This window comes from Megascapheus bottae, chromosome 17 (assembly GCF_031878675.1).
Source record: "Megascapheus bottae isolate mThoBot1 chromosome 17, mThoBot2.hap1, whole genome shotgun sequence".
Classification (NCBI taxonomy): domain Eukaryota; kingdom Metazoa; phylum Chordata; class Mammalia; order Rodentia; family Geomyidae; genus Megascapheus; species Megascapheus bottae.
In genome coordinates, this window is record NC_143525.1 from 31525670 (window position 1) to 31597140 (window position 71471).

At 42.9% G+C, this 71471-nt stretch overlaps 1 protein-coding gene across 3 annotated transcripts; it reads left to right on the plus strand.

Annotated features, from left to right (window-relative positions):
* The first annotated feature begins 19175 nt into the window (after positions 1–19175).
* Znf652 (zinc finger protein 652) lies at positions 19176–58682 on the plus strand. Of its 3 annotated transcripts, XM_090350654.1 has the most exons (7): positions 19397–19722; positions 50323–51487; positions 54655–54802; positions 55159–55274; positions 55979–56123; positions 56483–57041; positions 57138–58682. In XM_090350654.1, exons 2-6 carry the CDS (start codon positions 50573–50575, stop codon positions 57001–57003), a joined length of 1845 nt encoding a protein of 614 aa, XP_090206780.1. In that variant the 5' UTR covers positions 19397–19722; positions 50323–50572; the 3' UTR covers positions 57004–57041; positions 57138–58682. The 3 variants fall into 3 exon arrangements, with proteins under 3 accessions (XP_090206779.1, XP_090206780.1, XP_090206778.1); XM_090350653.1 differs by lacking the exon at positions 19397–19722 and adding an exon at positions 19176–19228 and having other exon boundaries at positions 56483–58682; XM_090350652.1 differs by having other exon boundaries at positions 56483–58682.
* The last annotated feature ends 12789 nt before the right edge of the window (positions 58683–71471 follow it).

Sequence of the window (71471 nt, forward strand, 5' to 3'; positions counted from 1 at the left end):
TGTCTGTCTGTCTGTCTGTTTGTGTGCATGCATGAGCTGGTACTGAGGCTTGAACTCGGGGCCTAAACTCTGTCTCTTAGCTTTTCCTCTCAAGGTTGGTACTCCACCACTTGAGTCATGCCTCTACTTCTGGACTTTGGCTGGTTAATCAGAGATGAGGGTCACAGCATCACTGGAGGGAAGAGCTCTTTTGGTGGTCTGTGCAGTTTCCCAAACTTCAACTCCTGAGCCATGTAGGATGTTCACTCCAAAAGCCAAAAAGGAAGAGCTCTGCAGACAATGCAGAATAAACACTGGATACAGCAGTGAAAGACCCAGGCTGGAGCCTGGGAGCTTGGACTCATACTCTCAGCCCTGCCACTGTGCCAGCACCCCCACCCATCAGCCCAGTCCCCATCAGACAAGAAGTGACTGGAAACCTCAGGTTAAAAATACCCAGTTTTGTTGTAAAGAGAAATAAGCACAGGAAGGAAGTATGGGGAGGCAAGGGAGGCTAGAGAAAAAGCCTCAGAGAAGGGAAGGGGACGTTATTAATGGCCGGAAGCTGATCAGGTAGAACCACTGGGGCTGCCCTGCAGATGTCTTGTGGGGCTGCGGAGAGGATGGGGTGTGATGGGCTCCACCTTCTTGGGCAGGCTTCAGGCAGGTCCCCTCCCTGCACTGAAATGATCTTCACCCTCACAGACCTCAGTTCAGATGCCCTTGAAAAGTCTTGACTAGGCCTGGGTTGAACAAAGAGTTTGCTCCCGGGACAATGGGCTTGGGTGCCCAGAGAGGAGTTTGTTTTGCCTGCCATTCTCTTTGGACGGAGTCACCTGAGCTATGGGCCCCTCAGCTATGGGCAAAATGAGAAAAGTGTTTTCAAACTTGGGGAGAGAGGCAGTACTAGGATTTGAAATCAGGAACTTGTACTTGCTAGGCAGGCCACAGAGATATAGCTCCAACCCTTTATTGTCCTGGCTATTTTGAGATAGAGTCCCACTTTTTGTTTAGGTCTATATCTGTACAATAATCTGCCTCTTGTATGTTTCCATCCATAGCTGAGATAACAGGGCGGTGTCACTATGCTTTCCTTCTTTTCCTTTTTTCATTTTGCCAGTCCTAGGGCTGGAACTCAGGCCTAGGCACTGTCCCTAAGCTTCTTTTGCTCAAGGCTAATACTCTACCATTTGAGCCACAGTACCACTTCCAGCTTTTTCTGTTTATGTGATAGAGGAATCAAACACAGGGCTTCATGCATGCTAGGCAAGCACTCTACCACTAAGCCACATTCCTAGTCCTTAGCTTTTTTCTTTGAGATGGAATCTCAAGAACTTTTGGGAGGCCAGGAGTTTGGCCTAGTGGTAGAGTGCTTGCCTAGCATGCACAAAGACCTGCGTTTAATTTCTCAGTACCACATACATAGAAAAAAAGCCAGAAGTGGTGCTGAGGCTCAAGTGGTAGAGCTCTAGCCTTGAGAAAGTCCAAGGACAGTGCTCAGGCCCTGAGCTCAAGCCCAGGACTGGCAAAACAAACAAAAACTTTTTGGCTCAGGAAACCTGGAATAGCCATTCTCCTGATTTCAGCCTCCTGCATAGTTGAGATGACAGATATGTATTAATAAGCTCAACTATTGGCTGAGAAAGTGTCTTGTGATTTTTTTTTTTGGTCTGGCTGGTTTCCAGCTGTGACCCTTTTGCTTTCAACCTCAACCATCTCAGCAGCTATACGCCTGGCAGTCACTCAGTAAGATAGCTATGTGAGTGAAGTGGCAGAGTGTTGGTGACATCACAGAGATTATAATCATGGATGTGGATCTTGGAAACCTGACTGTCACTTACCAGCTACATAACTTTTTTTTTTTTTTGCCAGTCCTGGGCTTAAGCTCAGGGTCTGAGCACTGTCCTTGGATTTTTCTCAAGGCTAGAACTCTACCACTTGAACCACAGCACCACTTCCGGCTTTTTTCTATATATGTGGTACCAAGGAATCGAACCCGGGTCTTCATGCATGCTAGGCAAGCACTCTACCACTAGGCCAAACTCCCGGCTCCTAGCTGCATAACTTATACCAGCTTTCCTATGCTTTAATTTCCTCATCTAGAACAGTGTATGGTTGCTAGTGATTGTTTTGTAAGCGTTGGCCATTGGAGGTGGTATGAAAGGGTATGTAGATGACAGGAAAGAAATTCTCACATCAATGACATTGAAAGGCTCATCACAGAGAGCCTCACATCACACCCGGCCAGGAGGAAGCCAGGGAAAGGAGGATCTAGACGACCCCAGTGTTCAGTACCAACTGTCTTCAGGAGGAAATGATATCCGAGCAAGCACATTTCAATGTAATACAAGAACATTTGTTTAAATCAAATGTCAGCACACAGGGATGGAATGTAGAGACAGGGTCACAATACATATGTAGAAAAAAGCTGGAAGTGGTGCTGTGGCTCAAGTGGTAGAGCTCTAGCCTTGAGAAAGCCCAAGGACAGGGGGCTGGAAGTGTGGCCTAGTGGTAGAGTGCTTGCCTAGCATGCATGAAGCCTTGGGTTCTATTCCTCAATTCCACATACACAGAAAAAGCCAGAAATGGTGCTGTGGCTCAGGTGGTAGGGCACTAGTCTTGAGAAAGCTCAAAGACAGTGCCCAGGCCCTGAGTTCAAGCCCTAGGACTGGCAAAAAAAAAGAAAGAAAGAAAGAAAGAAAACCCAAGGACAGGGCCGGGAGTTTTGCCTAGTGGTTAAAAGTGCTTGCTTAGCATGCATGAAGACCAGGTTCGATTCCTTGGTACCACATACATAGAAAAAAGCCAGAAGTGGTGCTGAGGCTCAAGTGGTAGAGCTCTAGCCTTGAGAAAGTCCAAGGACAGTGCTCAGGCCCAGAGCCCAGGCCCAGGACTGGCAAAAAAAAAAAAAAAAAGAAAACCCAAGGACAGTGCTTAGACCCTGAGTTCAAGTCCCGGGACTGGCAAAAACAAAAAACAATCAGGCATGATGAATGGTACATGCCTGGTAGTCCCAGTTATTCAAAAGGCAGAAATAGGAGGATCAAGATTCAAGATTGGCCCTGGCAAAGTTAGTGGCAAATACTACCTGATAAGGGGAAGAAGAAGAAGAAGAAGAAGAAGAAGAAGAAGAAGAAGAAGAAGAAGAAGAAGAAGAAGAAGAAGAGGAGGAGGAGGAGGAGGAGGAGGAGGAGGAGGAGGAGGAGGAGGAGGAGGAGGAGGAGGAGGAGGAGGAGGAGGAGGACAACAACAATAACAAGTATAAGGTTCTAGGGGCCGGGAGTTTGGCCTTGTGGTTAAAGTGCTTGCCTAGCATGCATGAAGGACCCGGGTTCGATTCCTCGGTACCACATATAGGAAAAAAAAAAAAAAGCCAGAAGTGGTGCTGAGGCTCAAGTGGTAGAGCTCTAGCCTTGAGAAAGTCCAAGGACAGTGCTCAGGCCCTGAGCTCAAGCCCAGGACTGGCAAAAAAAAAAAAAAAACAAACAAACAAAAAAAAAAACAAGTATAAGGTTCTGAGTTCAATCCTCAATATAGAAAAAAAAAAGGGGGGGGGTAGGGAGCATGGCCTAGTGTAGCGTGCTTGCCTAATGTGCACGAAGCCCCGGGTTCGATTCCTTGGTACCACATACATAGAAAAAGCCAGAAGTGGTGCTGTGGCTCAAGTAGTAGAGCTCTAGCCTTAAGAAGAGCCCAAGGACAGCACTCAGGCCCTGAGTTCAAGCCCTAAGACTGCAAAAAAAGAAGAAGAAGTGTGTGTGTGTGTGTGTGTGTGTGTGTGTGTGTGTGTGTGTATATACACACACTTTTTTTTTTTTTTTTTTTGCCAGTCCTAGGCTTGAGCTCAGGACTTGAGCACTGTCCTTGGACTTTCTCAAGGCTAGAGCTCTACCACTTGAGCCTCAGCACCACTTCTGGTTTTTTTCTATGTATGTGGTACAAAGGAATCGAACCCGGGTCTTCGTGCATTCTAGGAAAGCAGTCTACCACTAAGCCAAACTCCTGGCCCAGAAGAAGTATTTTTTATCACTGAGTTATAGTCTTAGTCCTATTATTGCTTTGTTTTATTTATGTATTTATGTATATATGTATTTATTTATTTTTGTGGGTCAGGGGCTTGAACTCTGGGCCTGGGTGCTGTCCCTGGGCTCTTTAGCGCAAGGCTACCTCCCTACCCCTTGAGCCACAGCCTCACTTCCATTTTCTAGTGATTAATTGGAGATAAGAGTCTCAGGGACTTTTGTGCCGGGCTGGCTTTGAACCTTGATCCTCAGATCTCAACCTCCTGAGTAGCTAAGGTTACAGGTGTGAGCTACTAGGCCTGGCCTATTGTTACTTTAAAGTATAAGTAGACACTAAATCCATAGAGGCATAGGGAGTATGCTGGAGGAGCAGCAGGCTTTTCACTCTCCAGCTCCTAGCCAGGAAAATCTAATGCCTTCCTATTTATACCTTGCTTAAATGATATCATGAATTATGTTGTCTATGTTGACAAAGGAAGGAGAAGGAGGAGGAGGAGGAAGAGGAGGAGAAAAGAAAGCCAGCTCACACCTGTAATCCTAGCTACTCCAGAGGCTGAGATCTGAGGATCAAGGCACCAAGCCAGCCCAGGCACAAAAGGATCTGAGACTTTTATCTCTAATTAACTAACCTCTAGAAAATGGGAAGTGGGGCTTAACTAGAGGATAGGGCTGTAGCTTTGAGCTGAAGAGTTCAAAGACAGCAACCATGCTGAGATCAAGCACTGTGACCCACCAAAAAAAAAAAAAAAGTGCTGCCAAGAAGCTGCAGATTAAGGCCATCCCAATTCAGTGAGCACTAGCACACAAGAAAATGGCAAAGGTGGCCCATGTCCTTACAAAGTAATCAGGGCTCCAAGGTGAGATAGGAGTTGGACATAGACTGGAAGATCAGACTCTGGTCAGTCCTTGAAGAATTAGAAGGTCGCCAAGTAGAGATGGAAGAAGGGATTGGTATTCCCAAAGAAGGTACAGAAAGAAAGAAAGAAAAGAGAGAGAGAGAGAGAGAGAAAGGCACAAGATTTGAGTAGTGACCTCGAGCTAACATGCCTCCAGAGTGTGAAGGAGAAAAGGGAGGGTGAATTAACTGTGAGAACTGGAGATGATTACTCATGTACACCTTAAGTTTTGTAGTGAGTGACACAGTAAATCCAAAGAAAAAAACATTACAGAACAAAACCTATCCAGGGTCCTATGATGAGTTAGTCGGCAGCCCAGCCAGGCCAGATTCAGGTTGACAGAGCTCCTGGCTCCACACTGACCAGACACTGATAGGTGTGTGGGAAAGTGCTCCAGGCCAGACTAAGGAAGACTCAGTCTCTGGGAAACCCAAGAGTTTCCAAGTACCTGGGCATCCTTCCCTACTGCTGGCTTAGACCTTGTTGAATTGAATCTTCCCATGGAACCTGGGAAGTGGACAAGCTGGTGGCTGGACTGAAGGGAACCCAAATGGGTTGGGCTGGGATTGGCAGAGTGTGGGATCCCTGCAATAAAATGAAGGGAGAGGAGCCCTTGCAGTGTCCTGGGGTGTGAGGCACAGGGTGTGGGGCCCTGCATTCCTGGATGCTGAAGACGCCCAGCTGATGATTATCATTATTATTCCTGCTCCAGCTTCTCAGAGCTTTCATCCTGCAGGACCCTGCCTTGCTGGGCAGGCGTCTCCAACAAGCAAGGGGTGGGGCAGGTGGCTCCTGACTACCGAGCGACACAGCATGACCAGATATCTCCTTTCCCACTGCACTGAACCTAACTGTGGACACACGAGCAGAATCTGTCCAGAGGAAACTAAGGCAAAGAAACAGGGAATGATTTGACCAAGGTTCCTATAGCAGAAATTCACTTCCTTCTCCTGCCATATTTCCTCACTAGGTCATGCTTATCCTCTCAGATCTTGTCAGCCTGGAGGGGAGCCAGAGAAGGTGTGGATTCTAGAAGAGAGAACTGGGCTGGGGCCAGGACAGCAGAGCTGGTACCCTCTGTGTGCCAGGTGCTCCGGGCATCATGAGGTCAGGCTCCTGGTTTCGCGTTGCTCTGGAAGGCTCTGCCATATGGGTGGATCTTTCCCCCCAGCCCCTGAGGGAGGACAGCAGCACAGATGTGCAAAACACCCAGCTCTCTCCCATCATCAGAGGCTAGCCTTAGCATCCTGGAATAGGAGAAGCCTAGATCTCATAAAGATGGGCCAGGCCCAGGGATAGAGGGCCAGACAATGGCTCACAGAAAGCAAACGGTGTATATTTGTATGTGAGTATTATGTGCACCTTTGCTAACAACAGCTTCCAGTGGTAACATGTTCTTGCTTGCTGAGATGAAATGAAAAGGGAGAAGCGACTGAAAGGGAATGTGAGTGACAACCTGATGACTGAGTGAGGGGTTCAGTGGAACTCTACGAAACACATGGAGACTGTCTGAGTTGGCACCCAGAAGCGAAGGAAGGGAATGGTCCAACCAGCTGCAGGCAGGCAACCAGTCTCCCTCAATACCTGTAGTCTTACACAATGTGGTAATGTCTAGGGGCAACTGGCTTACAGAGGTGGGACAACAGAGAACAGGGGAAGGGATGTGGGAGAGAGAAGACAGTAAACTGAATTTCTGTGACTTCCACAAACTCTCATGTATTCCCAGCTCCCAGAGTCTCCATGTAGCTTTCATGTAGCAGACACTTACCCACTTACTGTGGGTAAGGCATTTTGCTTGGTGCTACAGGTGAAGATGCATGAGGTACGTCCTCTTCCCTCAGAGGGCTGTTTGTCTTTAGCCATGCCCTCCACACAAGGCAAGACCAACATCCTGGCTTAAGCCCCAAGTTCTTCTTCCTCCCTAGCCATCTTTGCATGTGAGTGAATTGGTATTACCTCTGCCATCAGACTATTCATCAGCTCTCTGAGGTCAAGACCAAAACTGCTACAAGTCTTGCTTATGTCTGGACCCCCACTCTGCCAAAACTCCCAGTCCTCAGCCACAAAAGTCATCTCTTGGGCTTGGGGTGTGATTTGAGGGACATAGGTACAGTGCTGTTTAGCAAGTGCAAGGCCCAGTCTCCCTCCCTCCCTCCCCCCCCCCACACCTTTTGAGCTTACCAGAAGTAGAGCTATGACTCAAATGGTAGAGCACTAGCCTTGGGCAGGACAGTGCCAAAGCTAGCCTGGGTACTAAAGTCTGTGAGACGCTTATGTCCGATTAACCATCAGAAAACTGAAAGTGGGGCTGTGGCTCAAGGGGTAAGGCAGTAGCCTTGAGCTGAAGAGCTCAGGGACAGCACCCAGGCCCAGAGTTCAAGTCCCATGACCAACCAAAAAACAAAAAGCAAACGAGCAAACAAAAAAACCCCAGCAATGGCAAAGGCATGAAAGTACGAAAGGATGTGGCCTGTTGATGATGCTGAAGGCCTGGGGAGGGTTGGGAGCCAGTCAGGCAACTACTAGGTAAGGGCCAGACAGCATAATACCCAAAATGAATAAACAACGCAGTTCAAATTTCCCTCTAGGCAATGGGGATCTGCATTTGTTTCCAGCTACTGAAATAACAAATGATCACAAATCAAGTAGCCTAAAATAATCAGTGTGTTATAGAGGCTCAAACATCAACGGTCTCACTGAACTAAAATCGAGGTGTTAGCAGGGTTAGAATTGGTTCTCTGCCTGTTCTTCTAGGAGGCCCGCATTCCCAGATTCATACCTTTCTCTCTCTTCACACCCAACAATTACATCCCATGACTCTGCCACTTAAAAGCTATGTGATCTTATATCATTTCTTGTTTATTTTTTTCTCTCCTTTGGCTTCCTCATCTGCAAAACAGGGATACCTATCTTATCCCTGGTTATAAGACTAATATAACAGAGGTGATATTTAAAACAGTAAGGCTCATTTGATGAATTAGGAATAGCTGCGAGCTGAGTTAGTTCTAAGATCAGTGACCCAGTCAGGACATGCACAATCCCTGTTCTACAGAGCGGAAGTCAGTTTCCCGGGAGGCTTTCAGCACAGTAAGGAAGGAGGTACCCAAACACCACAGATCTTTGGCACAGAGATGTGGAGCTCCAAGTGGTATCACATATTTCAATACAACACTGTGCTTTGCTGCTTCTTGATTGGCATAAAGAAACAAGGCCTAGGGCTAGGAGCATAGCCTAGTGGTAGATGCTTGTCTAGCATGCAGGAAGCCTTGGATTCGATTCCTTGGTACCACATACACAGAAAAAACTGGAAGTGGTACTGTGGCTCAAGTGGCACAGCACTAGCCTTGAGAAAATGTACCCAAGGACCATGCCCAAGCCCTGAGTCAAGCCCCAGGATTAACAAAGAAAAGAAAAGGAAAGGCAAAAAAAGAAACTGGTGTGATGGCTCACACCTGTAATCCTAGCTACTCAGGAGGCTAAGATATGAGGATCAAGGTTCAAAGCCAGCACAGGCACAAAAGGACCTGAGACTCTTATCTCCATCTAATCTCCAGAAAACGGGAAATGGGGGTTGGCTCAAGGGTAGGGCAGTAGCCTTGAGCTGGAAAGCTCAGGGACAATGCCCAGGACCAAGGGTAGGGTGGCAGCCTTGAGCTGAAGAGCTCAGGAACAGCACCCAGGGGGGTTCAACCCCTATGACGCCCCCTCCCAAAAAAAAAGAAAGAAAAAGAAAAAAGAAAAGAAAAGAAAGCCTAAAATTGGGTGTTATGGAGCATGTCTATAATCCCAGCTACTAGAGAAGTGGAAACAGGAGCTCAACCTGAGTAAAGGAGCTCATATCTCAAAAATAAAATACCAATGAAAAGGGTAGGGCCAGTTAAAGACTAGGTAATATCTTATGTGGGCACTCTGTCTAGCTTCAGGTCTCTTAATTCCTAATAAATGTTGAACCATTTTTTTGTGTTCCCAATTCCCAGTAAGTATCCATGAACTTGAAACTTTTCCCTCCTGGTAAATTTTTTTTTTCTTCTTGTAGAATTTCCTGGCAAAGACAAGAGTGAGGACTTAATGTTTGCATATCCAATGCTATGGACATGGTATATCTATGACATACAAACCCTCAGCCTAATTTTAATTATGTTCTAAAATCTAAGTGCCAGTGATTGTATATAGAGATTCCCTTCTTGAATACTTGTTTGTTAAATACGTCACTTGAAATATGATGTAAAAATCAATGTTAATAAATTCTAAAAGAAAAAAAAAACAAAGGGAAAAGAAAAAGAACTTTCTGGCAAAGATACAGATCTCCTAGCTGTTTACCTGCAAGCAAGGTTGTCAGATAAAATGGAAGACATACCATTACATTTGAATTGCAATTAATCATTTTAATATAAATAGATCCCAAATATGACAATATGTTAAATGGTACTTTTTTAAACCAATTTGATTAACCAGAATATTCTGTTCAACAAGTAACATTTTACTGTGTGTTCTCTAATGCAATCTACAAAGTAGATCTTATTCAAGACCTGAAAGTTCCATTCCAGTACTTTTTTTTTTTTTTTTTTTTTTGCCAGTCCTGGGCTTGAGCTCAGGGCCCAAGCCCTTGGGCTTTCTCAAGGCTATAGCTCTACCACTTGAGCCACAGCACCACTTCCAGCTTTTTCTATATATGTGGTACTGAGGAATCGAACTGGGGTCTTCATGCATACTAGGCAAGCACTCTACCCCTATGCTACATTCCCAACCCCTCCAGTACTTTCTTTACAGATGACTTTCTTTGTAGTAACAGAGGAGAGAAAGGAAGATTCTAGAAAGATAGAAGAAGGTCCTGGAGTCAGAAAAGTAAGGACTAGTCCTCTTGCTTTTGATATAAGAAGCCTCTTGGGCTGGGAGTTTGGCCTAGTGGTAGAGTGCTTGCCTAGCATGCACGAATACCCGGGTTCGATTCCTCGGTACCACATACATAGAAAAAGCTGGAAGTGGTGCTGAGGCTCAAGTGGTAGAGCTCTAACTTTGAGAAAGTCCAAGAACAGTGCTCAGGCCCTGAGCTTAAGCCCAAGACTGGCAAAAAAAAAAAAAAAAAGCCTCTACTGTCCAAATTTTTTTTTTTTTTTGCCAGTCCTAGGGCATGAACTCGGGACCTGAGCACTGTTCTTGGACTTTCTCAAGGCTAGCACTCTACCATTTGAGCCACAGCACCACTTCTGCCTTTTTCTATGTATGTGGTACCAAGAAATTGAACCCAGGTCTTGGTGCATGCTAGGTAAGCACTCTACTATTAGGCCAAACTCCTGGCCCCTGCTGTCCAACTCTTTCACGAAATGGATTTGAACAAGCTCTGAATCCTCACCTGCCCTTCACTGATGGGAAGCATCATTTCTGCTCCCTGGGACTCCCAGACCCCATGGAAAGAAGCAGAGTGCAGACTGAGATCTTCCTTCTTTCCTTCCTTCCTTTCTCTTCTCTCTTCTCTTCTCTTCCTTCCTTGCCTGCCTTCTATCCTTTCTTCTCTCCTTCCCTCTCTCCTTGCTTGCTTTTCTTCTTTCTTTCCTATGATATGTAACCAACCCAATACTCTAAATTGCTCTCTTTGATACATGACTGGAATAAAGGACTCTCACTAGCTATAGAAAGTGCATGAAAGCCTGTGTAGATTGGGTGGATATAACATTCTAATTCATATGGCTGGGAATGTGGCTTAGTGGTAGAGTGTTTGTCTAGCATGCACAAAGCCTTGGGTTCAATTGAGCAAAAAGAATCTCAGGGACAGTGCTTATGCCTGAGTTCAATCCCCAGGACTCACACACACACACACACACACACACACACACACACACACACACACACGCACATTCCAATTCATTATTCAATCCTTTTGCTCTACAGCATTATCCCATGAGACTTCTCCAAACTAGAAATGCCATCCTCAGCTCCTCCTGAATTGTACTTCATATAGTCTGCGGGAGTAGCTGTCTGAGGCCCCACCTCCCCCAGTTTGAAAGACTGATGCCTCCCACCATGGTACATGGCTAAGCTGTTGGTCTCAGGGGACTTGAGTTTTTATATCAGAGTTGTTGAGGCACCCTTTGTGGGAGACTTCTACACTCCATCTAGTATCCTTTCAGATTCTCTAAATAAATAATACAATACCAGTCTAGACAATTTTATTTCTTTAGCCAGTCCTGGGGCTTGAACTCAGGGCCTGAGCACTGTCCTTGGACACTTTGCTCAAGGCTAGCACTCTGCCACTTGAGCCACAGCACAACTTCCAGCTTTTTCTGTGAATATGGTACCAAGCAATCAAACCAGGGCTTCATGCATGTCAGGCAGGCACTCTACCACTAGGCCATGCTCCCAGCCCCAGTTTCCTAGATTTTATGTCTGTGAAAACCAATACAGCCTCTCAGCCAAGGGCTGCAAGGCGTCCTGGATGGGACTGGGATGCCAGATGGCTGTGAGGTGCACGGAATCTGCTGGGTCCTCTTAAACCCCTCCACTTGCTTTTGAGGAAAAAACAAAAACAAAAACAAAAATGGACCCCGAGGGGCAAAGGGAATTAATGACTTACCACTTACAATCTCTAGGATCAACTTGCTCCAGATAAGGTCTCATTATTGTTAATTATATTTCTTGCTATTATTGTTATTCACCCAGCTCCTAGAAAAAGCTGCCACAGCTCAGTTAAGGACCTCAGGCCAAGGATTTAATTAATACTGCTTCTGAATGCTGAGCCTTTAGGATACCACGTGGCAACCCTTGTATCCCCTCCTCTTCAGGTTCCCCCTCCTCTGGCTCCACCCACAGGCTTCTAGGACTCACAGATCCTCCCCTACTGGCTCTATTATCCTCTCCACTGAAAATCGCTCCTCCTCTCCCAGTCTTCCTTGTCCCTAGAATCCCCTCTCACTCTTTCCTTCCCTTTCCTGCAGTTGCCTAACATACACACACCACCACCACCACCACCTCCAAACTATTCTCAAGAGTCAAACCTTTAGGGGGTCTGAAAGCAGAAACAGAGTCCCCAGAGCCTCCCCTACCCGCATACCCCCCCACCCCCCACTTCATTCACTGCTTTCCTGGTCTCCCAGCCCATCTCCCAGGAAAACTGTAGGGCTGCTCCAGGCGGAGTGGCCGGTTGGGTGGGTTGGCTGGTTTAGGGTTACAGAGTTTGGCACTAACTTCCAGGGAGCCTCGTGCAGCTGCCCTTTTTAATTAATTGATTCTAATTTTTAAAAGCCTATCTCAATTGGTCCTGAGTTCATGCCTTTGGGGCATATGTCACATCCATTATGGACAATTAAACAGTATTGCCTAAAAGAATCTGAGCCCCTTTGAAGACTCACAATTTCTATTTGGGCCTTAGAGTACTGAACTGTGGACAGATCTTGAGGACCCAAAGTCCTAAAGAGAAACCAGGCTTCTTTAATTGACTTAGGGATAGGAAGATGTTTACTTCTCTGCAGGTGGCAGCATTGGGGCCCTGGTCCCTATTTTAGCCCCAGGAATCATCTTTACTTTGCTTAGATTAGGAGGTGGCCTTATTTTTAGAATGGAACCAATGTCTGTGAAATTTAAAAGTCCACCTCTCCATTGTTAGAACTAGCTGCTCACAAAAATGAGGATGAATCTCCTCATCCTCAGTGGGTTTTGATTTGATTTGTAGCTTTCCCTTGCTAAATCTGCTATACACAAGTAAACTCTTGTTTTTATTACAATGGTTTCACTTAAGGAAATGGTTGAAATGATGGGTAGAGATGATTTCCTAAAGACCTTTGATTTCTGGTTTGTAGCCATGTAAAGAGATTTTAAAGAGCCAGATAGAAACTGGTGGCTCAAGCCTGTAATCCTAGCTAATCAGGAGGCTGAGATCTGTGAGAAACAGGGTTCGAAACCAGCCCAGGCAGGAGAGTCTCTGAGATTTTTTTTTTTTTTTTTGTAGGTCCTAAGGCTTTTAACTCAGGTCCTGGGCACTGTCTCTGAGCCTGTCTGTGCTCAAGGCCAGTGCTTGACTACTTGAGCCACAGTACCACTTCCCCTAAACTCTTATCTCCAATTACTCATCAGAAAACCAGAAATTGTGGTATAGCTAAAAGTAGTAGAGTACTACCTTTGAGCAAAAGGTGCCCCAAAATTTTAAAGGACTTTTGTGTGTGTGTGTGTGTGTGTGTGTGTGTGTGTGTGTGTGTGTGTGTACTGGGGCTTGAATACAGGATGTAGGCACTGTCCCTGAGTTTTTTCACTCAAGCCACAGTTCCATTTTTACCTTTTTGGTGGCTAACTGGCTTGGCTAGCTTTAAACCTCCTCAGATTTCAGCCTCCTGAGTAGCTAAGATTACAGGCTTGAGCCACCACCAGAACCTAGTTTAACTTAAAAAAAATGTTAAGAACATGAAGAATAATTACAACTATTTTTTTTTTCTTTTTTGCCAGTTCTGAGACTTGAACTCAGGGCCTGGGCACTGTCCCTGAACTTCTTTTGCTCAAGGCTAGCACTCCACCACTTCAGCCACAGCACCACTTCTGGTCTTTTGTGTTATGTGGTACTGAGGAATTAAATCCAGGGCTTCATGCATGCTAGACAAGCACTCTACCACTATGCCAGCTTCCCAGCCTAATATTTTTCCATAGACAAAAGAAAATAGAAAGAATGGGAACTGGCTTGAAACCTTAGTCTTGTTAACATCTTCCTATCTGTCCAACTGGAATTAAAACATTAATAAGCCAGATGCTGGTGGCGCATGCCTATGACCCTAGCACCTCAGGAGGCTGAGATCTGAGAAACACAGTTCAAAGCTAGTCCTCCTGTCCCCACCCCCCCAAAAAGCTAGCCCAAGCAGGAAAGTTCATGAGACTCTGATCTCCAACTAACCAACAAAAAGCTGGAATTGGAAGTGTGGCTCAAGGGATAAAGAGGTAGCCTTGAGTAATAAAGCTAAGGGACAATTCCCAGGCCCAGAGTTCAAGTACCAGTACTGACACAAAACAAAACAATAACAAAAAAATTAACAGACCATGTAAACATGCTTTTTTCTTATGTATTTAACTCTTTAGACTACTGGCATGTGTGAGCTGTTTATAAATAACCTTGTCCTTTTATGTTTGCCCACACTATGGCTATCTATTTACAGTCTACACTTTCTTTCTTTTTTTTTTTTTTTTTTTTTGCCAGTACTGGGATTGAGCTCAGGGCCTGAGCACTGTCCTTGGACCTTTTCAAGGCTAGAGCTCTACCACTTGAGCCTCAGCACCACTTCTGGCTTTTTTCTATGTATGTGGTATCAAGGAATCGAACCCAGGTCTTCATGCATGCTAGGCAAACACTTTAACCACTAGGCCAAACTCCCGCCCCCCTCCTTTTTTTTTTTTTTTAATTATCCAGGTAATGTATAGAGGGGTTACAGTTATATTTGTCAGGTAGTGGGTACATTACTTCTCGCATATTGATACCCCTTCTCATGTTTTTGTCCCCGTTTTCCTCCCCCGACCCCCTCTCTCATGTGAAACTCATCTCTGATCAACCACCAAAAATGCTAGAAGTGGAGCCGTGGCTCAAGTGGTAGAACACTAGCTGTGATCACCAAAATATCTCAGAGACAGTGTCCAGGCCCTGAGTTCAGGACTGGAACAATAACAAAAATATTAAATACAATTGGTATTCCTCTGCATGGACTAAAAAGAAACAAATAATTTAAAGAACACCAAAAAGAAGCCATGTAAGCTGGACACTGGTGGCTCACATTTGTAACTCTAGCTACTCGGAAGGCTAAGAGCTGAGAATCCTGATATGAAGCCAGCCTGGAGAGGAAAGGTCCTAAGGCTCTTAGCTCCAATTAAGCATCTAAAAACCAGAAGTGGGGTGTGGCTCAAAGGGGTGGAACAGCAGCCTTGAACACAAAAGCTCAAGGATAGCACCCCGGCTCTGAGTTCAAGCCCCAGACTGACAAAGAAGAAAAGAAAACAAATTTAAAAAGAAGAAACTATGTAAGTACAAAAGAGAGTGGGGTGAAATATTTGCATTGTAGAGGAGAGGAGATAATATACCATTGGATATAACTTTATATCCAATGACATTTTATTTCAAAAGTGAAGATTTTTCTTAAATAACAACAGAGTCAGGCACTGGTGGCTCATGCCTGTAATCCTAGCTACTCAGGAGACTGAGATTTTAGGATTGTGGTTCAAAGGCAGCCAAGGCTTAATATAAGTCTGTGAGACTCTTATCTCCAATTAACTACCAGAAAACTGGAAGTAGGCTGTGGCTCAGGTGGTAGATTATTAGCCTAGAGCAAAAAGTGTCCAAGGACAGTGTCCAAGCCCTAAATTCAAGCCCCAGGACTAGAAAAAAGAAAAGTCATTGTGTCTGTAATCCTAGCTACTCAGGGGACTGAGGATCACAGTTCAAAGCTAGTCTGGGCAGGAAAGTACATGAGATTCATCTCCAATAACTACTCACAAAAAGCCAGAAGTGGTGCTATAGCTCAAGTGGTAAAGCCTTGAGCACAGAGAAGTTCAGGGAGACAGCACCCAGACTCTTAGTGCCCTGAGTTCAGCCCCAGCAATTGTGGCTGGGTACCAGTGGTTCATGCTGGTAATCCTATTCATGAGGCTGAGGTCTGAGAATCATGGTTTGAAGCCAGCCGAGCACAAAGTCTATGTGACTTGTGTCTCCAATTAATGATCAGAGAACCAGAAGTGGAGTTGTAGCTCAAAGTGGTAGAACAATAACTTTGAGCCAAAGAGTTCAGGGACAGGGCCAAGCCCTGAGTTCAAACCTCACGACCCACCAAAAAAAAAAAAAAAAAAAAAGCCATGGTAGAGCGCTAGCTTTGAACACAAAGAGGCTCAGGGACAGTACCCAGGCCCTAAGTTCAAGCCCGAGGATGGGAAGATAGGGAAAGAATGCCAAGTTTAGTACCAATAGCTAGCTGATCAAGAGGCGCTCTGGAATTAGCCCTCTTCTTGTGATTTGTTTTCTCAGTATGTATCTTAGACTGGCTATATAGCCCATGCTGGCTTCAAACTCAGGATCCTCCTGCTTCAATCTCCTGAGGGCAGGGATTACAGTCTTGTATCACCACACCCAGCTTATGATTTGTTCAATTACTAACACTAGTTGGCAGTCTCACTCCTGTTGGTAGGTAAGTGGAAAAAGAAGAGTTAAAGAAAAACTGAGCAGCTGAAAATCTTCCCACTGAATCTTGCTCGTTAACCCTAAAGCCCAAAGCCTTCAAAAACATCACTCACCAAAGCTTCATAGGCACAAGTGCTATTTTCCCAGAGGTTTCCTACCAAAACCTCTGAATGACCAGAACATTGAGAAGTCAAGGAACCTGGATCCTGACTTACTGGGTTGGGTGACTTTGGCTGAGCCATTAAAACATTCCTTGGCTTGAATTTCCCTAACTGGGAATAATACCTGTCTTGTCTGTCTTACAGGGTTGTTGGAAGATCAGATGAGATAATGTTCATAACCTCCTGGAAAAACCATAACTCATTCTTCAATGGAAAGCCATAGTATGACTATTATAATTAAAAAGAGTCCTTCAGAAAGCTAGCCTGTGGATAGAGACGCCTCACTTGGAAAGTCACCTCTTTCTTTAGCTATTTCTCATCCAACACAATAGCTCTGGCTAGTGAAGGATGAGGGAATGGATCAAGCATCCAAGAAGATATCTGTCACATTCTGAACTCACCGTCACTCAGAAATGCCAAGCTGAAGTTAAGTCTTTCCTTTTATGACTTACCTGTTTGTTTTGTTCTGCTGGAAGATCCTTTTACCTGCTGAAGGATGATGTAATTTTTAGTATTCAATCACTGAGGGCACTATTGAAGAACATGACCCAAAGTTGCCAAAACTTTGACTCTTAGAGTCTAAGTATAATAAAAGTGAAATATCTATTTTTGGAAGGGGCCAAAAGAGTTAGCTCATGGACACTTTTATAAAGAATCAGTTTCTTCCTTGCTAGTCCTGGGGTTTGAACTCAGGGCCTAAGCACTGTCCTTGAGCTTATTTCGCTAGTACTCTACCATGCGCCACTTCCAGCTTTTCCTATTAATGTGATACTGAGGAATTGAATCCAGGGCTTCATGTGTGCTTGGGAACTGATCTACTAAGCCACCTTCCCGGCTCCTTGGTTTCCTTTATATTTATTTTTATTGTTATTATGAAGGTGTTGTATTAGAGGGGTTATAGTTATACAAGTCAGGAAAAGGGTACTTTTTTTTTTTTCTGCCGTCCTCGAGTTTGAACTCGGGGCCTGGGCACTGTCTTTGATCTTTCTCAAGGTTAGCGCTCTAGCCTTCGAGCCACAATACTACTGCCAGCTTTTTCTGTGTATGTGGCACCCAGGGCTTCATGCATGCTCGGCAAGCACTCTACCAGTAGGCTACACCCCTGCCTGGTACATTTGTTTTCTTTCTTTCTGTTGTGGGGCTTGAACTCAGGCCCTGGGCTCTATCCCTGAGCTCTTTTGCTCAAGGCTAGTGCTCATCACTTTGAGCTACAGCTCCATTTCTGGTTTTGAGGGGTTACCTGAAGATAAGAGATCACTGTGCCTGTAGCTGGTGGCTCACACCTGTAATCCTAGCTATTTAGGAGGCAGAGATGTGACGATTGCGATTGCGGCTCAAAGCCAACCAGGGCAGGAAAATCCAAGAGACTCTTACCTTCAATAAACTACTTACAAAAAGTTGGAAGTGGCACTGTGACTTAAGCGGTAAAGAGCTAGACTTGAGCACAAAGTAGCTCAATGACAGCATCTAGGCCTTGAGTTCAAGCCCCAGGACTGGCAAAAGAAAGAAAAGTCAAGTCTCACGGGGACTTTTCTGCTTGGGCTGGCTTCAAACTGCAATCCTTGGATCTCAGCTTCCTGAGTAGCTAGGATTGCAGGTGTGAGCCACCAGCACCCACTTCCAAGAGTACATTTCTTTGTGGGCAATGTCATCCCTTCCTTTGCTCTCTCCCAGGTTTCCCCTCCCACCCCCTGCCGCAGATTGTATAGTTCATTTTCAACGGTGTCTAGTGAGTACCACTGCTGCTTTGTTTAACCTTTGTCCCATCATTTCTGTGCCCCCTCCCATTTACCCTGCCAAAGACAGATTTTTTTTTTTTTTGCAGGGGATGGGTAGCTATATCTGTTTTGAAAATTACCATGTACTATTAAGGTCAGCTTTAGTGTAATAAAATTCTAGAGCTTGAACTCAGGGCCTGGGTGCTGTCCCTGAGCTTTTGTGCTCAAGGCTAGGACTCATCCCTTGAGCCCATGCAGCTCCACTTTCGCTCTTTGCTGGTTAATTGGAGATAAGAGTCTCACAGACTTTCCTGCCCTGGCTGGCTTTGAACCACAATCCTCAGATCTCAGCCTCCAGAGTAGCTAGGATTACAGACTTGACCCACCAGAGTCTGTGAGGGTGGCTTTTAACAATGAAAGGAGTTCCAATTTATATACTAAGGCTTGGACAACCTCAGGGAAGCTTGTTTTATGGTGGGGAGTAGTCATTCTGACCTTGGTCTTCTCCACCCTGGGCCTTCACCTTGCCAAGTCATAACCTCTCCCTGTATCCTAAGTACTTTCAATTGCAGACACTCTCTCTTGGCTCTGAACTTGGATAAATGCTACCTTGTTAGCTAACAATACCATTAATTATATTAATGATTAATAGTTAATTAGTCATAATGCTGTAATACTTAATGGAGCTTTCCTTTCTAGTAGCAGCTCTGGGTCTCTGGCGCCCCCCCCCCCCCACACATCCCATTCCTTTTCCCAGTTCCTGGCCACTGGACAAGTGTGGTTCTAAGTTTGTTTTTCTGACCACCTTGGCAATCTCTAAGTTGCCCATTTTCATTAGCTGGCACATTCACCTGGTGAATGACCACTCCGGCACGTATCTTCTCTTTCATTGGTCTACTGTCACTCACTGCGTTTCAGTAACAAAAGTGGTCAGCAGTCAAGATTTTTTAACTTGTTTTTTAAATAAGCCAAAAGTAAAAATAAGAAGGCTCTCTACTTCCAAATATCATTTCGGCCCACTTTTCTCCTTTCGTTGCTTTTCTTCATTTTCACCACTCCCCCCCCCCCATCCCTCCCATTTCAACGAATCCCCACATCCTCTGCCCCACAGCCTCCTTTCCTGCGCTTGGACGATCCTTTCAGCAACCACGCCCCCCCACCCCCCAACCGACCCAAGGGGACCAGTGCGCCTGCGCAACTCTCGCCTTTACCTGGGCGCTAGGGAGTGGGTGGAGTGGGCGAGGGCGGGGGTGGAGCAGAGAGAGTCGGCGGTTATCTGCGCGGCTGAACGCTTACAATGAGGCGGGAGGGAGAAAAGGTGCGTCCGGGCCCGGGCGAGGGCTGCGCATGCGCGTCGCTCCCAGAGGCTAGGATGGGGGGTGCGGGCGGAGGGAGGCGTCGGGATCTTTGCTGGGTGAGGGAGGGGGGGTGTGTTTTGTGAGCGGGCGCGCGCGCGCGCTCCCGCCTCCTTCCCTGCCCCCTCACACACACACACATACACACACACACGTCCACACGCGCACACCCCCTCCCCTGCCGCCCGCCCCGCGGCCCCGCTCGCCCTCGCGCGCTCTGAAGGGAGTCGCGAGACGTCGGAGCGGCGGCCACGTAGCGCTGCGGCGGCGACGGCGGCGGCGGCGGCGGCCGAGGCCGGGTCTGAGAAGCGGCCCGGAGCCTAGACGTTGGTCAGGGGGAGGGGCCCGGCCGGCGGTGGTTACTCGAGCGCCGCGGCTGCAGGCCCCCCGCCGCTGGGATGGACCGCCGAGGCGGCGGTCGGGGCGGCGGAGGCGGAGGCGGAGGCGGTCGGCCCGGGTGAGTAGGGGCCCCCTCCCCGCGCACTCGCCCCCGCCGCGGCGGCGCCCCTGGCAGCAGCCCTTCCTCTCCGCCGCCCGCCGCGCAGGGCCGGACTCCCGGGGGCCGGCTCAGCCTGCGCCGAGGCAGCTGCGTGCACTAGGCCGGAGCAGCTCCCGGGATCCGGCGGAGAGGCCCCCCCGGGCGCTCCGCGCTCTCGGCGCCCGCCGGGCTGGGGCTGGGGCTGCCTCGCTCCTGTCCTTGGACCCCCCCACACCCCCGGGAACCCTGGCTTGGCCGCCGCGTTGTCGCAGCGAATCCGCTCGCCTCGAGGCCTGAGGGGGAGGCTGGCGTGGCCCGGGTTAGCGGGCCAGAGGGGAGGTTTGCACCGGTCCTCCGGAGGGAGCGTTCAGGATCCGGTCCTGCAGCTGGTAAAGCCTGCAACCCACTGCCTCCCCCGCCCTCCGGTGGCGCCCGAACCTCCAGCCCCCCCGGAGTATTGTGCCACCGGGAGATAACATGCATCTGTTGTACACCCGCCACCAGCAGCCCCACGCTCACCCCAGTGGGTGATACAGACCTTTCTCCACCCCCCACCGCCATTCCCCTCCAATCAGGCTCTGCCGGAGAGTCGCAGACCGAAGACACTAAAAGGTAGTGACACCCCCCACCCCCTCCCCCGTGACGCCGCCACTTCACTTGTTCATTGTTGGGGGATGATAAATGCTGGGTCTCACCTCGAAGTCAGTCTTCAGGGTTTAAGATTCCCATATGCTCTTCTCTGAAGCAGGCCAGTCTTTGATCACAATCTAGTACATTCCTCTCCCCCCCCACCTCCGCAAACACACACTTCCTGATTGCCAAGCAGCCCCTGTCATCTCAGATCCATTGTCAGAAATAAATGGCTTGTGCCAATCGAAGGCATGTGTCTTTGCCTGTGGAGGAGGGTGCTTTGCGCAACCATGCTATAGAAATATTCCTGCCTAAGTCTGGCTTTGCCCCTAGCTTGTCCCGGTGTCCAAGCGTCATTATCGTATTTTCCTCCCGTGTTTCTCCAGTGGACACTCAGCAACACCTGACTGATGCTTCTCCCCAGTTGGATACACATGGCATGCAGGAATTTCATCCTTTGGGTTGTGGTGTTTAGTCGATGGTCAAAGCATAGTAGATAAATAGGGTAATATTTTAAAAAGATGGCCTGGCCGGTATTGTTTTGGGAATAATAAAGGAGCACACGCTTTGTTGACAACCTGTGTGTAGTTAGGAAAGGAGAGCTGCCGTTCTGCACTGTGCAGAAGGCAGGCGATGCTCTCTGAGTGGTACACTGACTGTGAGATTGTCCGTGCTGGCAAGCAGCTTGCTCCTTTGCATCATCACTGAGCACGAGTATTCAGATAGATGCTGCCTTTGATATCATTTTGTTTAAAAGTTCACTGCTTAATTGTAGCGATCCTGGGCATGTTTCCTTCACTCCTTTTTACCTTTTCTGTGGGAGCCATAGGAGCTTTCGGGACCCTCTTCTTAGCTGAAATAAATACATAATTTTGTTTTCAACTGCAGTTGTCTTGAAGCTTATCCTGGGATCTCAGGATTAGCTTAATGTTCTGCAAAAGTGAAAGGAACCTGAGTTTTGTGTTTTGTTCTGTTTTTCTTGAGGATTACTTTAGCCCTAAGCAATGAACAAAGTAGCATGTTATGTATCATTGTGTTGTTCTTTGATTTACAGTAAGCTGGGTATTATTTCCCCATCTTCCTGTAAAAAGATGTTGTAGGAGTCTTTCAGATAAAGTTAAAGCTGGAGTCAAAATAATTTGTTTAAATTTGACAATTGATTATGTTCTTGGCATATGCTAAATGCCGCAAATTTCAGCAGGGACGTCTGTGGTCCTTATATATACTTTTTTTTTTTTTTTTTTTTTTTTTTTTTTTTGCCAGTCCTGGGCTTGAGCTCAGGGCCCAAGCACTATCCTTGGACTTTCTCAAGGCTAGAGCTCTACCACTTGAGCCTCAGCACCATTTCCAGTTTTTTTCTATGTATGTGGTACCGAAGAATCGAACCCAGGTCTTCGTGCATGCTAGGCAAGCACTCTACCACTAGGCCAAACTCCCAGCCCTGTGGTCCTTTTATAATGCCTGATGGAATCCTTATGTGTTGGTTGAAGCTGATGTGTTCTCTTAAAAGAAGACTAACATTCCCGCAGTAGAGAAGACTAACATTCCCGCAGTAGAGCACCTGTTTCTTGATGAGATTTTTTTTTTTAACTTTGCTAAACATGATGTCACATTTCTTTATAAAGGGTGATGGTACCACCAAAATCATCTATTTTAGAATTTTGTTTTATTAGGAAGATTTTAATCACAATTAGGAAATCAATCATATTTAGACTGTAGAGCTAGGAATGAACTTTGCACCATTCTATCAATTAGCAGGTGATAAATGTCAGTTATTTTTGTTTAAATTACTATTCATTCAGCTTTTGTCTTCTGGGCATATTTCAATTAGAGAACCTTTAGCCCTGCTGGTGATAGTGTTGTGATGGGCAGTGATATTAGAAAAGTTCAGCCCCCAGCTCCCAAGGACCTTTCAGTCTTTCTCTTTTTTCTCTTTTTTTTTTGCCAGTCCTGGCGCTTGAACTTGGGAGCCTGGGCACTGTTCTTGAGCACTTTTGCTCAAGGCTCTGCCACTTGGGCCTTTTCTGGGTTTGTGGTACCAAGGAATTGATCCCAGGACTTTGTTTGTGCTAGGCAGGCACTCTACCACTAAGTCATACTCCCGGCCTGGTGGAGCTTTCAATCTTGGCCATAGTTTTCATTTACGGAATTTCTTGAAACCAGGTTTTTTTTTTTTTTGTTTCCTTTTCCTTCTCTCCCCCCCCTCTGTCTCTGTCTCTTTCTCTCTCTTTATTTTTCAGGTTATGGGCCAGTAAAGAACTCATGATATTAACTAGCATTTTGAGAGACAAGGGGAGCTTGGAATCTTGGAACCTGTTCTGTACACCTCGAAAGTAGTATTTATTCTAATTATGCAGTGTACTGTATGAGGTTTGAAAGCATGCTGAGGTTGCATATATTACATTTTTATTACCTAATATACATGCTTGAAGTGGTTTATATTACAAGATACATTTTTTTTGTTGTTGTTCATGTCACACCTGAAGTTTTATTATCTGAAATTATTTGCCAGTCCTAAACCCAAACCATTTCAAAGTTGCAAATATGTTACTTAGGGACAGGTCACTAAAAATAACCATGTGCTTCCTTAGTTTAGTTTTGTCGAACTTGTAACCAGTCACTTACCTAGGTGAACACCCACACCCCATAGAGCAGCTGATCATGTAACACCTATGGCTGTGAAACTGCTTTCTCTCCCTGCCAGCTTCAGAGCTTGGGAGCTGGAAAACAATTGGAAAGCGGTGAGACATTTAAGCAGTAGCAGTGCCAGCAGCTCACCCTCATTAATGCCAGTTGCTTGCTTCAGTTCCTTCAACACTGTTCTTCAGACACCCTTCCCGCAGGAAGTTTAGAGCAGCAGCTCGCACTCAGGGGAAGCAGCACCTACCATCCGCAGCTCTGGCCTCCAGATCTGATTCGTGACACCAGAGCTTCCATTTCTGCTCTAAGTATGGGAAGTAAGCTTGCAGTGTGGTAAGAAAATACTTTTCAAGTCTGTAAAGACAAAAGGTAATTAGAGATATGTTTTTGTTTTTGAATGTCTGAAGGCTATCAGAGAAGTAAAATATGTGAACTGTTAAAAAAATTAAAAAAAAACCTTTCTCAAGGGTTCTAAAATTTTTACCCCAAAAATGTGAATATTGAATATTCGCTTGAGTTTCATTTCCCTTATTGTAAAAAGTCTGTTGTCAGCCAAAGGAAGCAAGTAAATAAAAGAAGAAGGAATGGAGGAAGGAAGGGGATTGTCTTGTAATTTGAACCAATAGCCTTTGTTTAGATGTGATGATTTTCTCAGCTCTTTCATCATTTTAGACAGTTGTCACTTGAATTGGCTTTGATAGAAGTGAACTGGTACAGGTTAGTGTCTTTAATGAAAGAGAAGCAGGTCTTTGGAGCCAGGTAAACTAGGTTTGTATTCCAACTTCATTATTTACTGGCTTTCTGGCACTGAACAAGTCACCTTGACCTCTCTGGACTCAGTTTCCTCATTGGCAGAATGGGGGTCGTTATGAGGAGTAGATATAATGTATGCAAGCAGTTAACACAGTTAATCTCTGCTATATGTTCATATTAGGATCTCAGAAATGGGGGATACGGGACATAGAGTGAAACTAGAATGAGGATCATTTGGCTTATGACAAGATTTAGAGGTCTACGGCTGTTCTTTCATTTGTGCAGATTTGGGATTGGAAAATGCAAATATTTGACTTGGGGCATACCTAAGTCTTTCAGGTGCATTGTGCTTATTGGAATTTTGATTTGTTACTCTGTGGCTGGTTCAGCTTAGTAGAGACAATAAAATCTAGCTCCCAATTCTACAGAGTTACCCACTGGCTGTTCTTTTAAACTTATTCAGAGCTTATGTGATGAAAGGGGTGTTTTAGGACATTCACATATCTCAGTGAGTTATGTGTCCAGAATTGAGTCACGTGCAAAGCTTTGTGTAAATTGTCATGGTTAATGCAGGCCATGAAGTGCTTGGTAGAATTAGTGGAGACATCAGTTGCTTATTTTAGTTAATCTGTTTATTTATATAGCAGTTATGTTTGACTTTAGAAAATGCTTACAAATGTTTTTTCATAGAATTCCCATTACTCTTCTGAGGTTTTGATATTAAACTGGTTATTACAGTTATAACTTTGAATGCCTCTTATTCATTTTTGTTTTGATGGGATGGGGAGAAGTAAAAGGTAAGCTTTCTTTACCTGCTAAATTTGATCAGCTATCAGCTCTTGGTCTTTAGATTGTATAGTCTTGTTTATTGGAAAAGAAAAGTCTTTTTGATAGTAAACTACAACATCTTTTTTTTTTTTTTTTTTTTTTTGCCAGTCCTGGGCTTAAGCTCAGGGCCTGAGCACTGTCCTTGGACTTTCTCAAGGCTAGAGCTCTACCACTTGAGCCTCAGCACCACTTCCGGCTTTTTTCTATATATGTGGTACTGAGGAATCAAACCCAGGTCTTTGTGCATGCTAGGCAAGCACTCTACCACTAGGCCAAACTCCCGGCCCCCATCTTATTTCTTTTTAAAATACAGTTTTGAGAGGTTGAGTACTTTGAAAAGTAGTCTCAGGTAAGGCCATGTGTTCAGTTTTCTTTTCTTTTCTTTTTTGTCCAATACTGGCACTTGAACTCAGGGCCTGAGCACTGTCCTTGGACACTTTTTTTTTTTTTTTTGCTCAGGGCTCTACCACTTGAGCCACAGCACCAATTTCAGCTTTTTCTGTGTATGTGGTACCAAGGAATTGAACCCAGGACACCATGCAAGCTAGGCAAGCACTCTACCACTAGGCCACACTCCCAGCCCTATGTGAAACTTCTTATTTTGTTTGTTTTTGTTATGGTGCTTCATTATGGGCTTGGGCCCAGAGTTTTTTTAGCTCAAAGCTTGCTCTCAACCACTTTGAGCCCAGCTCTACTTTTGTTTTTCTGGTGGTTAATTGGAAATAAGAATCTTGGGGACTTTCCTGCCCAAGCTGGCTTTAAATGGCCATTCTCAGAGCTCAGCCTTCTGAGTAGCTAGGATTACAGGTATGCCCAGCTGCATGTAACTTTTTGTTTTTCCCCAGTTCTGGGGCTTGCACTCAGGGCCTGAGCACTGTCCCTGAGCTTCTTTTTGCTCAAGGCTAGCACTTTACCACTTGAGCCATGGTGTGCCACTTCCAGCTTTTTCTATTCTTGTGGTACTGTAGAATTGAACCCAGGGCTTCATGTATGCTAGATAAGAACTTTACCACTAAGCCACATTCCAGCCCACAATTTTTTTTTTATTTACTATTTCTATGGTACTGAGGAATCAAAGAATCAAACCCAGGGGTTGATTCATGCTAGGCAAGCACTCTACCACTAAGCTACATATCCAGTCCCATGTAAAACTTTAAAAGTAGAACTTCTTGGGGCTATGAAAGATTCTATGCTGTAGAATGAAATTATTCTGTCATTTTTGCACGATAGCATTGTAATGAGTCTGTGAATTCAAAGAGTTACATAGAGACTTTTCAGATGAGGTAGATATATCACATCACAAATGCATTAGAATTTGTCTCAAGGGAATCAACTCTTATTTTCATTTATTACTGAGCTACCTAGGGGCTTCCTGTCAAGGAAATCAGTCATTATTGGACTGCTGGTAATAAGTGATTGGTAAATAATGGTCTTTGAGTTTAGATTTTGTGGTACACTTGAGAAAACTTAATCTTGGCTAGAATGTATAGTAATAATAGCACTAGCATGTGTGAACTCAAAATGAGAGAAAAAAATGTGGTTGAATTACATATTTTTTCCTCATCTGTAATACATTTTGCTGTGCAAACTTTTTCTTGGAGTAGTATTGTTTTTAACTAGTATATGATTCACTAAAATCAAATGGTAGCAGATAGCTAGTTGTTGTTTCTGTTAGTATTTTTGACAATGCAATGAGTGTGTGGTGAGAAGGGATTGTTGGAAGAATGGGAAATGGAAAAGAATGGATCCATAGCCCAATGTCTTGTTCTGTGCTATGCATGTGATATCAGAGGGTTAAACAAACATGAAGTGTCTGGCAATTTCTCAACTTTTGTGTGTGTGTGTGTGTGTGTGTGTGTGTGTGTGTGTGTGTGTGTTAGTATTGGACTTAATTCAGGGTTGTTATTGTCCCTTAGCTGCTCTGTTCAAGTCTGGTGCTTTACTGCTTAAGCCACAGCTCCACTTTTGGCTTTTTGGTAGTTAATTGGAAATAAAAGTCTCATGGTCTTCCCTGTCTGTATTGGCTTCAAACCATGATCCTCTGATCTTAACCTCCTGAGTAGCTAGGATTGCAAGTGTGAGCCACTAGCTCTGGCTTAATTCCTCATCTTTAATACAAGTGTAGAAATTTCTCTGTGTATGTAACACACATACACACACACACATACACACACACACACACACACACACACACACACACACACACACACACACACAGTCCTGGCGCTTGAAGTTAGGGCCTGAATGCTATCCCTGAATTTTTTTTTTTTTTACTCAAAGTTGGTGCCCTACCACTTGAGCCACAACTCTACTTCTGGCATTTGGGTAGTTAATTGGAGATAATAATCTCACAGACTTTCTTGGACTGTCAGGCTTGAAACCATAATCCTCAAATCTCAGTCACTTGAGTAACTAGGATAATAGGTGTCAGCCACAGGAACCCAGAGCAGAATAGTCTTTAAGTTGCATGCTATGGTTCATGCCTGTGATATCAGCCACTTGAGAGGAAGACTTGGTAAGGATCATGGTTCTAGGCCAGCCAGGACATGACTGTCATTCCAACAGTTAAGCCCACATGTTGGTGCATATCTGTAATCTGGGCTATGAGGAAGACATAGGAAGATTGACATCTGAGATATGCCATGGCTAAAAATGGATGCCATTATTTGAAAAACAATTAAAGAGTAAAAATACATGCAGTATAATACATTAGTACTTTTCAACTTTGGGATTTGCAGTCCTCTCCCTATTCAATGAAACATGACTTTTTACTTACACTGAGTCCTAGAAAATAAGACCCTAGTTAATAGTTTTTGTCTGTTTAAAGCATATAATTTTAATATATGGACATTTATTATATGGACATTAAAGGCAAGGGTAAACTTGGCTTTTTGTTTTTTGCTAGAGGGGAGGGTGTTTATGATCTCAGTGTTATGTGTAAATTTTATGTGTGTTTGCTTCTTAAATGTGATCCAAATGGCCAGGGAATTTGAAATTACCTTGTCTGAAAGTTCCTGGTTATGAGAAGCTTCACAGTTTTCTTTTTAGCATACCAAATCATTTCAACTGAAATTAATGCAGCAAAAACTTGAAACCTAAATGTCCATCAGTATAGAATTAGTTAAATAAATTAACATTTGTTCATGCAGCCAGTAATATAACTGTTATAGCTGCAAATAGAATATGTGGATGTGGGAAATGCTTATGCTAATGTCTATTAGTGAAAGGGTACTGTTTGTTAAGAGAAAGTGAGTGTAGTTATAAAAGGAATTCTAAAAACTTAGTTTCATATAAAGCTAATTATATTGATGGTTGGGTATTAAAGTGGGTGGTAGGTAGGTAACTGGGTTGGAAACAGGTGCTTCTTTTTTTTTTTTTTTTTTTTTTTTTGCGCCAGTCGTGGGCTTGAGCTCAGGGCCTGAGCATTGTCTTTGGACTTTCTCAAGGCTAGAGCTCTACCACTTGAGCCTCAGCACCATTTCTGGCTTTTTTTCTATGTATGTGGTATCGAGCAATCGAACCCAGGTCTTCGTGCATGCTAGGCAAGCATTCTACCACTAGGCCAAACTCCCGGCCCTTCATTGCATATTTAAAGTAAAGTTTTCATCAAAGTACACACACAAAAAAAATAGGGAAAATGTGAGTGTATAATTTAATGAATTTTTGCTGTGTAATCTACAACTGGAACAAGAATCTTTTTTAAAATTTATATCTCATTGTTGCTCAAGCTGGTTTCTCATGCCTGAGCTCAAGTGAGCTTCTTGATACAGTTGCCAGTACACCCAACTAAGAAACTGCTAGAGTCCCAGATGTTTTTCAGATACCGATTTCTTGAAGGTTTTCACTATTCTGCCTTCTATGCTTTTGCTGGGTTTTTAGGAACCTTTGTTTTTCTTTTTGGTGCTAAGATTAACTCAGGACATGACATTTAGCTAAGTTTGTACTCTCTGAGCCTCTCTTGGCACTTTATATAAGAAGACAGTAGTAGCATGTATGGGTTATGGTTATGGTGAGACATAGCTGTATAATCCTAATGCTTCGGAGGCAGAGGCAAGGTGATTGTAAAGCCAGCCAGCTTGGGCTATACAGTCAGTTAGAGGCAAGTATAGAATACATAGTAAGACATTGTTTTTGTTTTTTAATGTATTTTTTATTGTAATTAATAGAAGGGTTACATGATATTTGCCAGATAAATGGTGCCTTAATTCCCACACATTGATACCCTTTCACATGTCATGGTCCCCATTTCCCTTCCCCTCTCCCCCACCCCTCAAGACATTGTTTTTTTTTAAAAAAAAATGCTGGGCACAGTGGCTCACGCCTGTAATCCTAGCTACTTAGGGGGTGAGATCTGAGGATCAAGGTTCAAAGCCAGCCCGGACACAAAAGAACTTAAGACTCTTATTTCCAGTTAACCTCTAGAAAATGAGAAGTGGGGCTTGGCTAGAGGGTAGGGCTCTTCAGCTCAAGGCTAGTGCCCAGGCCAACTTCAAACCCCATGACCCACCAAAAAAAAAAAAAAAAAAAAAAAAAGGACAAAGCAACACAAAACAATTTTTTTCCTTTTTTTTTCTTTTCTTTTGTTTTCTTTTTTTGGTCTAAGACCAGGATTCTGACCCTTTTGCTCATTGGCTGGCACTCTACCACCTGAGCCATGTTTCCAATCCCAAGGTTATCGGAGTTTTTTTGTTTTGTTTTGTTTTTCTTTTAGCAAAAATATTTTTACTAGTCACTGGAGGCTCAGTGCTGTAATCCTAGCCACTCAGGAGGTTGAATCCAGATTAAACGGATGCATAGGGGAAAAAAGTCTTTTAAATATTGAAATATTTAATAATGCAACATAATTTGAAGTTATTTTGCGTCCATCCTGAATACACTGAGGGTGTAGCTCAAAGGTAAGAAATCCTTAGGAGAGCTGAGCTATGTTGGCTCATGCCTGTAATCCTAGCTACTCAGGAGGCTGAGATTTGAGGGTTGAGGTTCAAAGCCAGCCCAGGCATGAAAGTCTCATCTCCAGTTACCCACCAGAAAACCAGAAGTAGCACGGTGGCTCAAGTGATAAAGCTCTAGCCTTGAGTTGAAGAGCTCAGGGATGGTGCTCACGCCCAGAGTTCAAGTGCAATGACCAATAACTACAAAAGAAGAATCCTAAAATAACTAGTGACTAAGCTGATGCTACTAGACAGGTAACAGTTTTAGCATTTACTATGTTAGATTTAGTACATAAAACTCATTTAAATTAATCTGGTTTAGAGAAGAAATCAGTGATTTTTCTGAATACTAATTGAATCTTAAGTACAAAGATCTTAAGTTTTACCAAATGAATCATCTTTTTCTTCTCTCTCTTTTTTTTTTTTTAATAGTTTCCTCATGAATAAAGCCATACTGTTTTGGGAAATACGTTTCATCTAAAAGTTTGTTTGCAGCCAGGTTTGGTGGCATGCACTTAAAATTCCAGCTACTTGGAAGGCTCAGGCAGGAATTTGATTAAGGGACCAATGTAGCAAGGAGATCCTGTCTCTAAAACAAAAGCAAAGTACTGGGAGTATAGCTCAGTCTATTCAAACCATTTGACATTTCACATGGAAAGTTATTATTTTTTTTCTGTGCCAGTCCTGGGGCTTCATCTCAGGGTCCACTGTCTTGGGCTTTCTCAAGGCTAGAGCTCTACCACTTGAACCACAGTACCACTTCCAGCTTTTTCTATGTATGTGGTACCTAGGAATTGAACCCAAGTCTTCATGTATGCTAGGCAAGCACTCTAACACTAGGCCAAACTCCCAGCCCTAGATTTTTTTTTTTTTTGGTTGGTCATGGGCCTTGAGCTCTGGCCCTGGGTGCTGTCCCTGAGCTCTTCAGCTCAAGGCTACTGCCCTACCCCTTGAGCCACAGCCCTACTTCTGGTTTTCTAGTGTTGAATTGAAGATAAGAGTCTCATCACTTATTTGGTGCCCTGGCTTTGAACTGAGATCCTCAGATCTCAGCCTCAGGTATGAGCTTTTTTTTTTTTTTTTGTGGGTCATGGGGCCTGGACTCTGGCTTGGGTGCTGTCCCTGTGTCTCTGAGCTCTGATTCAGCTCAAGGCTACTGCTCTACCCTTAAGCCAAATCCTACTTCTAGTTTTCTAGAGGTTAATTGGAGATAAGAGTGTCAGGTCCTTTTGTGTCAGGGCTGGCTTTGAACCTTGATCCTCAGATCTCAGTCTCCTGAGTAGCTAGGATTACAGGCATGAGCCACTGTTGCCTGGCATGCCCAGCTGATTTAAAAAAAAAAAAGTTTCTTTGAAGATGACTTATGTCTCTAAGTCCAGTCAGTATCCTGAGTACCCAGAGACATGTCCAAAAAAGCAAGTGGGATGTTCTAGATCTAGAACTGTTGTTTAATTCCATCTAGTAATATTTTTCAAACGTTTGGCCCATGATTCACAGTAAGAAGCAGAGAAAATCCACTGAATTCTGTATTGTTTAGCAAAAAGCATCTTCTTGAAGTAGATATTAAATAAATGCTTACTGGATTAATGCAGAAAAGGAGGTGATAAAAATCATATTTTTGGGGCTGGGAGTTTGGTAGAGTGCTTGCCTAGCATGCACGAAGACCCGGGTTCGATTCCTCGGTACCACATATATAGAAAAAAGCCAGAAGTGATGCTGAGGCTCAAGTGGTAGAGCTCTAGCCTTGAGAAAGTCCAAGGACAGTGCTCAGGCCCTGAGCTCAAGCCCAGGAATGGCAAAAAAAAAAAAAAAAAAAATCTAGCTTTTAGAAACCAAAAACTCGAGTAAACAAATTAATTTTTAAATTAATGTACAGTAAAATTAACATCTTGTTATATATACAGTTCTGTTTATGTCAAGTATGTATGTGTATTTGTGTAACTACTTAAGGTGAAGAGCAGTTCTATCACCCAAAACGCTCCCTTCTACTATCTTATTGCATCCACCCACTGTTACATCTATACTTACGGTTTTTTGTGTGTTTTTGAGAATATTATCTGTATAACTTTGAAATGTAGGGCAGTGATTCTGGGGTTTGAACTTAGGGCCTTACACTTACTAGGTAGGTTTTACCACTGAGTCATACCTCCAGCAGTTTGTTCTTTTTTATTTCCAGGTTAACATTCCATCTATGAATAGTATTACTGTTTATTCACCCCTTGAAGGACATTTGGAATAGTTCTAGTTTTTAGTAACCATAATCAGAGCTACTGTAAACAGTCACAAATTTGAGGGTGAATATAAGCTTTCATTTCTCACAGGTAAAATACCCAAGAGTGAGATTGTTGGGTCATATGGTATATAGGTTTAACTTTACAAAAAGGTGGCCAAACTGTCTGCCAGTGGATATACTGTTTTGTACCTTTCCCCTTAGCCATATTAAAAGTTCCAGATGTTCTACATCTTTCTCAACAGTTAATATTGTTAATTTTTTTATTTTAGCCAGTTTAAATAGGTATATAGTAATAATTCATTTTGAACCTTTAGATCAGAATCTGGATTCTAGGCCCAGCTTTGCCATTAGTTAAGCTTCTGACCTTAAAGGACCCATTTAACTTTAAAGAGCCTCTCATTTCAGGGATGACAAATTTGTCATTTCATTGGATTACAAATTCTCTCATCTACTCTTTTTTTTTTTTTTGCCAGTCCTGGGATTGAGCTCAGGGCCTGAGCACTGTCCTTGGACTTTTTCAAGGCTAGAGCTCTACCACTTGAGCCTCAGCACCATTTCCGGTTTTTTTCTATGTATGTGGTACCGAGGAATCGAACCTGGGTCTTCGTGCATGCTAGGCAAGCACTCTACCACTAGGCCAGACTCCCGGCCCTCTCTCATCTACTCTTATTAATATGTAAAGATAGACTCTTGGTAAAGGAGAATTTTGTGTTTGTACAAAATTACTGACTGATTAGTAAAAATAGTAGTGGGGCTGTATGGAGAGCTAGAGATGTAACTCACTGGTAGAGCACCTGCCTAGCACGTGAGATCCCTAGTTCTAAAAAGCAAAAATCATTGTTTTTTGGGGTTTTTTTTTTGGTAGAAATTCTTGAATATGAAAGTTAAAATTAAAAGTGTAAACTTCAAGCTCCAGTGGCTCACGCCTATAATCCTAGCTACTCAGGAGGCTGAGATCTGAGAATCAAGGTTCAAAGCTGGCCCCGGCACAAAAGGATGACACTGTTATCTCCAATTAACCTCTAGAAAACCGGAAGTGAGGCTTGACTCAAGGGTAGGGCAGTAACCTTGAGCTGAAGAGCTCAGGGACCGAGCCTAGGCCTAGTTCAAGCCCCATGACCTCAAAAAAAAAAAAAAAAAAAGTGTAAACTTCAGAGCCAGGAGTTTGGCCTAGTGGTACAAAGACCACTAGCATATATGAAGATCTGGGTTCAATTCCTCAGTACCACATACATAGAAAAAGCCAGAAGTGGTGCTGTAGTTCAAGTAATACAGCTCTAGCCTTGAGAAAGCCCAAGGACAGTGCTCAGACCCTGAGTTCAAGCCCCAGGCCTGGGAAGAAAAAAAGTGTAAACTTTATATACCTATATCCTATTAACACATATATCCATTTCCTTACTTACCAACTCTATAGCAGTAGTAGTAGTAGTATATGCATATATGTATTTACACATGGAGTCCATGTGAAATAACTTGGTATCTGTAACTATAACAATGGTTGTGTGTATGTGTACATGTACGAATGATGCAGTTAACACACACACACACACACACACACACACATTTTTTCTTTTTTTTGGTCGGTTGTAGGGCTTGAACTCCGGGCCTGGGTGCTGTTCCTGAGCTTTTCAACTCAAGGCTAGTGCTTTACCACTTTAAATCATAGCTCCATTCTTGGTTTTCTGGTAATTAATTGAAGATAAGAGTTGAGTCTTGCTGCCTGGTCTAGTTTTGAACCTGGATCCTTAGATCTCAGTCTCCTGAGTAGCTAGGATTACAGGCATGAACCACCAAGATATTTTTTGTATGTATGCACCAGTCCTGGGTTTGAACTTAGAGCCTGGATGCTGTCCTTGAGCTTTTTGTGCTCAAGGCTAGCACTCTAACACTTAAGTCTCAGCTCCACTTACTGCTTTTTTGGTGGTTAGAGATGAGAGTCTCCTGCCCAGGTTGATTTGAACTATAATCCTCAGATCTCAGTCTCCTGAGTAGTAAGATGCGAGAATCATCCCAGCCCAGCTCCCCCACCCCTTTTTAGTTCGTATTTAGAATCGAAGAAACCCTGGGCTCCAGGATGTGAGTGTGGCAGGCACACCTACACCACCAATGAGCTCAGGAGATGAGCTCAGGAGCTCTTGCTCCAGCCCTATCTTGTGGTACTTGAAGGAGCAAAAGGTGCTGGCCTTGAGGCAGAATGCCATCATAGATACGGTACTAATTTCATATCTTTCACTCAACACTTGTAATTCATAGAATTCCTCCTGAGGCCATCCAAACTCACTATGTTAATTTGAATTGTTCCTTTAGACAGCTTGGCCTAAGGAGAGGAGGAAGGAATTGGCAACAACAAGTAGATAAGCCTTTTTTTTTAATTACTTTTTTTTCCCAGCTGAAAGGGAATGCTTATATATTCTTTCCATTAGCTTATACCCCCCCCCCCTTTTTTTTTCTAAGAAAAAAATCCTCTTAAGGATTCTAGGAAACAGCAATAACTCCTGATTCCTTTGCAGTCCCAAGAGAAAAATACACTAACGAAATCTGAAGTATATCTTCCTTTTGCTGAGGCAACAAGAATAGAAGAAGCAGGTATCTGCCATGAACTGATACATTAAGTAATGTCACTGATTTGCATGTGTGTCTTGTGTGTGCCTCTGGACAGAGCATCACATTTGGTGTCTTTTTTTTTTGTGGTTCGTGGGCCTGGGTGCTGTCCCTGAGCTCTTTAGCACGGAGGCTGCTGCCCTGCTCATAGAGCCACAGTCCCACTTCCCAATTAACCACTTCCCAGCAGTTATTGGAGATGAGTCTTTTTAGTACTATACTTTTTAGTGCTGATCCTCAGTTCTCAGCCTCCTCAGTAGCTAAGATTGCAGGTGAGAACCACTGCACCTGCCCAAGAATATATTTTTCTGGGGATAGAGGGAAAAACTGGGAGAGTAAGGGAAGAAGTGACATTGTCCAAAAAGAATTATAGTCTTTACCTGATCTATGTAACTGTAATCCCTCTGTTTATTATCTTTATAATAATAATTAAAAGTTAAATGAAAAATTCCAGCTTAAAAAATGTACCCTCCCCCGCTTTTTTTTTTGTGGGTCATGGGGCTTTAACTCTGGTTTGGTGCTGTCCCGAGCTCTTCAGCTCAAGGCTACCACTGTACCTTTGAGGCAGGCCCCACTTCCCATTTTTTTAGAGATTAATTGGAGATAAGAGTCTTAGGTCCTTTTGCAACTGGGCTGGCTTTGAACCTTGATCCTCAGATCTCAGCCTCCTGAGTATTTAGGTTCCAGGTGCTCGGCCAGGCGCTCGGCCTAAGAAATGTACTCTTTACCTAACATGTCAGATAAAGGTAGCTCCTTTGTACATTACCAATATTTATTTACTTACACTACTTCCAGTTTTCTGGTGGTTAATTGGAGATAAGAGTCTTATAAACTTGTTTTTTTTTTTGATCATGGGACTTGAACTCTGGGCCTAGGCACTGTCTCTGAGCTCTTCAGCTCAAAGTTACCACCCTTCCCCTTGAACCACAGTGCTACTTCTGGTTTTCTAAGGAGATAAGAATCTCACAGACTTTAGTGACCAGGCTGACTTTGAACTGTGATCTTCAGATCTCAGTCTCCTGAGTAGCTAGGATTACAGGCATCATCCACTAGTACCCAGCTTGTACATCATCTTTATAACAATTAAAAACATTCAATTAAAAAATAATGATTTGGGACATTCACAAAGACCTGGGTTCAATTCCTCAGTACCACATACATAGAAAAGCTGTAAGTGGTGCTGTGACTCAAGTGGCAGAGTACTAGCCTTGAGGAAAAAGCCCAAGGACAGTGTTCAGGCCCTGAATTCAAGCCCTAGGACTGGCCAAAAAAAAAAAAAAGAGAGAAAAAAAAGATTTTTGTGTGTATGTGTGCACACGCGTGCGAGCGCCAGTACTTGGGCTTTAACTCAAGATCTCGGAGCTTCCTCTTGGTTTTTTCACTTGAGGCTGGCACTCTACCACATGAGCCACAGTTCCACTTTTGGTTTATGGTTTGTCAGTTTGTTTGTCTTTGATTGTTAATTGGGGATAAGATTCTCATAGACTGGGCTGGGAGTTTGGCCTAGTGGTAGAGTGCTTGCCTAGCATGCATGAAGACCCGGGTTCAATTCCTCGGTACCACATACATAGAAAAAAAGCTGGAAGTGGTGCTGTGGCTCAGGGTAGAACTCTAGCCTTGAGGAAAGCCCAAGGACAGTGCTCAGGCCCTGAGTTCAAGCCCAGGACTAGCAAAAAAAAAAAAAAAGATTCTCATAGACTTTTCCTGCCCAGGCTGATTTGGAATGGCAGTGCTCAAATCTCAGCCTTCTGAGTCGCTAGGATTACAGGTGTGAGCCACTGGTACCCATTTCTTTTCTTTTCCCTCAAAAAACTTATAGTGAGAGAGAAAACAATAGACAAACAATTGAACTCAGGATGTATATTTAGAAGGAGATAGTCCTTGTACCTAGGTGGTCATAAAATGCTTTAAGGCGGGGCCTGGAGTTTGGCCTAGTGGTTAAAGTGCTTGCCTAGCATGCATGAAGACCCGGGTTCGATTCCTCGGTACCACATACATACAAAAAAAAAGCCGGAAGTGGTGCTGATGCTCAAGTGGTAGAGCTCTAGCCTTGAGGAGTTCAAGAACAGTGCTCAGGCCCTGAGCTCAAGCCCAGGACTGACAAAAAAAAAAAAAATGCTTTAAGGCACATAGATCTTGAAAGATGGCAAGGATTTTATGATAGTAGCAGAAGGTAGAAAAAAATAATGACATATGGTGTTAGAGGTAGAAAAGTTAGGTATGTTTGAGAAATAGTATGAGGATGTTAGGCAGAAGCCAAGACTGAGTTAGTTAGATTCTGATAATGGCTTTTGAATGGATTGCCAAGATATAGTTCTTTATTCAGTGGCTTTAGAAACCAGTGATTATTTTGTAGCTAGGATGTTACATGATCCAAATTCTGAAGACTTCTATGAAGGGTGGTCTGAAAGAGGGAGGTAAAAAGATTGTTTGTTGTAAGTGCTGGGAGTTTGGCCTAGTGGTTGAGTGCTTGCCTAGCATGCACTAAGACCCAGGTTTGATTCCTTGGTAGTACATACATAGAAAAAAGCTGGAAGTGGTGCTGAGGCTCAAGTGGTAGAGCTCTAGCCTTGAGAAAGCCCAAAGGTAGTATTCAGGCCCTGAGCTCAAGTCCAGGACTGGCAAAAGATTGTTGTAATAACTTGGGTATGAGGCAATGAGACCCTGAACAGGAATAGCAATTTGAATAGGAAGGACAGCTCAATTTCAGTACATAAAGTGTAGCTTATTAGTTGAATAGATATTGAGGAAAGAAAAGATAGCAGCCAAAATACACTTGAGACCTGGAAAAGTCTGAGGACCTGAGCCTCAGAGATGGGGGCTGCCTCTGTCTTCCATAGATGTGGCCATAAAATAAGAACTTAAAACTAGTAAAACTTAAAATCAGAACAGAGAGAAGGTATCCTGCATTAGAATAACAAAACTTTGGGGCCAGGAGCGTGGCCTAGAGGTAGAGTGCTTGCCTAGCATGATGGAAGCCTTGGGTTTGATTCCTCAGTGTCACATACAAAAGAAAAAAGGTAGAAGTGGAGCTTTGGCTCATGTGGTAGAGCACTGGCTTTGGCCCTAAGTCCAAGCCCCAGGCCTGGAGAAACAAACAAAATACCCTGAGAATATGTAGTATGAATTCAGAGTGAAGTATATAAACCAGGAGAAGTGGAAGAGTTTTTATTTAATAGTTAAAACGGCGATCCCATTTGATTTTTATTCAGAGTGAAATGCTTCAGACCACTGTACTGAGTAATAACCTACAACACTCACTGAATAAGAAGAGAATCCTTGTTAGCAGATATAGGAAACAGTTTGAAACCATCTTCTGCACAGTCTTAAATGACACTATAAAGATACATGTATTTTGTTTGAATAATGGTCTCGTCATTGACAAAGGCTTATAGATCCCCTGGTGTATAGGGTATCCATTGGGGAACTCAGCTTTAACACTGATTGCTGGTAAAACATTGGCTGTACACTTGAGCTGTAGACCCCTACAACTTTGCCTTTGTGGTGCTACAAGAAGACAAGAAAATTTGGCTCTTTTTTATTGTTCTGTTCTTGAAACTTTAATTACTGATTAATGGATACAATAATAATAGCTATTGTTGGGAAGGTTGGAGTCTCTTGCATGATATTCTTACTAGACAAGTTGTTTTACTTCTAACGTGTTTAATATTTTTTTAATGTTTTAAGTCATTATGGGTGAGTAGATTTAAGGGTTTTTTTTTTTGTTGTTGTTTTTGCCAGGCCTGGGGCTTGAACTCACTACTGGGCACTGTCCTTGAGCTTCTTTTTGCTTAAGGCTAGCACTGTACCACTTGAGCCACAGCACCACTTCCAGATTTTTCTGTGTACGTGATACCGTGGTATCAAACCCAGGGCTTTGTGCATACGAGGCAAGCACTTTACTACTAGGCCATGCTCCCAGCCCTAAATATTGTTACTTAAAAACATAACTAGGGGCCGGGAGTTTGGCCTAGTGGTGGAGTGCTTGCCTAGCATGCACGGAGACCTGGGTTCGATTCCTCGGTACCCCACATACATAGCAAAAAGCCAGAAGTGCTGAGGCTCAAGTGGTAGAGTGCTAGCCTTGAGAAAGTCCTAGGACAGTACTCAAGCCCTGAGCTCAAGCCCAGGACTGGCAAAAAAAAAAAACCAAACAAACAAAAAAACATAACTACTAGCAAGATGCGGTGGGTCATTCCTGTAAGCCTAGCTACTCAGGAGGCTAAGATCTGAGGATCCTGGTTCAAAGCCATTGCCCGGTCTTGGCACTGAAATAGTGAGACTCTTTTCTCCAATGAATCACTAGAAAATGGGAAGTCGGGCTGAGGCTCAAAAGGGTAGTGTGGTAGCCTTGAGCTGAAGAGCTTCCAGGCCCAGAGTTCAAGCCCCACTACCACCACCACCACCAACAAAAAATAACTACTAAACTAGAGTGTGGCTCAAGTAGTAGAGCACATGCCTAGTGATATACAAACCCCAACTATCAAAAACAAAAAGACAACTACCATTATTCAACAACAACAAAAACCTCCTGAATGTCATTAAACTTTCAGTTAGTGCTTATAGTTCTCAGTTCACTCAATTTTATTTTTTTGTTTAGTTGACTTAGGGTCTAAAAAAAGAGTGATTGGGCCAAGTAATTATTCTCACACCTGCAATCTGAGCTACTCAGGAGGCTGACATATGAGGATCTCGGTTTGAAGCCAGATGGGGCAGGAAAGTCCTAAGACTCTTACCTTCAGTTATACACCAGAAAGCTGGAAGTGGAGCTGTGCTCAAGTGGTAGAATGCTAGATTGAGCACAAAAGTTCATGTATAGGCTCTAAATTGAAGCCCCAGAACCAGTGTATGCATGCACACAAGCACACACACAAAGTGATTGGTAGTAAGTTTGTTTAGTCTCTAGATTTGTAGACTGGTAATATGCTTCTACTTTACCCTTTTTGCAGTTTGCAGATTATTGGGCATATAATTTGATTTTCAGACCATGTTCTGAGTTTTGCTGATTGTACATATGTAGTATCATTTGACACAATTCTCTGCTTCCCCAAGAGTGGGACTCAAACTAGGTACCTAATATTTTTACTCATTGGCTAAAGCCTTGCCTCCAACCCCCTCAGTTTGTTTGTTTGTTTGTTTCTTTCTTTTTTTTTGTGGATAATGGGGCTTGAACTTGGCCTGGGCACTGTCTCTGAGCTCTTCAGCTCAAGGCTACTGCCCTACCCTTGAGCCAAGCCCCACTTCCCGATTTCTAGGGGTTAATTGGAGATAAGAGTGTCAGGTCTGGTGCCGGGAGTTTGGCCTAGTGGTAGAGTGCTTGCCTAGCATGCATGAAGACCTGGGTTCAATTCCTCGGTACCACATACATAGCAAAAAGGCAGAAGTAGTGCTGTGGCTCAAGTGGTAGAGCCCTAGCCTTGAGAAAATCCAGGGACAGTGCTCAGGCCCTGAGCCCAAACCCAGGACTGACAAAAAAAAAAAGAGTGTCAGGTCTTTTTGTGCCTGGGCCAACTTTGAACCTTGATCCTCGGATCTCAGCCTCCTGAGTAGCTAGGATTACAGGCGTGAGTTAACGCACCTGGCTCCACAGTTTCTTTTATTTCTCATACTTTTGTTTTTAGCTCTCCAGTCTTGATTAGTTGATGGCTCAATTATTTTGCAGGCCGTAGGGCACCACCTATTATCCAGAGATATTGTTGATTTTGTTGACAATATTACCAGCAATTAACGATCTTTGCCTAGATATGTTCCTTTGAGGTTATTAAATAATACTTACCTGTATAATTTCTTCTTTTGTTATTTTCTGAAAACAAAAATTGTAAGGTGGGTGCTACTGGCTCATACCTGTAATCCTAGCTACTCAAGAGACTGAGATCTGAGGATTGAGGTTCAAAACCAACCTTGGCAGAAAAGTCTATGAGTTTCTTTATCCCCAATTAACCACCAGAAATCAGAAATGGTACTATGGCTCAAAGTATAGTGCACTATGCTTGAGCAAAAGAGCTCAAGATAGTGCCAAGGCCCTGAGTTCAAGTCCAGAACTGGCACACACACACACACACACACACACACAAAAATGGAAAATTCTTACTAGCACCTGTATGCACTTACTAGCACTAATATGCACCTGTAATCCCAGTACTCAGGATACTGAGGGAGGTAGATCACAAATTTAAGCCATCTGAGCTATGTAGCAAGTTCCAGGCCAGGATGAAATATGTAGTGATGCCCTGTGTTCCAGCAACTGCCCCCCCACCAAAAAAAAAAAAAAAGACACACAAAAGAAAAATTGCAAACTACCAGTGACAGGAATTAGAGGCCAGCCTAGGCAAGATTGTGACTGTGAGATCCCTGAAAGAAAGCTGCCTCAAGCCGGGCTCAGTAGCTCACACCTATAATCCTAACTATTCAGGAGGCTGAGATCTGAGGATCACAGTTCAAAGCTAGCCTGGGAACTAAAGAATGTGAGACTTTTATCTCTAATTAATCACTAGAAAATAGGAAGTGGTGCTGCGGCTCTAGGAGTAGTAGTTTGGTAGCCTTGAGCTGAAGAGTTCTGGAGTAGCACCCAGAGTCCAAGCCCCATGATTCACCCCCCCAAAAAAAAGCTGCCTCATCTCCAATTAACTCCCATCCCCCCCAAAAGCTAAAAGTCTAGTGGAGATAGCAGAGCTCTAGTAATGAATGGAATGCTCTAGGCAGCCCCCCAGCCCCTCAGTTAAGCCCCAGAATTGGCATATACACACAGAGGCAAACAAAATATTTATTAGTTTTCTTGATTGCATCAATTCATTGTGCATGGTAAATAAATGTGGTTTTCTTTAGATTAAGAGAGGCTTGCGTAAAATTCATCTCTGTGTGTCTCTACCTATTCTGCAGGCCAGGAATTTGTTCACTTCTTTTGTGCTTACTTTCAGATAGTTCTGTGCAGTTAAAATACAAATATCTGAAATATAAGTATATTGTTATCAGCTAATTTTTTATATCCTAAAGGTAACGTCTTTGGAGTTATTGGTGAACCATGGAATAAACAAGTTGTTCACTTAGAATAATGAATGTTTGGGACTTTCGTGTTACTGAAATTTGCATAGTCATTCCCAGTTCAGTATAATGAACAGTGTTTTGGGGAAAGGTGGTTAAGAATTCTGTGCAGAGGGCTAGAGATGTATCTCAGCAGTAGATCCTTGCCTAGCACATGGGATCCTGGGTTTGCTCCCCATACCACAAATGATGGGAGAGATGGGAAAAACACAGAGGATGGGGAAAAAGGATAAAGAGAACATTCCATATGGGAAAAGCCCTTGCATATTTGAACATATTTCATTCTTGGTTCAGGTTGTAAGGAGCAATTGTGCAATTATGCCATGGAGCAAATAGCCAAGAATCATGTTGTCAAGAGGGGTTTTGTTCCATCTACAAGCAAAATCATTAAATTGCTATACATCTTGTGTTTAGCCTTGAATTAAAATTTTAGTGTTATATCACCAGTAACTTGAGGCCTGTCAAATATAACATGTATATGTGTGCCTAGGAAGAATTCTTTTTCTTCTCTTAAATGGAAGTTATTTCAGCATGAAAATGTATCAATTTCACACACACACACACACACACACACACACACACACACACACACACACACACACACACTTTACCTGTTATCTGGCATACAATGAAAGAACCTTGCTTGAAAGTTGCAGATCTCTTGAGGACAGCCAATACCACATTCAGAATGAAACTAGGTTAATGCTTCAGCAACGTACAGTGGTTTGTATCAAAAGCTGCTTTGGTCTTATCTTTGAAATTATCACCTTCTCTTTGAAGTGGTCATGTATTAATTAGGAGTGGTTTTAAAGTTTAGAATTTCCCAACATGAACCAAAATGTTTTAATATTTTTTAATGTGGTTGTTGCATGCAGGTTGTATAGAAAACTTATCGTAAGGCAACATAATTATTTAGTAAGAACAAAGGAGTAAAATATCCCAGATTTGAGAAAGTATTAAAGAACAAAGGTGTTTTAGAAGTGCATACCAAATATTTTTATATAGCTAGGACAGAGGTTTCCTTAGTTTAAAAAATATCTCTGGTTTAGTACTGATTTGGTGTGTTGTTTTTGTAATTACCTTTTACAATGCAACCAAAAAAAGATTAAGTACTTTTTATTATTTTTAAATTTTACTTTTTTTTTGATGGGTTATGGAGCTTGAACTTGGCTTGGGCGCAGTCCCTAAGCTCTTCTGCTGTAGGCTACCGCTCTACCCTTGAGCCAAGCCCCACTTCCCATTTTCTAGAGGTTAATTGGAGATTAGAGTCTCAGGTCCTTTTGTGCCTGGGCTGGCTTTGAACCTTGATCCTCAGATCTCAGCCTCCTGAGTAGCTAGGATTACAGGTATGAGCCATTGCACCTGGCTCTAAAATTTACTTTTTTTTTTTTTGCCAGGCCTGGGCTTGCGCTCAGGGCCTGAGCACTGTCCTTGGACTTTCTCAAGGCTAGAGCTCTACCACTTGAGCCTCAGCACCACTTCTGGCTTTTTTCTATATATGTGGTACCATGGAATCGAACCCAGGTCTTCGTGTATGCTAGGCAAGCACTTTAACCACTAGGCCAAACTTCCAGCCCTCTAAAATTTACTTTTTAAAAACAATTTTGTCAGTTGTAGAGCTTAAATTCAGGGCCTGGGTGCTATCATTGAGCTCTTTTGCTCAAGGCTAGCACTACCACTGTTTTTTTTTTTTTTTTGGTCGGTCCTGGGGCTTGAACTCTGGGCCCAGGTACTGCCCCTGAGCTCTTCAGCTCAAGGTTATCTGCCACCCTACCCCTTGAGCCACAGTGCCACTTCCAGTTTTCCAGTGGTTAATTGGGGATAGTGCCTGGGCTGCCTTTGAACCATGATCCTCAGGTCTTGGCCTCATGAGTAGCTAGGATTACAGGCATGAGCCACCGCGCCAGACCTCTACCACTTTGAACTACAATGCCACTTTCTGTTTTGAATGGTTAGATGAAGAGTCTCTGTGGTGACTTTTCTGTCTAGGCTGGCTTTGAACTGTGATTCTCAGATCTCAGCCTCTTGTATAGCTAGGATTATTGGTATGAACTACCAGCACCCCACTCTTAAATTTAACTTTTTTAGGCAGTCTTGATAGGTAGGCCAGGCTGGCCTCAAACTTTAGATCCTCTTGTTTCAGATTCCTGAGTTCTGGAATTGCAGGTATACACTACCACACTCAGTGCTATTTTTTTTAAGTGTTGATGTATTTTGGGTATTAAACTTTTAGTCTTAATTTATTGAATTGTTTTATAGGATATAAGACTTATAAGCTATCCTTGTATTTAAAGAGTCAAATAGCAGTGAGGCAATGGTAGCTCAAGGATTTCTTGCCCACACTGGCTTTAAGCCAGGGTCCTACTTCACAATCTCAGCTTTTTTTTTTTTTTTTTTTTTGCCAATCCTGGGGCTTGAACTCTGAGCACTGTCCTTGGACAGTGCTCAAGGCTAGTGTTCGGCCACTTGAACCACAACACCACTTCTGGCTTTTTCTGTGTGTGGTCCTGAGAAATCAAAACCAGGTCTTTGTACATGCTAGGTGAGCACTCTACCACTAGGCTACGCTCCTGGACTTCAGCTAGTGGCCATGAGCCACTAGCACCCAACAAGAATGTTTTTAGAAGCTGTATGGTGGCTCACACCTGTAAAACCTAGCTACTCAGAGGCTAAGATCTGAGGATCAAGATTCAAAGCCAGCCTGGGGACCAAAGGACTTAAGACTCTTATCTCCATTTAACCACAGGAAAATGGGAAGTGGAGCTTGGTTCAAGGGTAGGGCTGTAGCCTTGAGCTGAAGAGCACAGGGACAACTCCCAGGCCCATGGGTAGGATGGTAACCTTGAGCTGAGGAGCTCTGGGACAGCACTCAGGCTGGGTTCAAGCCCCATGACCCCCCCCTCCACAAAAAATGTCTTTGAAGGTCTTTTTTTCTTCTTTATTGGTCCTTGGGCTTGAGCTCTGGGTGCTGTCCCTGAGTTTTTGTGCATTCTACCACTTGAGCCAGAGTTCCACTTTGGCTTTTTTGGTGGTTAGTTAGAGGTAAGAGTCTCATGGATTTTTCTGCCCCATCTGGCTTTGAACCACAATCCTCAGATCTCAGCCTCCTAAGTAGCTAGGGTTACAGGTGCAAGACACTAGTACCTGGCTGTTTTTACTATATAAACAGTTATATAACCATCACCAGGACTTAATTTTAAAATATTTTCATTGTCCCAAAGGAAACCTGGGATCCATTAGTACTTTCTGCCCATATTCTCCTATCCCAATTCCTGTAGTTGCTTTCTGTCTGTGGATTTGTTTATTCTGGCCATTTTATCTAAAAAGGGGTGTTTCATTAAAAAGGATCATTTAGTTACGAAATCCTTTAGATCTGTCTTCTTTCATTTAGCATCATGTATCAGTACTTGGTTCTTTTTGTGGTTGACCTAATTTGTGTATACTTGTATATTTTATGTATGTATTCACTCAGTGATATGTATATTTGGATTGTGTTTGCTTTTTGGCTGTTATGAAAATTATTGATGGCAACATTTGTATTTAAGTTTTTATATAAACATACTGTTAGATTTTTAGGCCTAGAATAGGAATTGCTGGGTTATATGTTACTACTTTAACTTTTTGGTGAACTCCCAAACCATTTTCCAAAATGTACCATATATAATCCTACCAAATAATATTTGAAGCTCCCAATTCTTCCATATTCTTGCTAATACTTGCTGTTTTACAGGGGGTTTTAAAATTATTATTTTAGCCATCCTGGTTATTGTGGTTTTGATTTACTTTTCTTTAATAACTAATAATGTTGAGATCTCTTCCTACACCTGTTGGTTGTTTATATATCTTTTTGGAAAAAATGCCTATTTAAATGCCTTCCCATGTTTTCCTTGGGTAATTTGTCTTTTTTTTTTTTTTTTTTTGCCGGGGGGGGGGGAGGCTTGAATTCAGGACCTAGGCACTGTTGCTTCATGCATGCTAGGCAAGCACTCTACCACTAAGCCACATTCCCAGCCCTGATTTGGCTTTTTTTTTTTTTTGCGGGGGGCTGGGGGGGAGAACATGGGGCTTGAATTCTGGGCCTGGGCCCTGTCCCTCTTTAGCTCAAGGCTAGGACTCTACCACTGAATCACAGCACCACTGGTGGTTAATTGGAAATAGTGTCCAGGGCTCGCTTTGAACCATGATCCTCAGAGCTCAGCCTCCTGAGTAGCTAGGATAACAAGCGTGAGCCACCAGTGTCTGGCTTGATTTGTCTTTTTATATTGAGTTAGGTATTAATTATATATTCTGGATACTAGATTCTTATCAATCTATTATTTACTCCCCCCACCCATTCAATGTATTGTCTGTGTTTTCTTGACATTGTTCTTTGGTATACAACTTTTCCCCCCCAAACAAGAACTGTCTAGTCCAGACTGGCTTCAAACTTGTTGTTGTTGTCAATTGTGGGGCTTGAATTCAGGGCCTAGGCCCTGTCTCTGAGCCTCTTTGTGGCTCAAGGCCAGCAATCTACTATCTGAGACACAGCGCCTTCTGGATTTTGAGTGGTTGACTGGAGATGAGTCCTGTGGGGACTTTTCTGCCCTGGCTGGCTTTGAACTGCAATCCTCAGATCTCAGCCTCTTGAGTACCTAGCTGTGGCTTCAAACTTTTGATCGCAGTAACCACTTGTGACAGACTAAGACTCAAAATTTAAATTGTTATGTTTCACCTGAATAAACACAGCTAAATTTGTTTAAAACTTACAGAAACAAAAATTACAGCAAAAACATGTTCTGTGACACAAGATCAGTGGCATATTTATAAATGTCCTTCAATTCCAGAGCCAGGGATGGTGGGCCATGCCTGTAATTTCAGAATTGGGGAGGATAGAGAATTTCAAGGCATCCTGAGCTGCATAGGGAGACCCTGTCTCAAACAACAAGAGCAGAATCAAAAACAAAAACAAAACTGAAACCAAAACAACAAGTACAACAGTGTCCTTGCTGAAGATGTTCGAATATTAACCTAGAATGCAATAGGAAAGCTACCAGCACTAACTTACAAACATATCCTTTACAACAAACTGAAGGTGGCATATCACTGGCCTATATTTTGGATAAGCATTATATATTATTGTCACATGCCTATCTTTTTATATTGTTGAAAAGCAGAACTAGGGGCTACGATTGTGGCTTAATGGTAGAGTGCTTGCCTAGCATGCATGAAGCCCTGGGTACAATTCCTCCGTACCACATAGAAAAAGCCTGAAGTAGCACCAGGAGTCTAGTAGTCTAGTGCTAGCCTTAAGCAAAAGAAGCTCAGGGACAGCGCCCAGGCCTTGAGATTAAGCCTCAGGACTGGCTTAAAAAAAAAAAATTGGCACTAATTTTAACTTCAGTTTATCTAATAAAATAATAAAATGGAATGTATCAGGGTTTTTTGTTTTGTTTTGTTTTGTTTTGTGGGTCATGGGGCTTGAACTAGGCCTGGTGCTGTAGCTCAAGGCTACTGCCCTACCTCTGGGCCTGGGCACTGACGCTGAGCTCTTCATCTCAAGGCTACCACCCTACCCTGGAGCCAAGCCCCTCTCCTGGTTTTCTAGAGGTTAACTGGAGATTAGAGACTCAGGCTGGCTTTAAACCTGGATCCTCAGATCTCAGCCTCCTGAGTAGCTAGGATTACAAGGTAAGCCACCTCTGGCTCTGTATCAGTTATTTCTAAACATGTCTACTCTATTCTCTGAGTGCAGTGAAATTGAGAAACACTTATCACCTTCAGTCTTAGGCAAAGCTTCTATAAAAATCAAAATCGTTGGGGCTGAGAGCAAGGCCTAGTGGTAGAGTACTTGCCTAGCATGCATGAGGCCCTGGGTTCAATTCCTTGGTACCCCATACACAGAAAAAAAACTGAAAGTGGTGCTATGGCTCAAGTGGCAGAGCAGTATCCTTGAGCAAAACATGTCTAAGGACAGTATTCAGGCCTTGAGTTCAAGCTCCACACCTGGCAAAAAATAATAAAAATTGTTTTGTAAGCTGGGCATGGTGGCTCACACCAGTAAGCCTAGCTACTTAGAAGGCTGAGATCTGAGGATCAAGGTTCAAAGCCAGCCCGGCACAAAAGGACCTAAGACTATTATCTCCAAATGGGAAATAGGGCTTGGCTCAAGGGTAGGGGAATAAGCCTTGATCTGAAGAGCTCTGGGTCAATGCCCAGGCCCATGGGTAGTACAGTAGCCTTAAGCTGAAGAGCTCAGGGAAAGCACCCAGGGCAAGTTCAAGCCCCAAGACCTTCCCCCCCCAAACACACACAAAAATTGTTTTGTGTATTACTGTGATCTTTACCATCAAAATATGTCGAAGTCTTGACTCAAATAAAATCTAGTGCCCTTAAAAAAAAAAAACAGAATGCAGGGTGCTGGCAGCTTATGCTTATAATTCTAGCTACTCAGGAGGCTGAGATCTGAGGATCTTAGTTCAAAGCCAGCCCTGTCATGGAAGTACTGGAGACTCTTACCTCCAATTAACTACTAAAAAGCTGGAAATGGCTCTGTGGCTCAGTGGGTAGGGGCTGTGGCTCCAGGATTAGGGCAGTAGCCTTGAGGTGAAGAGTTCCGGGCAACACCCAGGCCCAGAGTTCAAGCTCAAGGACTGATTTAAAACAAAACAAAACAACAACAACAACAACAAAAAAAAAACGCAACAGCAGCCAAAAAAAAAGCCAGAATAAGCACACCGGTGGCTCATGCCTGTAACTCTTGGTGTTTGGGAAGCTGAGGAGGGGTTGCACTTTTGAGGCCATTAAGCTTAAAGTCCAGAGTCTTTAGATTATGTAAGAATATGATGCTTGGTGATCTACTCATAAAGAGATAATGTGTAAGCTGGGCTCTGGTTGTTCATGCCTATAATCCTAGCTACTCAGTGGCTGAAATCTACAGATTGTTCAAAGCCAGCCTGAGCAGAAAAGTCTATGTGACTTGAATCTCCTATTAACCATCAGAAAGGCTAGAATCAGAAATACAGCTCAAGTGGTAGAGTGGCAGAGCACCAGCCTTGAGAGAAAAAGCTCAAGGACAGCACCCAAGACTGTCACAAAAAATAGGAAAGAGCAGACGTGTAATAGTTTTTAAAGGATCTCTTTTGTGGTGTTGAAGATTAGATCCATGGCCTTGTATATGCTAGGCAAGTACTTTACCAATTGAACTATGCTCCCAGTACCCCCCCACATTTTTTTGGTGCTGAAATCCAGGACCAATCCTAGTCCCTTTAAAAAAAAATTTTTTTTTATTTGTGTGTGTGTGTGTGTGTGTGTGTGTGTGTGTGTGTGTGTGTGTTACTAGGGTTTGAACACAAGACCTCAAGTCACTAGGCAGGCACTATTTTTTTTTTGGCCAGTCCTGAGGCTTGAACTCAGTGTATGAGAACTGTCCTTGGGCTTTCCCAAGGCTAGAGCCTTGAACCACAGTACCACTTCTGGCTTTTTCTAAGTATGTGATACCAAGGAATCGGACCCGAGCCTTTGGGTATGCCAGGCAAGCACTCTACCACTAGGCCAAACTCCGGGCCCCTGTTTCTGAGCCATGCTTCCAGTCCTTTCAATTTTTCACTGATGATTTTTGAGATAAGGTCTTGCTTTCTGCTAGGCATACCATGATCTGTCTATTTTAAGCTTTCCCAGTGCAACTAGGATGACAAGCGAGTACAACCACACCGAATGTTCTTTCTGTTGAGATGGAGTCTCACGGACTTCTTCATTTGAACTGGCGTAGAACTATAATCCTTTCATCTAAACTAACCACATAGTTTAGGGTTATAGGCACGCAGCACTGCACTCATCTATCAGTTGAAAAAGAGTCTAATAAACTTTTCTGCCATGGCTAGCCTCAAACCACAATTGTTGCTTCCTCAATAGCTAGGATTACAGGTATGAGCCACTGGCACATTTATTTTTTATTTATGTATTTTTTTGCCAGTCATGAGGACTGAACTCAGGGCCTAAGCACTGTCCTTGGGCTTTTTCAAGGCTAGAACTCTACCACTTGATCCACAGCACCACTTCCAGCTTTTTTTCTAGATATGTGGTATCGAGGAATCGAATCTGGGTCTTCCTGCGTGTTAGGCAAGCACTTTTACCACTAGGCCAAATTCCTAGCCCATATTTTGTTTTTTGAGAGGGAGCTTCACCTCTCCCTTTGCCCAGGCTAGCTTTGCAATTCTTCTGCTCATGCCTTCCGAATAGCAGGGACTACAGACACACATACCAGTGCTCAATTTCAGTGTTGCTCTTCTTAATATAGAGACTTAAGAAAGAAATTGATACATGACTGGCTATTCCTAATACTGATAAACAGCAACAAGACCTTACATACTCTCTGAAAGGGGTAGAAACTGGGAGCATAACAGTCAGTGGGCTGTAGCATAGTTCTGTAGCCTCTCAGAATAACCCTTGAGAAGGCAAGTCCCAAGACTGGCAAAACAAAGCAAAACGTATCATAATATGCCTAACTCTGTGGACAAATGTGGCTCCTCCTTTCAGAGTTTACATTGTAACAGAAAATGCTGAACTTTTTATGTGGCATAATTAGATTTTTTTTTTTTTTTGGTTAGTTGTGGCACTTGAACTCTGGGTCTGGGCGTCATCCCTCAGCTCTTCAGCTCAAGGCAAGCGCTCTACCACCTGAGCCACTACCACTTCTGGTTTTCTGGTGGTTAATTGGAGATAAGAGTATCACGGACTTTAGTGCCTGTGTTGGCTTTGAACTGGGATCCTCAGATCTCAGCCTCCTGATTAGGTTTACAGATGTGAGCCACCCCACCCAGCTTAATATGTTGTTTATATGTAAAAAGTTTAATAATTTTAAGCTATGTTGTGACAGATGTATGACCTGCGAAGGGAAATATTAGAAGGTATTTCATATTGTCTTCTCTTTGTTTCTTTTTGTAGATAAGAAATTCCAAGTCCCTTGGAGTGCTCTTCAGAAGAAAATTAGCAGCACTGTGCTCTTACCGTGATACCAATCCTTTTTGATATGCTTCGGTGCCGTGACACTGCAAGAATTGCACACAGGCTCCAGGAGTGGTTTTTTTCCTCCATTTAAGTAGTTCTCTGTGGATGGAAAGAGATTCGAGTCTTAATAATTACCTTATTTTAAAACTATTTCTCTATAGTCTGAACTGCTGGGGGCCACTTACCAATGAGCCACCCAGCCAGTTCTTCTCAGGAGCTGGTTGAAAACTGTGCTGTGCATGTAGCAGGGATGGCACAAGAAGATAGCCGTCGTGGTCAGATGCCATCTACTTTTTATCATGGTGCCAACCAAGAACTTGACCTGTCCACCAAAGTATACAAAAGGGAGTCAGGAAGCCCTTATTCTGTGTTAGTGGACACCAAGATGAGCAAACCGCATCTCCACGAAACAGAAGAGCAGCCATATTTCAGGGAGACAAGAGCAGTGTCTGATGTGCATGCTGTCAAAGAAGACCAGGAGAATTCTGATGACACAGAAGAAGAGGAAGAGGAAGAAGAGGAGGAGGAAGTCTCTTACAAAAGGGAGCAGATCATAGTGGAGGTAAACCTTAATAATCAAACATTAAATGTATCTAAAGGGGAAAAGGGTGTCTCTTCTCAGTCCAAAGAGACTCCTGTTCTTAAGACGAGCAGCGAGGAGGAAGAGGAAGAGAGTGAGGAAGAGGCCACTGATGACAGCAATGACTATGGAGAGAACGAAAGGCAGAAGAAGAAGGAGAAGCTGGTAGAGAAAGCCAGCGTTACACAAAGGCGAACGCGGAGAGCTGCCTCTGTTGCAGCAGCTGCCACTTCCCCTACTCCCAGAGCTACACGGGGGCGTAGGAAGAGTGTAGAGCCACCCAAGCGTAAGAAGCGGGCCACAAAGGACCCCAAAGCACCAGTCCAGAAAGCTAAGTGTGAAGAGAAAGAGACTCTGACCTGTGAGAAGTGCCCCAGGGTGTTTAATACTCGCTGGTACCTGGAGAAGCACATGAACGTAACTCACAGGCGCATGCAGATCTGTGATAAGTGTGGCAAGAAGTTTGTCCTGGAAAGTGAGCTGGCCCTTCACCAGCAAACAGACTGTGAAAAAAACATTCAGGTAGGTCTCACCACCGAGAGGGCAAACTTTCCAGGATAGAACCTGGCTGTTCAGATTCACCTGGTGTCTGCCAAGAGAATAAATGCAGTAGAGGCTGAAGGGACAGATTTCACCAATTTCTCATTTTAGAAGCTGCTGCTTGGGTCTTTTTCAAAACCAAGGCTTACCATTGTATTTCAGAAGCATTACACTTAACTGACACTGGACTAGTGGGAACCCAGGCACACTGAAAGGGGGATCTGTGAAAGTTATTGACCAGGATGTAAAGTCAACACCAACTTTGCACTGAAATTCAGTATTGTAGAACACATAGGATTATTCATTCTGGCATCTTCTCTGTCAAAATGGGAGATGTTAAAGAAAGGTCAGGAGTAGAGAAAGGCCCCTTTCTATTTAAAAGGATATGAGGTTCTAGTGCAGCTGATTACGGACAAAAACCGTAATGACACAGACCGTGGAAATGGAAGATCTCCAGGAGTGAGTTTGCTGTCACCAGTGGAGAGATGGCAACCCTAAATTTGTCAAGAGGCTGAGCCCATGGGAATGTGCAGACTTTAAACAGAGGCTGAGCTGGTTGAAAATGTTGCTCACCTGGCAGTAGTGTTTTATAATGCTACTGCACAGTGTTGTTGAGGTAAAAAACCATGGTATTCAACCCAGGCTGATAACTCCAAAGAACTGTCTTATGATAGGGTAAGAAATGTACTAATAACATTATGCTAAGTGGATTATGGCTGTATTGGTTTACACTTACGTGTTCATATTAATGTTCACAAAAGGAATATCTGTTAATATCTCTTAAGCTATGTACCATAGGAATATTTGTACATATTGATGCTAACCTTCTAAAAGACGAATTGTTTTACTTTGGGCTTTTGGAGTGTTGCTAATATTGGTAGTCATCTTTAATTTTATCTTTTCTTCCATTGCTTTTAAGACCAGCTCTTTATATTAAAGAGATTTTTTTAAACAAATTACATTTGCTAATTTGCCTTGTCAATTGTGACTTGATCTTCACTCACCAAGTAAATAAAAGAAGACTGAATCATGGCACCCATGTTCTCCAGCACCCTCGCTCTGAGCATGAATTGGTTGCAGCCCCTCAAGCCAACAGGAGCATGATGCAGTGCTGCGCCCTAGGGGTCAAATTTGGATTCCGTGATGACTCCTTACTGACAAGGTCTTCCTGATCTGTAGCTATTTGGTGATTTTTTTGTTTGGGTTTCTGTTGTTGTTTGTTTGTTTTTTCATTTCGTTTTTAATTTGAATTTGCTTTAAGTTATGAAAACATTTAATGAAACCCTTTTTTTTTTAAAGTAACCTCCTCACTGTTCTTCATCATGATATGTTTAAACTTGGTGCATAGGGTCTAAGGTTCTGCTAAATGAAAATCCTCCACATTCCTAAAAGAACATTGTGCTTTGTTTTTATGTATAGATTCCAATAATTCTTTTTTTTTTATTGTTGGGGTAATGTGTAGAGGGGTTACAGTTACATTCTCCAGGTAGTAGGTGCATTACTTCTCACCCATTGATACCCCTTCTCATGGTTTTTGTCACCATTTCCCACCCCCATCCCCTCGCAATTATCTTGTCTTCCCCCCTTCCCTTTCCTATTTCAAATAAACAAATGTATGATTCCAATAATTCTGATAACAAAAATCAAAATTCTTCCTAAAAGATGGCTTATAGCCTAGTGCTGGTTATTCAAACATATAATCCTAGACATATGACCTAGGTTCAAAGCCAGCTTAGGCAGAAAAGTCTATGAGACTCATCTCTAGTTAACCACCAAAAACCTGAAAGTGGAGCTACAGTTCAAGAGGCAGAGTGCTAGCCTTAAGCACAAAAGTTCAGGGACAGCACCCAGTCCCTGAGTTTAAGCCTCAGGACCAGCACAAAAAAAAATAAAGATGGTTCATAGGATTCATTTATCCTTTTCTTGAGCAGTATCCAGAGTATTCATTCATTCATTCTTTTTTTTTTTTTTTTTTTTTTTGGCTTAGGCACTGTCCCTGAGCTTCTTTCACTCAAGGATAACACTCTACCACTTGAGCCACAGTGCCACTTCCAGCTTTTTCTGTTTATGTGGTACTGAGGAAGTAAAACCAGGGCTTCATGCATGCTAGGCAAGCACTCCCAAGGCCAGACTCCAGCCAGACTAGGTTTGTTGTTGTTGTTGTTTTTAGTGGGTCTTGGAGCTTGAACTCTGAGCCTGGGTGCTACCAGTCCCTGAGATCTTTCACTCAAGGCTAGCACTCTACCACTTGAGTCACAGCACTACTTCTATGAGGTTCTTATCGCCACCAGAAAAACAGAAATGGTGCTGTGGCTTAAGTGGTACGGTGCTAGCTTTGAGCTGAAGAGTTTAGGGACAGCACCCAGGCCCAGAGTTCAAAGCCCCCATGACAAACCAAAAAAGAAGTTACGTTTTGATAAACTTTGTGCTTGATATTTCAGTCCATTAATGATTCATAATGATTTGCAAGGGAGTAAGCAGTGTGACTGTATTTCTCAACTCCTGCATGTAATAGAGATCTAGAACTAAGGTATAGGAAAAGGAAAATGAGGCTAATAGTTCAGGGTATTAGTACCTGCTGCTGGAGTAAATTAGATTTAGGATGATATTATAAATATGATTATTTGTTAATGAAGTCTCCAAATGCATTTTCTAAGGAATGAAAACATTTTATACCCCTGTAGATATATAAGCATTAAATATGTATGTATACATATATATTGTTTTATTTTTATGCTAATTTAAAACTAGTTTTTGTTCTATGACAAATATCTGTTAGCTGCATAGTGATGTACATTTATGAAGTAGCCATATCTGGCAATCCACATACTGAATAAACTTGGTTGTTTTTGCAGGTTCAGTACTAACTTAATAACAGGCATTTCTTCGATAGTAGTAGAATTTTCCACTTTGTCTCGTCTTACCTTTGCCATTGTTTTCATACTCTCAAAGAGTCTTTAAAATGTATATCTTGGAAACTAGAACACATAGATATTGGTGTTGGAATCTGGACTCCGTGGATGGATAGCATTTGTTTGGATTCTGGAATTGTGACATGAATCTAAAATAAATCCATTTCATCTGACAGGAGGTCAGTATGGCTCTCTGCAAGCCTCAGCAAATAAAGATTATTTGTTTATCCTGCTTAGTGTGTTTCCTGTAACAAATCATTCAAGAAACTCTGGTCCCTTCATGAACATATCAAGATTGTCCATGGATATGCAGAAAAGAAATTTGCCTGTGAAATCTGTGAGAAGAAATTCTACACCATGGCCCATGTACGGAAACACATGGTTGGTAAGTTTTTTTCTGCTTCTCTCACACCTATAATTTTCCCTTCCTCTTCGGTGTGCTTTATGCTCTAGCTTGGGCAGGAAATGAATTGCCATACTTAATCAGTTTTGACATGTTGAGACTAAATACAGCATGTCTTTACTAATAAGCTTCACAAAATTGGATGGTTTAATCTTCCCCACCCAGATTTCTTTTCCACATTGCTATTTACTTTTCTCTTCAGAACACTGCTATTAAAGTGTCAGAAATCAGGGTAGAGAAAATTAACACAGCATAATGCCTTACAATGTGATATATGTCTTTTCTAGTTGAGATTTGGGGTGGAATTGTTTTGAGGACAAGTGGCTTTTGTGTTGCAGCACACACGAAAGACATGCCATTTACATGTGAAACCTGTGGAAAGTCATTCAAACGCAGCATGTCGCTCAAGGTGCACTCTTTACAGCATTCTGGAGAGAAGCCCTTCAGATGTGAGGTAAGGAACATGTGGCACAAAAAGTAGAAACAGAACCAGCCACCTGTAGATAGTAGTGGAGCAGGGAAAGCTGGGAGTGGTGGCTCAGGCCTGTCATCCTAGCTACTCAGGAGGCTGAAATCTGAGGATCCCAGTTCAAAGCCAGCATAGGCACTAAAGTGCATGAGACTCATCTCCAATTAACCACCAGAAAACCGGAAGTGGTGCTGTGGCTCAAGGGGTAGGGCTGTAACCTTGAGCTGAAGAGTTCAGGGACAACACTCAAGCCCCATGAGCAAAAAAGAAAAAAAAGTGCAGCAGTGAGAGCACAGTTCTGACACAAAGCTTTATCTGCCACCTAAGCTGTTCACGCACTCTTGCTGCTAGGAAGAGAAATGTCCTATTTAGCATATACCTAACTCTTAGGTTAACTTGGGAATATCACGTAGTGACTTACCTTAGTGATTCAGAGAAGTGGAACATGCTCCAATGATAATTATATTAAAATTTTTACTTTTTATTTTTTTGTAACTTATCTTTTTATAACTTTTTAAAATGTTATTTATAGCGACTTTGCAGAAACAGCAAAGCCCAATAGTTGACTCAAGCAGGTTCTATTTTGAGTATGAAAATCTAAGCCCAACGTTAGAGACTGTTAAGTTAAGGTGGGCTCAGGTAAAGCTTCTGTGCTTGGCATTCAAATACCTCCACTGTGTCTGCTGCAGAACTGTGATGAGAGGTTTCAGTACAAGTACCAGCTCCGCTCCCACATGAGCATCCACATTGGGCACAAGCAGTTCATGTGCCAATGGTGTGGCAAGGACTTCAACATGAAGCAGTACTTCGACGAACACATGAAAACACACACTGGTAAGGATTTCATAAGGGCCTTTTAGAAGCGGGCACGGTGGCTCACACCTGTAATCCTAGCTACTCAGGAGGCTGAGATCTGAGGATCACAGTTCAGAGCCAGCCCGGGGAATAACTCCGTGAGACTCTTATCTCCAGTCAGTTACTAGAGTATCGGAAGTGGCGCTGTGCCTGACGTGGTAGGGCGGTAGCCTTGAGCCGAAGAGCTCAGGGACAGTGCCCAGGCCCAGAGGCCAAGCCCCACTACTGACCAAAAGCCTGTGAGGAAGAGAATCTGCGACCTTTTTGTTAACACCAATTGGCAGGAGGGCATCCTTAGTGCCCAGTAGGTCACCGCGTTTTTATCTGTGCTCACTCAGGAGAGAAGCCCTTTATCTGTGAAATATGTGGCAAAAGCTTCACCAGCCGTCCCAACATGAAGAGGCACCGCAGAACTCACACAGGCGAGAAGCCCTACCCCTGTGACGTGTGCGGCCAGCGCTTCCGCTTCTCCAACATGCTCAAGGCCCACAAGGAGAAGTGCTTCCGGGTGACCAGCCCCGTGAACGTGCCGCCCGCAGCCCAGATCCCACTCACCTCTGCCCCAGCCGGCCCTGTCCCCTCCGTCCCTGCCGCAGTGAGCACGCCGGCGAGCCCAGCCCCTCCGGCCAGCGTGAACCCGGTGGGCTCTCTCCCTCCTCGGCCTGTCCCCCACCCCTTCTCACACCTGCACATCCATCCTCACCCTCACCACCCGCACCACCTCCCGATCCCCCCAGTCCCCCACCTGCCCCCACCGCCAGCTCTCTTCAAGAGTGAGCCTTTAAACCACAGAGGCCAGAGTGAGGACAGCTTTCTGCGGCACCTGGCCGAGAAGAACAGTTCTGCACAGCACCACTAACACCACCTCCTTAAGTGCAGTCTCCCAGCGGTCCCACGGTGAGTCTCCTGGTGGCGGAGAGGGAGCTGGTGAGCAGCCACGGTTCTCAGGCTCTCCTCCATCTCCTGCGGGGCTTTGCCATTGCCTTGGTGCAGCAACAGACCCAAGGAAACGAACCAGAAGACCACCTTGTAACTCTTAGGGGAACTGCCCTCGAATCCAGGGGAACCATGGCACTAAAGCCCAGTTTGCTTGCATTTTCTGATGACTTTTATAAATTTCAGATACTCAGACTTGTGGGGTTTTATAATTTCATATCAGCTGATGAGATATGCTTGCTTTTATATCCTGGACTTCTCCTCAAAGAGGGGATAGGCCTAGTTTTCCTTTGTACTAATCGGGAAGGCTGTGAGATTAATCCAGAGCATTAATTGTATCACTGTGTATTGTAATTAATTCTTTTCAGCTTTGGTGCTGGCTACAGAGTTGAGCTAGCCATGTTTCACAGTATATCAAGCATTATAGAGAAAGATGGAAGTTTTCTTCTTTGTGTAGCTCTCTTAACACACTCTTTATTTTACTACAGAAATTATTTTAGAGTTTTTGTATAGACTTCATTAGTAGTCTGTTTCTAAAATGAAATGTATTTCAATAAGCGGTGTAATTTTTTTCAGTGTAGCTGAACCTATGTTGTAAAATAGAAAAAAAATTTTATAATCATCAAAATGTGATTCTTAAAAATGCATATAATAACTTCTATAATTCAAAGTTATTCTTAAATCCGTACAACTCAAAGGTGCTTCAGAGATTAGATGTATCTAAGAGGGTCTCCAGACCAGGTTACTGCAGAAATGAAGTTTTGCTTTCAGGACATGGCGTAAGTACTCAGTTGTGTAATAATCTCTGCTCAGCACTCAGATATTGGTCAGGCTTACTGACGTGCTGCTACCCTCTGGTTTCCTTCGGGCTCTGTTTGTGCGTTAAGTGGGCTTCTGGACAGGGAGTTAGGGCCCCTTTGAGGAAGCCACCTAATGCTTGGCTGGTTTGAATCTACGTGAAGTCGTTCCTAAAGAAGGAAGAAGTGGAGATTTTTTTCCTTTCAGTCACATCTGTTTCTTACTTCCCTTAGTACCCGTGTTCATGTTTAACTGTTAAGAAAGACAGATTGGAATCTCTAGTTTTGAGGTTGCTTTATTTTCCTAGAATTATTACAAGAAGCTAACATGGTAGACTGAAGTCACAAACATGATACAAGCTGGCAGTGGCTGAGACATTCAGATGAGAAGGCAAATTAGTTATGCATTTTAAAAGGTCTGTGGTATATACAATGTGGTTAATATCCACAATTTTGAGCTATTTTAATGTGGCTAAATTATAGTGAAGGAAAGCTCCTGTGTTGCTGTCCTGTCCTCTGCAGATAGTTAACAGGACACCAGCGCTGGTGCTGAGGAAGGGAGCAGCACCATCCATACCTCCAGGCTGCTTGCTGTTCAGGTTTGGGGAACTTCCAGAGATCACCAGGAACAACTAGATATTGACTATAGGAAGGCTAAATGGAAGGACTAACATAATGATTACCTACAGACGACCAAGCTTATCCACACTCAATGTAGCTTCGAATTTTATATTCCTTTATCTCAGAGAACTAAATTCTAAGACCCCAACCCCCTCTTTTTGCATCTTTAGATTCTTTAATTTCCCTTTCCTTATGGGCATGCGTGCGTGCGTGTGTGTGTGTGTGTGTGTGTGTGTGTGTGTATACCAGTACTAGGACTTGAACTCAGGGACTAGGCATTGTCCCTGAGCTTTTGTACTGAAGTCTAGCTTTCTACCACTTTGAGCCACAGCTCCGCTTCCAGTTTTTCGGTGGTTATTTGGAGAGAGTCTCGTGGTCTTTCCTGCCTGGGCTGGTGTGGAACCTTGATCCTCAGCCTCCTGAGTAGCTAGGGTGACAGGTGTGAGCCACTGGTGCCCAGCTTGTCCTCAGACTCTGAGAATCCTGGCTTCTCAAAAAACAAATGACTGCAATCGTACAGATATGTATTAAGTACTTTCTTACTGATTAACTCTGAGCAGAGGATAGGTCCCTGTGTGTAAGTACCACACTTTCTTTAGGTTTTCTTTAGTTTAATGATTCCAGGTTTTTTCCTGATTTGGCTGTCGTATTCTATAATGCATAGGAAAATTTTGCGGCAAGGTAGAAAAGTATCTCAGGATAGACTTTTCTTCCTGATCTTGAGTGTAAGTTTTAATGGATGGTATTTAAAATATTTGTATACGTTCTTTGAGCCCGAAAGTTCATTCCTCGCTTATGACTGTTATAACTTTAAAGGTTGTCTCCCCTCCCCTCCACAGTCTCCTTTGCATTCTATGACAAGTTTGTAAATCCACACGTTCATGTTGACATATCATTATTTTCTGATCAGGTTTGCAATGTTAAAACAATTTTTAAAAGATATAAATTATAGTTTCGTTAATTGGTTATACCTTATTTTTGTTCTAAATAAAGTTATAATACTGGCTAGCAATTCTGGATTCTAGAGTTGAGGCCATTAAATTAACCATTCTATCATGTGTAATATAATTATACACTGGAAAATTCAGGTAGACATCTTTGATTTTTTTTTTTAACTCAAGTAACTATAGCCATAAGAAAATATCTGCTAAATAGGAAAACTATTAGTAAGCAAATTACAGCCATCATCCTTAACAGAAGCAAAGGAAAAACGAATTTTTTAAAAAATGAGCATTGTTCATTGTCACACAGTGTAATTCTTTATGAAACATATTGTGGAACAATCTAGAAAGTTACTTTTATTTATTTATTTTTCTTGAATTACTATACCTGCCCTAACTTGGGATTTGTGAACTTCAGGAAAGGTGCTCAGATCATGACTCCTGGACAGTGTCATAATAGAATGAAAACATAAAACAGTGATGCTTCTAAATATAAGAACTATAGATAGGAGTAAGCCTTAAATATATATGTATCAGGTTTAACATGCTGAAGACTCAAACTCAGGGTTGAAAATTTGGCTGGGGTCCTCTCTTAAGAGAAGTTTCTTTGTGTGGTGTATTTTTTCACACAAACGCTACAGCGCCCGTCTATCCCTCAGAACCTACATACGTGTTTATTGGGGACAGGATGGGCGTGACTTGTGGAAGAGTTTGAGTTCTCAGCTTTATCTGTATTTAATCTTTTAAAGGCAGTAAAGACCACATTTCAGCATTATGTAGAATAGTAAATTGAAGCTGTCTGTCATTCCTTCATTTTATGTTGTTTTTAAAGGCTTGTATCAACACTAAAGTATCTTGGTTGAGGAAAAGTCTCCCAAGGGCTTTCTAGAGAGTTGCATTAAATTTCCTTTCCAGTGGTCGATTGGTTTGTTTTTATATCTTCTGGTTTGTTTTTTTTTTTTTCTCATAGCTGTGATATTCAAGTATAAGCCTTCTAGCCTTAATGAAAGATTGTGCTCTCTCAAATTGTTAGGCACATAGTGAGTTAGGTTTTAAACTTTGAATGAAGAAAGCAAAGTTTAAAACCTGGGGCTTATTTCTACTTATATTTATGATTTGATTATTATTTTTAGACAGTAGGGAGATTGCCACAAAAAAACTTAAGTATTGTTCAAAGAAAATTTGAAAATCATTTCCTTATCCTCTTATAATTTAATCTTATCTATTAACTGCTCTGAATCAGAGGCTGGCCATGCTTCTGTGGTCATGTCATCTTTTCAGAAACTCCCTTTGTTGGTAGAAACTTTCTGTCATGTTTACAACTTGATTGTCCCTAGCACATCAACCCCAAACAAAGTGCTCTGAAGAGATAGTTAGAAATTTTGATTTTTTTTTTTACTTCTTGAATTTAGTTCAATTTTTTTGTTGTTGTTAATGCGAATATTTAGTAACATTTTTTTATTTCACCAGAAGTTTTAAATTTGAGACTAGAAAGCAGAGTTAGAAGTCCTTTTGCTGGCACAGGCTTAAATAGAATGCCTGCCTTCCAAGTTAGAGACGCTGAGTTCAGTACTCAGTACCACAAAAAAAATTGTTTTTATCCACTTGCAGGTATCTATTTGTATTGCCCCATTTTCAAATTGCATTAGTAAACACTCTGGGTAGGTAGGCTTTTATGTGTTTTAAAAAAAATTAACTAAAAACTGTGGTAGGAAAACCCCTTCTGTTTGAGCTACTGAGGGGGGAGAAAAAGATAAATGTGTGCTTCATTGAGGATGCACACGGTGAGTTTCTCGATGCTGTCGCAGACCTGTGAGGACTAGTTAAGAGTCGTGTGAAGTATTTTATCAGCTAGCTGCCTTTTAAACGTAATCACCTCACTTGGACTTGTCCCATGTATAAAGTAGACTAAGAAATACTAGGTTTGACTTTTTCCTTTGTTTAAACCAAGATGGACATTTCCCCAGATGATGATGTTTATCTGGAGAAAGGGCATAAGCCATTAGGAACAGTGACATTGTTATGCAATAACAGGGCCCAACCTAACCTGCTTTCCTCACCTGTAGCATTCGTGAGACATAAAGCTGACCTCCCAAACCTGGAGACTACCTCGAAGAGCAAACAGATACTCTGCACTCTCAGTAGAAGCCATAGAGTTGTCATCAACAGATCCACCTTCACACTTCTATACTTTTTTACTCTAGAATTTTTATAGACTTTCTAATCAGATCTTTTTTTGTCTTAGAGGATAGGTTTTGCAAGACTCAAAAGGAAATTAAAGCCCCTAGTTGTCCCAAATTTGAAGCTTCAGCTTCAGCAAATTTGTTTAAAGAACCAGATAATGCACCACTTATCTAATTCTATATTTAAGTCAGAGCTAATTTACAGAATTGCATATCCTGAAAGCAAACTTCTCTTGTGTCCTGGTAGAAGCTATGTTATTGTAAGAAATCACTTACTATGTGGATTGATTCTATGTATTACTTGATGATACATTTGTTGTCACAGTGTTCCTGGAGTCACTTTTAGTTCTTTAGGACAGAGAAGTGAGAAATCACCTTCATCTAATTCTCTGCTTTCTCACTGCAGCTACCATCTCTCAACTCTGTTCTTGAGTGCCTTTAAAAAGCCAGCATCCTGCAGCATTCTTTCCCTGGGTTTTGTCCTACCTCTGGCTGCTTTATTCTGCATGATAGAGGAATTACCCTTGTTCCAATTGGTTTAACTCCACAGACTAGCTACAACCTTGGACAAGAATTTTGAACTTGTTTTGTCTCTCTGTGTGCGTGCGTGCATGTGTGTGTGCGCGCGTGTGTGTGTGTGTGTGTGTGTGTGAGAGAGAGAGAGAGAGAGAGAGAGAGAGAGAGAGAGAGAGAGAGAGAGTGAGAGTGTCCTGGGGCTTGAACTCAAGGACTGGATACTGTCCCTGAGCTTTATCAATCAAGGCTAACACACTACCACTTGTGCCATAGCTCCACTTCCAGCTTCTTAGTGATTAATTGGCGATAAGTCTTATGGACTTTCCTGTCCAGCCTGGCTTCCAGTGGCAATCCTGATTAGCTAAGATTATAGGTGTGAGCCACCAGTACCTGGCCCAACATGTAATTTTTATGTTACATTTTCACTTTTATTTATATCTTATTTCTCTACATATTGTATCTCTAGAGTTGAGAGAGTTTGTCCTTATCTTCTCTTACACCTTGTTTTCTTTTACCAGGAATTTGACATTCCTTTAAAAATGAAAAGTCATTGTGTAAGTATCTTAACCCCTTTTTTGATCTGAAGTCTTCCAGCTGTCTGCCCTTTTCCATTAAGCGTTCTGAATGCTGCTGTTGCTGTGTGTCAACCCTCCTCCAGAAACATTTTTCAAGGTTGTATCCACAATTTTTTCTTAGCCAAATGAATCTTTAAAAGTGCCCTCTGGGTTGAGCAAAATTCTGTTTCTTTTTTTATCTGTTTATCTCCATCCCGTTCCTCAAGAAAACCTCTGTTTACTTGCTTTTTTGTGTTCTCAGCGAATTGATTTTCAAAGTATGGCTGATAGGCATTATTTGAAGGATATAATAAAAGGAGGTTGAAGTGTTTTGCATGGGCACTGCACTGGTGAAGTTTAGCAATGAACTAATCTTTTACAGCCATAACTAAAGTTTGTGCTATATGCCGGTGAACTGTTCCTAAGACCTCCAAAAGAGAGAAGGAATGAATGCTTTAAAATGAAATTGGAGGGGCCGGGAGTTTGGCCTACTGGTTAAAGTGCTTGCCTAGCATGCACGAAGACCCTGGTTCGATTCCTTGGTACCACATACATAGACAAAAGCCAGAAATGGTGCTGAGGCTCAAGTGGTAGAGTGCTAGCCTTGAGAAAGTCCAAGGACAGCGCTCAGGCCCTGAGCTCTAGCCCAGGACTGGCAAAAAAAAAAATAAAATAAAATAAAATAAAATTGGACTTCCATCTTCTGTAGGCAGAGTGGATACTACTAAACATTTTGACCCTAATCATAATCTTTGCTTTCCAACTTAAAATCTCAGCCCCTGCGCTTTAATTAGTAACCATTCGAGGTGGAGGTCTAAAATGAGATTAATCAATAAATCCTGCATTCTTTTGTATGGAAATAGATATGGTACAGTACAAACTTGAGACTGGTTATGTTTGATAATGAGTATATGCAAGTCTCTGAAATGTGAAGGCCAGTTTCCATATCGCGAGAGGTAGGTTACAGAAATAGTTAACATGGATTTTTTTTTTTTGTGTGTGTGTGTAATACTAGCATTGTGGCTTGAACTCAGGGCCTAGGGCTGCCTCTTAGCTTATTTACTCTACCATTTGAGTCACAGTGCCACTTCTGTCTTTCTGGTGGTTAGAGATAAGAATCCCACAGAATTTCCTGCTTGGACTCGCTTTGAACTGCAATTTTCAGATTTCAGCCTTCTAAATAGTTAAGATTACAAGCATGAACCACCTCACCCAGCTTTTCCAAAAGTTTTAACATGCATTTTATTCATTTGACATGGGTTGTACTTCTATTCCACTTGCAGTACTTGCTTTGGCCACAAGAGAGAAGTAAAGTATTTCTGTATTAAAGTATTTCTTTAATCTCACTTGTAAAGAAATAACCTTTTTTTCTTTTTTTCCTTTTACAAAATGAATTTGTATTTAGGGTTTAGTACAGTTAAATGAATTAAGTAAAAAAGATTTGATATAAAAACTATTACCAGCTAGGACTTTTTTTTTTCCAGTCCTAGGGCTTGAACTTAGTGCCTGTGCTCTGTCTCTGAGATTCTTTTGCTCAAGGCTAGTCTTCTACCATCTGAGCCACATGCTACTTCTGGCTTTTTTCTGTTTATATGGTACTAAGGAATTGAACTCAGGGCTTCATGCATGCTAGGCAAGCACTCTACCACTAAGCTACATTCCCAGGCCCCAGCTAGGATTATTCTATTCATTATTTTTCTTCTTTTATAAAAGATATTCCAAAGAGTGTTTTAACTCAACAAGTTTGTTTAGTAGTTCCTTATCATCTTTAGACTTTTTTTTTTTTGTCAGCGGGACTTGAACTCTGGGCCTGGGCATCATCCTTAAGCTCTTCAGCTTAAGGCTACCGCCCTACCCTTGAGCCAAGCCCCACTTTCCATTTTCTAGAGTTTAATTGGACATAAGAGTCTCAGGGTCCTTCTGTACCCCGCTGACTTTGAACCTTGATCCTCAGATCTCAGCCTCCTGAGTAGCTAGGATTACAGGTATGAGCCACTGCGTCCAGCTTAAAAAAATTAATTTTTAAAAAGAAGATTCACTTTCCTTTTTCTTTGTGAAGCCTAAATTATTATATGTTATTAGAAAAGTTTGTAAATGCATTTTATAAACCTGTCACCAATAAGAATAGAGTTCAAAAATAATTCGAAGGGAGACAAAGAGGAGAATGAAACAGGGACTTCCATGTAGTCTAGGCAGGCCTTAAACTGTGATCCTCCTATCTGAATCTCCTGAGTGCTAGGGTTCCAGGCAAGTGTTACTTTGTTGGACTATGAGGTTCCTTGAACTCCTTAAATACACTTAAACCTTTATTATTATATTTTCTGCAATTTAAATTGCCAAAATTTATTTGTTAAAAATAGTCATTTTAGAGGTTGGAGGTGTGGCTCAGTTGGTAGAAAGCCAGGTAATGAGCATACTGCTGGCTTTGAGCCTTGATCCTCAGATCTCAGCCTCCTGAGTAGCTAGGGTTACAGGCCTGCTGCAGAGTCTCAATCTTGCAAAACAAAACTAGAAATTTTAGCTGGACTTGGATGGCTAATACCTGTTATCCTAGCTACTCAGGAGGCTAAAACCTGGAAGATTTAGGTTCAAAGCCTATCTAGGGAAAAAATGTCCAAAAGATTGCATCCCAAGTTAACCAAGAAAAAGCAAGTAGTACCAGCCTGGCAAGTTCACAGCCTGAGTTCAAACCTCCTTTTCTGACCAAAATAAAAATTAAAAATGGAAGTTCTTTAATGTATTAGGGAAAAAAGTTTTAAAGAGTGCCTATAAATATAGCCTCTGTGTGTGTGTGTGTGTGTGTGTGTGTGTGTGTGTGTGTGTGTCAGTGTCACTGGGGCTTGAATTCAGGGCCTAGACACTTCCTTTGCTTTTTCACTCAAGCTGATACTCTACCACTTGGGCCACAGCTCCATTTCCTGCTTTTAATTCTTGCTTAGGTGGGCTTCAAACTGCAATTCTCAAATCTCAGCCCCAAGTATCAAGGATTACAGGCATGAGCCACTAGCATGTAGCTAAATCCTATTTTAGTAAGACAATTTTCAGAAAAAAAACTCCCTCCTGATTCTCATCCTCTGTAATCGTTCTCCTGACTTCCAGGTTTTTCTTTGGCATTACCCATTTTTCTTTGTCTCTCTATAATACACAAAAACAGGAGAAGTTTTTCCTGATTCTAGCGGCGGCTTTCTTACCATTTTGTTTCTACTGTTCCAGTATATGTATATGTATATATATATATATATATATACATATATATATATTATGTTTCCCCCCCTTGGCTGTACTAGGTATTGAACTCAGGGGCTCATGCTTGCTTAGGGAAGTACTGTATCACTTAAGCCATTCCTCCTCCAAGCCCTGGACTCCAATATTCTTTATGTGTAGTCTCATCTACAAATCTCTTCCCATCATTTAGTATCTCTTTTTATACCAAAATATGACTTTTGATTAGCAATGTCATCAAGAACCTTTTCTAAGTTCTTTTCCTGCTGTGTTTCTTCCACAGAGACTATGAACTAATCATACCTTCCTTGTTCCTCCAGGCTCTCTTCATTTCTAACCAGCAGACTCTTAAACTTAATATTGGCTCTATTTCTTTAGTTTTTTTTTTCCTTCTCTTGTAGTTCTAATAATCAAACCTGGGGTTTCATACTTGTTAGGCAAGTGTTCTACCACTTGAACTAAGCCCCTAGCCCTTTGTATTTCTCCTTTGTAAATCTCACAGAATTCCTTCACTCTCAGAACTTCAACTCAAATAGTCTAATTCAGGTTTGCAGCTTTGATCTCTTTACCAAGGTCACTCACACTATTTTTTTCTTCTAGTTCATTTTGCGGTGAGTAACCTCAGAAACCATTACGTAGTAAAGAAAGATCTGCTTTTTACTTCTTCCCTGCATCTCTGCCATCATTCTGTGTGTATCTGTGTCTAGATTACCTAAGGCATTTTCTCTGGTTACTAAGTCTAGAGGTTGTTCAGTCATCATGACTCAAGCAAAAAAATGACATGAAAGCCTGATGTCCTTAAGGGTCAGGCAGCTTAATTAGCCAGCCTTTGTTAATTTTGGTGACTAAGACTAAAAGCTAGGACCTTGCCATGAGGGATGCGTTGTGTGCTAAATGTGGAGCAGAGAGCTGACCCTCCTCATTTCCTTGTCCCAATTCCCCTGCTGTGTTGACACCATCCCACCTCTGACTGGGATGAGAGAAGACCCGGGGCAAAGGAGGGGGGCGGGTGGGGTGAGGAACTGCTGTCAGCTTCCAGTGCAGAAGTCACCAGGGAGCAAGTCCTTCCTGTCTGGCCACAGAGGTCCCCACACCTGGCACTCCTCAGGCCAGGAAGAGTAGTTTCTTGTCTTCTGCCTCCTAGACTCAAACAGCCCTCTGACCCTGCGTTTTCATTCTTTTTTTTTTTTTTTTTTTTGCAGCATAGTATGTACAGGTCAGCCATCAACTAAAGGCAAACAGCAAGTGGGAGCATGCAAACCCTCTGGGGCACTTAGGACTGAAGGCCCTTCCTATCTGGTTCCTGCTGGGCCCCTTTCCCTCTAGCCAAGAGTCACCCCAAGCAATGCCAGACAAACCCAGTGGTGTCTGCCAGTACTTCCAACACTCACCAGAAACAAAACAGAAGCTGTGACCCATTTAGGCAACAGGTGATTAGGTGCAACTTGTTTGTTTTTATTTTGTTCTCCCCAACAGTACTGAGATCACTTGCACTTTTCCTCATTTCTTAAAAGAAAATCCAGTCTGCTTGTTTAGCATTAGGTTTACAAAACTTGTTGTTGAATGTTGAATATTTGTCCAAAGGAGTTTGACAAAATAGAAGCTGCTTGGTCCCTGTTCTGGCTGCTAGGTCATAAGAATTCAGGCCAGGTGGTGGGGCAACTTATTCTCAAGTCCAGAATGGGGCAGCGTCCCTCTCCTACCTCTCTGCGTAGACACAAGCGAAGGTCAAGTTGGAGTCAGTGTAGGGCAAGTATCTGTCATGCTGCAAAGTTGTTTAGAGGAGTTTTGGTTGGGGAGGTGACAGGTAGGTAGGTGGGTGGGAAAGACCTCGAAGAGAGGGCTGCTTGGCCCCAGGGAACTGCATGAGGTGGCACTGAGCAGACATGGGCTCTGCGCCGGCCCACGAAGCCTGGCTTCCCTGAGTCACCTTTTCCAGCATCCTGTCAGATCCTTCCATGTACTGATTCCCCCCTCTGTGTTAACTATCACAATATTGCTTTTTTTTTTTTTAGCAATTGAAATGCACTTTTTAAAATTTCAACTCAATCATGATTTTAAGTATGAAAAATTTATAGATTGTTAAAACTATTTTTTGTGTATTTTTAACCACTCGATGTAGCATTGTATATTTTATTCTTGTGAGACTCTGGTACAAGGTGTGCCGCTTAATGACTTTTTTTTTCTGAGATGCTGGGCCTTTGGATGTGTACGGTAACCAACTTAATGCTAATGTTCAAAGTAAAAAAAAAAAAAGAGCCATATCCTTGTGTGTCTTTCTTTCTCTCATCTTGCTGGCATTTTCAGGTCCCTTTGCTTCATCAAGTGTCCTTTTTATGTAAAGATGAACCATTGTACAAACATCACCAGTGTTAGTGGCTGGGGTCTCTCATAATGATAACAGACTGCTTGGACCCCCCCAAAGCCTTGCTCAATTCTTTATGAATACCACAGTTAGATGAACTCGGGCCTTGCAGTGCTGCTGGGTCTACACGGATCGGTTGCAGGGACGTTGTTCAGCCCAGCTGAGTGATGACTGGGAAATGGGCTTGAGGAGAGCATGAGGGGGAAGCGTCAGAGTTGGGCTCTGAACTGGTTTAAAGAAAACCACAGATGCAATAGTGTAGCAGCAAACAGCAGTAATGGTAAACATGGGGACAGGGCCCACACGCCCACCCCTCCTACCTCCCCTCACGATCCACTCATTCCACACATCTTACTCAGTAGCTAATGCTCACCTAGCAGCTGGAGAATCCACTGCGAATGAGACATGCCCCTCCTCTCAAGCTTGCCAGTGGAGGAAACTGAGTAAGCAACGCAGCAGTAATTATCTAACAGTGCCAGGGGCTGTGGTCCCTTGTAATGCCAAGCTTGGCCTCTGAGAGAGAACAGTGCCAACTGGAAGATAAACTTGTTTCTTTCACAAGCCTTTCCAGCTCATATCCCCCCCGGTTTGTTCCTGCTAAGAATTCCAATTAGGGAGTTGAGTGTAGAGGAAGGAAACCTTATTGTTCAAGTTTCTCTTTGTTTGAAACCTCTTAGACTGGAACAAAACTGACCCGGTCATAGTACTGCCATTTTTATTCTCTGTCATCTCGTATCTCTGACTAGAGATGGATGTCAGCACATTTTTTTCCCCCACTGGTACAAAGTAGATTCCTCCAGAATACATGACATCAGTGGGTCTTAGACTTTAGATTTGTACATTCTGGAGTTTGAACTCAGACCCTTGTACTTGCTGGACAAGCATTCTACCACTGAGCCATGACTCCAATGCCTTTGTGTAGCGCTTACAGGTGGGGGAGGGGTCAAGGTATCACTTCCTGCTCAAGAACATAGCTGGACTTCAATCTGGCTATTTCAAGCTACTTTAGGCTTCTGATCTATCTGGGATGACAAGCCTCCATGACTGGCTTCTTCCATTCCGATGAAGCCTCACACGCTTTTGTGCCCATGCGGGCTTGGAACTGTGATCCTACTTATCTTACCTCCCACATGCCTGGGGTGACAGGCACTCTCTCTGTTCCCAGCTATGGGGTAAAAAGGGCTCTTGGAAACTATTCTGTCCCTTGAACCCCAATCATCTTGTTCTCTGCCTCTCAAGTATCCTCCATTCCAGGTGAGTGTCACCGGCAGCAGGCTTGGATTTTCTAGTATCTTTAGTCTTAACACTGTTTCTGAATGCATCCAAATGCCAAGGCTCCTCCGCTGCTAGCATCACAGAAGACAACTGCAATTAGTTGTTTGCAGTTCACACCTAAAGCTCTTTGGTGGTCAAAGGGCTTTGACTGTGGGCCTGGGCTCTGTCTCTGAACTCTTCAGCTCAAGACTACCACTCTACCCCTCGGCCTGGGCATTGTCCCTGAGCTCCACAGCTCAAGGCTGTAAGGCTACTGCCTTATCCCTTGAGCCACAGTGCCACTTCCAGTTTTTCTAGTGGTTAACTGGAGAGATAAAAGTCTCTCAGTCTTTAGTGCCTGGGCTGGATTTTAACTGGGATCCTCAGATCTCAGCCTCCTGAGTAGCTAAGATTACAGATGTGAGCCACTGTGCCCGGCTCTCTCTCTCTCTTTGTACCAGTCCTGGCACTAGAACTTGGCCTGAGCATTATCCAGGGCCCCTTTTTGCTTAAGGCTAGCACTCTTGAGCCTCAGTGCCATTTCCAGCTTTTTCTGTTTATATGGTGCCAAGGAATCAAACCCAAGGCATTGTGCATGCTAGGCAAGCACTCTACCACTCAGCCACCTTCCCAGCCCTAGCTTTCAAGGTTTCCATGGCAAGTCATGATAGTTATGATTAAGATGAGACCCTTCCTTGTGTTCATATGATTTTGTACTCTTGTCCTTTCTATCAAGTTCATAGTAAAATAGGTAGCCATTCTTTCCTCCCTTTACTGGACTGGTCTTGTGACTGCTTTGACCAATAGAATTATTGGAGTCTGTTTGCCAAGACACCTGGAAACTTCCATTTTTATTCCCCTGGAACATGACAGCCAAGAAGCCCAGGCTAGACCCCTGAAGGAGAGAAGGTATGCAGAGAGACTTCCCAGCTGTCTGTCAAGTCTCAGACCCATATGAGGACATCTTGGACCCTCCAGTTCAGCTAACCCAACAACTAATTGTGTGCTTAGGAGCCCAGATGAGACCAGCAGAATAACCACCCAGCCCACCCACTGGATCACGAGAAATCCATTCATATTTTAAGCCACCAAAAATGGGGCCATTTGTTATACAATAGATAACTTGAAATAACTCTCCCATTTGATCTAACAATTGCTGAAAGCTTCTACTTTATTCAGTCCCTTGTACAAGAAGCTTAACATCTTGGCCTCACTGTTAGTTGTTCATTTGTTGCTAGGTTGCTGCTTTCTCTGTTTTCCATCCAGCAGCTCCGGGCTGATCACAACAGATTTCACAGGCAAGCCAACTATTTCAGGGTTCCTTCCAGACCTGTTCTTCCATGTTCCCCAACTTGGTTCCTGAACTCTTAGGTTAGGAAATGACTGACATTACAGCACTCTTGGGTATATTTCACCCTGAGAACCAATTTATCTTCACTGTTCTATTCAAATCATCTTTCCCAACATAGGATGGAAGGAGCTAGTTCAGCAAATAATCTGAAATCTACAAGCTCATTTACAGACAAGCTGAGCTAACCCTTTTCCCTCTTGCAGAGAAATTTATATGGCTGCAAGCAATCTATACACTTAGACAATTTAGACATACCATATCTACAAAAGAGAACATTAGTAACACCTACTCTAAAGATCATTTAATGCAGCTAAAAGCTTCCTTGGCAGGTAAGATTTGGGACAGACACCTTCCATTATAATGATGTTCCTCAACAACCTTCCCAGTGGTCCTCATCTCCTGGTATTCACATCCTTGAGGTGAGCTGGACTCTGTGGCTCACTTCTGATAGATACAGAGTGACAGGAAGGACAAAATGTCACCTGCAATGTTAAGTTGTAAAAATATTATTGGTAAGCCAGGTACGGTGGCTCACACCTGTAATCCTAGCTACTCAGGAGGCTGAGATCTGAGGATCAAGGTTCAAA

What these genes read in the sequence shown, in the direction of transcription:
- Znf652 (XM_090350653.1), top strand. Translation starts at nt 50,573, where the DNA reads ATGAGCCACCCAGCCAGTTCTTCTCAGGAGCTGGTTGAAAACTGTGCT. An exon ending in ACTGTGAAAAAAACATTCAG is followed by an intron (nt 51,488 to 54,654) that starts GTAGGTCTCACC and finishes TATCCTGCTTAG; the next exon opens with TGTGTTTCCTGTAACAAATC. An exon ending in ACACATGAAAACACACACTG is followed by an intron (nt 56,124 to 56,482) that starts GTAAGGATTTCA and finishes GTGCTCACTCAG; the next exon opens with GAGAGAAGCCCTTTATCTGT.